Source organism: Gossypium arboreum, chromosome 13, assembly GCF_025698485.1.
Source record: "Gossypium arboreum isolate Shixiya-1 chromosome 13, ASM2569848v2, whole genome shotgun sequence".
NCBI lineage: Eukaryota > Viridiplantae > Streptophyta > Magnoliopsida > Malvales > Malvaceae > Gossypium > Gossypium arboreum.
In genome coordinates this window covers 78,631,003-78,703,091 of record NC_069082.1, presented here as the reverse complement: position 1 = coordinate 78,703,091, position 72,089 = coordinate 78,631,003, and the positions used below count along the sequence as shown (strand labels likewise).

At 38.2% G+C, this 72,089-nt stretch overlaps 1 long non-coding RNA gene and 1 other non-coding gene across 2 annotated transcripts; both read left to right on the top strand.

Annotated features, from left to right (window-relative positions):
- The first annotated feature begins 30,686 nt into the window (after positions 1 to 30,686).
- Positions 30,687 to 40,602, top strand: LOC128286653 (uncharacterized). Its single transcript, XR_008277272.1, has 3 exons — positions 30,687 to 30,761; positions 30,875 to 30,918; positions 40,513 to 40,602. It is a non-coding gene; the product is annotated as an uncharacterized LOC128286653 (long non-coding RNA).
- Positions 40,603 to 48,353: 7,751 nt separating this feature from the next.
- LOC128287194 (small nucleolar RNA R71) lies at positions 48,354 to 48,460 on the top strand. The gene has a single exon (XR_008277890.1). It is a non-coding gene; the product is annotated as a small nucleolar RNA R71 (small nucleolar RNA).
- The last annotated feature ends 23,629 nt before the right edge of the window (positions 48,461 to 72,089 follow it).

Below are 72,089 nucleotides of genomic sequence, written 5' to 3'. Positions count from 1 at the left end.
TATAATAACACATTTAGCTCATTTAATACTCATACTATTTATTTCAATCCAAAATCACATCATGGAAAAATTACATTTTGCCCCTAACTTTACAAAATTACAATTTTGCCCCTAGGCTCGGAATTTAATTTCAGCCCTTATTCTTATATTTTATGATATGCTGAACATTTTCTCTTCTACAACAACATCAAATTCTCACTCTATCATATAGTTATGAACAATAGGTATTTTTACCGATTATCTTGCTTTTACTCGTTTTCACTTAAAACCGAGTAGCACAAGTTATTTAACATAATTTAAAACCTCATATTCTATCATAAAACATCAAAATACACAAATTTCACCTATGGGTATTTTTCCAAATATGAACCCTAGGTTAAATTATTACTAGCATAAGCTTAATCGAGCTTCCGGATTCCAAAAGCGTAAAGAACATTAAAACGGGCTTGGAATCACTTACTATGGAGCTTGAAAATTGAAGAAACCCTAGCTATGGAGAGAGGGAGAATTCGCAGCAACTAAGGAGGATGATGATCAATTTTGTGTTATTTTTCCCATTTTATTTCATTTAATATCCAAATGACCAAAATGCCCTCCTTACCAAACTTTCAAAATTCCTTCCATGTCCTAATTTTGTCCATGAACTTAAAATTGGTCAAATTGCTATTTAAGACCTCCTAATTAATATTCCAAAACAATTTCATACTAAAACTTCCGGATGCAAATTTTGCAACTTATTCGATTTAGTCCCTACTTTCAATTTAAGCACTTTAGGCATAGAATTTCATCACGAAATTTTCACACAATCATGCAATCATATCATAAACCCCAAAATAATTATAAAACAATTATTTCTATCTCGGATTTGTGGTCACAAAACCACTATTCCGATTAGGCCCTAATTCGGGTTGTCACACCCTTAATACACGGGTATGGGAGAAGTTAACAAAGATAGACAAGGCCGTGTGACACGGGCGTGCGCACTAACACGCCCAAGGTACATGGGCGTGGGGAAATTGTCAGACGCTCCCAAATTCAAAATTCGCGAATCACAAGGGAAAAAATTAGGGAACACGGGCATGTTCCTTGGCCGTGTGTCCCAAAATCTATAAATACCCTTCACTATTCATCATCTCCCTCACCCAAAATTCCTAACCCTAGCCGCTGCAAGTCCACACGGCCTCCCTAACACGCCCGTGCGCCGCTTCCAACCCCATTTTTGACGCTTATTCTCCTCTTTCTAGCGTTTGTTTACTCTTTTCTCTTTTATTTTACTAATTTCTATTGCTATTTACCATAGTAATCTGCACTTTTCATGTTATTTTCATCTTTCTGTCACTCGAACTTCGTATCTAGAGTAGTTATGATCCTTTTCATGTTGAAGTTCTTACTCATTTCATGATTTCTATGCTCCATTTGACTGGTTTACGTGCACATTCATAGTTAAGTAGATAAATATATATTTTTAAGTTTTGTTTTGGTAAATTTTTTAATTTTCTTAGTTAGTATATTAGGCTACATTCATTCATGGTTATTGTTTCTATGGGTTTCATGCTATTAACCCTATACAAATTCATTATTTAGATATCTCCATTACTTATTCTCATAGGGTTATTTGACACATTTACTTTGGCTATTATAGTATAGGTTAATATGTAAGCCCCATGGAAAGTATTCACATTCCACATCAATTTCCATTACAGGTACACCATGTCATCTTCACGAGGAAAGAAAGCTGCCATCCCTGCATCGAAGAAAAGAAAGGGAGTGTCATCTTCCTCGGGTCCTATCGCAGAAAATCATCACCCTTTCCTGCAGTTCCCCATTTGGCCCCAAGAAGAAATTTTCCAGATTCTATGGGCCTGACCCTTGGAAGTGGGCCGCTGTATAGACTGGGCCACGCTAGAAAAAGTCTAATCACGGATGCAATTCGGGCCCTCCTCACCACCAACCTTTGGGGCCTTTTCTTTGAGATTGTCGAGCTGACATATCTCGAACACACGATGGAACTTTGCTCAATGTTCCATCTTCAGACCGTGATAGCCCGCTTTGATGACCTGGGGACAATCCAATTTCGCCTCAACTGTCTAGTCCACCAGTTGAACGTCCCAGAGTTTGAAACTGCATTGGGCCTTTACACTGAGGAGTTCATGAAGGAGAATGAACTCCACACTCTTAATCGCCACATCCATCACTCTCCTTCACGGTGTTGGAACGCCCTCACCCCTAGCGCTGCCTCCTACAATCCTAGCCACTCCAAGGCATCAGCTCTCCCTCCATCTCTGAGGTACTTACATGCCATTTTGGCTCACACGTTAACTGGAAGACGAGAGAGCACTGGTGTCGTTAACACTTACGACGCCTACTTTCTATGGTGTATGTTGCACGGGCACGTCATAGACCTTGCTTATTTCATTGCCTTCACCATTCAACATCAGACGGAGCGGCATATGAAATGAGTAATCTCCATTGGGCCCTATGTGACATGTTTGGCTTAGCACTTCGGGCTCCTCAACACAGCAGCCTAATCATCCTCCCTCACTCTCATGGGCCAGATGTCCCCACAGGGCATCTCGAGCATGCTAAGTATGAGGATGATCGAGAAACGACGTGGCACCTTCCCTCCTCAGTACCCTCTCACCCAATCCACTAAGGAGGAGGCCCCCGAGGACATTACTGATGATGTCCCTCTATGTCACGAGGACCCATCACCTTCTCGTCCAGTTCATGCGACGGCTTCATACGCTGACATTTCTGAGCGCCTAACTCGATTCGAGCAGCAATGTTTTCAGTGCTTCGATCACATTGATGCTACACTACACCAGATTTATCAGCACTTCCACATCTCATTGCCACCCCTACCTTGCAAACCATCTAGCGATGAAGATGTTTAAAAACTGTTGTTTATTATTTTATGTTTTTCCTTTTATTATACTCTAGGACTACTTTTTATTTTTCTTTAAGCTTATTTTCATTAGGTTTTATAATTTTTATTTAACAATTTTGAATTTCGGCTATTTCCTATTGAGTAATTATTCTTTCTTATATATTTTCTAAAAGAGTTCCTGATTCTATCACAGTTATAAAGAGCTTCAAAGCTCACTATTACTCAGGGACTCGAAACTCCACTAGGGAAGGTTCTCCACGACTGCCATGTCCTGCTCGACCACGACCATAACCAACTTTAGATATAATATTCTTTTGGAGCAGGACTTATGGACTAATGAACCTCTACCACTACTGGAGTATCCTCCTCCACTCTCATGCTGATTGTTCTCCAAAACTCTAGTTCAAGGAAATTAAATTCATTCATCACTCAGGAAGTTTCACTTCTCTCCCTTTCTTGTATTTATATTCTTTTCTACATATATATCTTTGTACATTGAGGGCAATGTACATCTTAAGTGTGGGGGGGGTATTCATTTCACTATTAGAAAAATCCCTAAGTGATTGCCTTGTTCTCTTGAAAAGCTCTCATATCATGTTTAGGATAAATTTTGATTGATTTATGACTTTTATTGATATATCTTGAATTAAAACATAGGCATTTATGCATTGAGGGTTTAAACTTTAAGACATTAGGGAATCAAGCATGATAAGTTGATTTTTGAATAATTAAAAACTTTTAGGTTGTTTCCCCAAGTTTAGGTATTATCTTGAGTTGGAATTCACAAGTTTAAACATTAAAAAGCCATAATTTTTGTGAGATCTTAAGTTTTTAGAGCCTCTATTACTTCTTTCAGGCTCACTTTCATTATGAGTGCGTCATTATTGAATTGCTATTCTAGAACTTGCTTGATTATGCATGTCAAGACCACACCATTTGATTTGATATGTCAAAATGATAAAGGCACTTAGGTTTAACCCACTCACTCCATAAAAGCCTACCTTCACAATTAACCTTTAATGAACCCCCTTGAGCTCAACAACCTATTCATTAATTTACCCTCGATATTAACCCATAACTCATTATTGTTGAAATCCCCTAAATTAATTTGATCCCTATTTTTGTCGAGATTTGAGTTGGAACAATTGCTTAGCTATGTTTTATTCTTTTTTGTAATTTGACTTGTTCTTAAAAAAATACAGGTTTACATATTAGTAGTAGTGATCTTTTGAGCTAAAGAAGTTAAATTCTATATTCTGAGAAAAATCTCTGTTGTACGCAATTGATCACTAGTCATTTTTTCTAGTTAGGCAATTTTTCAATTCAATCTCGATTCTAACCCTTTCTTTCAGCTTGTGACCACACCCTTTAACCAAAGCCACGTTACAACCCTCTAAAGACCTTTTGATTGATGTTTCATCTCAATTTATAGTGGTGGAGATTTGATTTTCATGCAAGCCTATGGTAATGACTCTTCATTATTGACTATTGAGTGCTTTATTTATTGTCCTTAAACACCTCGAGTGATTTGAGTGAATCTTTAGTGAGGATATGAAACTTTGTGATATTTTGAATCAAAGGTTATTACTTAAATGAGGGGAGACACATATGTTTTCATAATAAAATGCTCAACTTGGAATATTTGAAACTTTGATGTTCTTTTAGTTGAATTTTCAATGTATGATTACCTATGGATTATTTTGAGATATTATCGATAAAAAATATATGTTGAGAAGAATTTATTTTGATTATGAATTGAGGATTTTGCTTGAGGACAAGCAAATGCTTAAGTGTGGGGGTATTTGATAAACCGTAATTCATACATATTTTTATCCCATGCTTAGCACATTTTATGGATGATTTTTCTTTAAAATTGGTGCATTCAATGCTCCTAATGCCTTAATTTCATGTTTTATACTTAGGTGAGGATATGAGAGTGAAAAGAACGAGAAACGGGCCAAAAATGGAGAAAATGGGCCAACGTACGAAATCAACACGGCCTGCACCTCCTCACATGGGTAGACCACACGGCCATGTCAATTTGGCAGAATCAAAGCACGACTCATACGGGTGGACCACACGCCAGTGCCTATTTAACAGGATTGACCACGACCTTATGCAATCGCACACGGGCATGTTCCTACCGAGCCCAAGTTTAGTCCAATTCAGAAAAGGCTAATTTTGAGGGTTCTTAGGCATTCTAAAGCCTATAAATACACCCTAGGGGAGGAGGAAAAGGACACACACGAAGGAGGAAGTAGGGAACTGCTTAAGGAAAGCCGATTGATCCATCTCAGAAGCCGGATTCGTCATCAAGACTGAAGATCTCCCCTCAATTTCCCTTCAGTATCTTTGGGTTTTTCTTTACGTTTTGTATTCATTATTCATCTAAGATGTTTTCCTTTTTAGTTATGAACTAAAACCCCTAAATACCTAAGGGGAATGAAACCTAAGACAGATCTTGTTATTATTATTTGAATTGTATCATAAATATTTGACTTGTTCTTAATTATGTGTTCTTAATTCTTGTTTTGATATTCCAAGATATTGATTCAAGTTAAGCTCTTATTCAGAGGAGGAATAGACCCTGTCTAAGAGTACATTTGTCATAATTAAGCGGAGTTGGTTGTGCGCCTAAAGATAGGGTGACAAGATATTACCGGATTAGGGTGAAACCTAATATGGGGATCCATAGGTCGAGTTAATGCAACCCTAGGGAGTTAATTAGAAAGAGATTTCAATTATTCAACCTAGGGTTAGACATTGTTAGTCTCGAGAGGGATAATAATATAACTTAGGGATTTCTACGGATCAAGTCAAATGAATAAATCGTTAGATTCAGAGTCAAATAACAAGTGAAGTCTAGGTGGATTTTTCCTTAGGTATTGTCTTAATTCAATCATTTTTCCAAAATTAATTCCCCAATTCTATTTTCTTTGAATCCTTAGTTTAGTTAATTAGTTAGTTAAAACAAGCCCCATTATTCTTAGGCTAGATAATAGAAAGACAGTCATTACTAGTACTTTTGGTTCCTTTGGGTTCGACAATCTGGTCTTGCTAAAACTATACTACTGTTTGATAGGTACACTTGCCTTCATTATGATAATAGTTAGTTTCAAGAACGATTCTTTATAAATATTTAAAACCTATCACAAATATCATGCGTCAATCGTAAGTATGTTTGACTACCTTGGTTGTGTTTCATACTAATATGAATTATATAGGTGAATTTGATTACTATGTTTAGTCTTAATTTGTCATGTCTTTGATTGAAACATATTAATGAGCTTGATTTTTGAAAAAATGATAATGGAAGTCCTATATACGTATGTAATTTTGAGTAATGAGGTTCGGCTATGACAACATGAACTAGGTATATTAGTCAGTTTTTGATGGAATTAAGTAATGTGATAGTTAAAGTGATGGGTGAATGTATGCTAGTTTAATAGATTCGGTTGCTAAGTAGTAGGTATTGCATGTGTTGCATGATCATTTTGGTTGGTTGTTTTAGTATGTATTTAATGCTAAGTATAATCTTTATTTTAGGGTAAGTTGCACATTGTATATATTTGTATGATGTTATATATATATTTGGTCATATGGTTCATTATGAATGTAATTGAGTTAATGTAGATTATAAATTATTAGATAAAGAGGAAGACATATGCATGATGCAAATTTTGGTGTTCATTTATGAATCAAGTTAAGACATGCATATATGACATTTCGTCTTGTAATATTAATTAATTTTTTATGTGTCTTGTATGCGTGTAAGGTGTTCATATTTATGGGTGCTTTTTACCTATGTCTATAACTATATGGATTTACTAATTAAGTGTAAGTTGAGAATGTGTATAATGATATACATATATTAGCTGGTAAAACCAAGAAAGGAAGTGAGTTGATTTATAACCTAATACTTGCTTTTAATGGTATTAATAATATGAGATTCATTTAGATTACTATGTTAGTGCCGCATATATGAAATTGTTGATGCATATTATATTTTATCTTGTTACATGTGAACAATATGTCTATTTATATATACATATGATATGAAATGTCCAAATTTAAAAGTTGTATTAGTTTATGAAAGTAATTTTGATTAACTTTTGAGACTTGTTTATACGAATAATTATATATTTATATTTAATTGTTTGGAATCATGTTTTATTCTGTAATGCCTTATGACTCTATTTCGACGACAGATACGAGTTAGGGGTGTTACAACACAGCCGTGTGTTAGGCCGTGTGGTGAATTTAATTCCACATTTAAGGTGCAGACTTCACACGGCTTGGGCACATGCCTATGCCCAGAGGCTGTGTTTCTACCTGTGTGTTTAGTATAATGCATACTGACTTAAAATTTTAAGGTGCAAGGGACACACAGCCGGACAACACGCCTATGGGGCTGACTGTGTGTCGCACACGGCCTAGACACGCGCCCATGTGTCTACTCGTGTGGACAAAACAAGGCTATCTACCAAGCCTTTTTGCCACCCTTACTTGCACCAACCTACATAACAACAAATATCTCCAATCCACAAGTAATATAAGAGTAAATCAACCACAACAAGACATTCAAATGCAAACCTCATGACACTCTAAAAAACCAAACATGCACTTGATCATTCATACATTTTGTTCATCCATGGAAGCATCATCATTTGCAATTGTCAATAATGAATATTAGTCATTAACCATGGCCTTATAAAAAAAGAAGGTTTTCGTCCCAAGCCAACACAATTGGTTAGCATAACAATATGACACATAACAAAAAGACTCAATCCCTATACATGCCATACCCAAGATAATAAAACTAACTATATCTAAAGCTTCGAGTGATAGTGTGAGCAATACCTTCGATGTTCTTTGATCCAGGGCTAATTTGGCTGCGCTACAAGAAAATGGAAAGGAAAAGGGTAAGCACAAAGCTTAGTAAGTTGCATGTAAATATCGAAATAACAACCATGTTACCACATGTGATCATACTCCTAATATATCATAAATCGCACAAAAGAGTAAATGTTTATAACACAACTTACTCATGTTCATTCCTCACTATTCATAAAAAAAGGATAGAGTTCACATATCATTAATTTCATATAAGTACCTTTACCACTCACAACATGTTCATAAGCTCTATCATTTTGACATAAACGTAAATTTCCCGTTGAACCATTTGGAATACTACAAGATAATCACTAAGCCTCAAACATAGGGTACGATGACATGGTCTTACACTGGCTCTCACATCTAAGTCAATGCCATGTCCTGCATGTGTCTTACATCGACTTCCATACATCGAGGTCGATGCCATGTCCTGCACAAGTCTTACATCGGCTCTCACTTATACGTGTCGATGCCATGTCCTGCATGTGTCTTACATCGACACACCTCAAGCCGATGCCATGTCCTAGACAGGTCTTACACTGATACACCTCAAGCTGATGCCATGTCCCAAACAGGTCTTACACTGGCTCTCATCTATCGGTGCCGATGCCATGTCCCTGACAGGTCTTACACTAGCACACACATCACCCAAACATCATGGCATAAATACCCAAATTATTCCTAAGGTTCAACCGGGAGTCTTTACTACATTAATTCTCATCATGCACATTCATAGCAATAGTCCACAGTTTATGCTATATTAATTATACAATACATAAATATAAATAAGTTACATTATTTACGTACAACTTACCTCGGTACCCAAAATGTAGGCGACTAATTAATTTAATCCGCTTGCTTGGCTTTTCCTCAGTCTAGGTCTGGATTGTGTATTTCTTGATCTATAATAATAAAATTTCACTCATTTAATCGTCACAATAAAAACATTCTACAATTCACAATTTGGCAAATTGACCGTTTTGCCCTAAGACTTTACAAAAATTAAAATTTTGCCCTTAGACTCGTAAATCAATTTTTATCGAGTTTCCTCATTAACCAAGCCTATCCGAACTCTTTTTATACCTATAGTAACTCACAATTTCAAACATTTCACAGAATTACCACCTATTTTACAAACATTACAAAATAGTCCAATTAGGTGTTTTCATGTAAACCCCTTTAACAAAAGTTATTTATTTAACAACCAAGATTCATTTTCTTCCATAACATTTTAGCAAACAACATAAATGCTTTCATGAAAAAACCCTAGACTTTCATCCATTTAGCAAAATAGTCCCTTTATTGGAAAGCTCAAGCTACAAAGAGTCCGAAAATACAAAAATCATTAAGAATAACCTTCTAAATGACTTACTTGCAAGAGATACAAATGGCTGATATTTTGATCTCCCTAAACCCCCTTAGTTGCTAAAAAAAATCATTGGAGAAGGTGACACTATAGCCTCTCTTTCCTTAATTGTTATTTTAGTCAAATAAGTCACCAAATGTCCACCTAACCTAGTTAACATGACTCTCTTTATCCCCTATGGCCGGCCACCTCTTCTAAAAGGGTCTAATTGCACTTTAAAGACCCAAAATTATGGTTCTCTAGCTATTTAACACATCTAGCTAGTAAAACAAAACTTTTTCCCTTGTTGAGATTTAGTCCTTTTTCGTAATTGAGCTCACAATCGCTAAAACTAATTCACCAAAATTTTCATACACTCATATAATAATGCTATAACACCAAAATAATAATAAAATAATTTCTCTAACCCTGAATTTGTGGTCCCGAAACTACTATTCTGACTAGGACCAAAATCGGGCCATTACAAAACATGCTTCGAAGTGGTTTAGGACTAAACCGATAGCATTCACAAATTTTGAAAAACTTAAAAAGTTTTCAAAGTTTTAAAGGTCACACGCCCATGTGAACTGGCCATGTGCCCCACACAGTTACCAGACATGGCCGTGTCACTGGCCGTGTAAAAACAAGATATACATACTAACTTGCACCACACGGCCGGAGACATGCCCATGTGCCATGGCCGTGGGAAAACTGGAGAGGTTTCTGACTTGGGTCACACGGCTGACCACACGCCTATGTGCCAGCCCGTGTGCCACTGATCGCAATTTATGTGACAGGTAAGTTTTAAATATTTATAATTAATCATTCTTGAAACTAACTATTATCGCGATGCAGGCAAGTGTACCTATCGAACAGTAGTATAGTTTTAGCAAGACTGGATTGTCGAACCCACTGTTTTTTTATTATCTAGCCTAAGAATAAGGGGGTTTTGCTTTAACTAACTAATTAACTAACCTAAGAATTCACAAAGAATGGAATTGGGGGATTACTTTTGGAAAACGATTGAATTAAGATAATACCTAAGGAAAAATCCACCTAGACTGTACTTGTTATTCTAGCTCCGAATCGGATGATTTATTCATTTAACTTGTTCTGTAGAGATCCCTAAGTTATGTTATTATCCCTATTCAAGACTAACAACGTCTAATACCTAGATTAAATAATTAAGACTTTTCTCTAATTAACACTCTAGGGTTGCATTAACTCGATCTACGGATCCCCTTATTAGGTTTCACTCTAATCCAGCAAAATCTTGTCACCCTATATCTAGGCGCGCAAACAACTCCGCTTAATTATGACAAATGTACTCTTAGACAGTGTCTATTCCTCCTCTAAATAAGAGCTTATCTTGAATCAGTATCCTGGGATACCAAAACAAGAATTAAGAACACATAATCAAGAACAAGTTAAATATTTATCATACAATTCAGAAAATAATAACAAGATTCTTCTTAGGTTTCATTCCCCTTAGGTATTTAGGGGATTTATTTCATAACTAAAAAGGAAAACATCTTAGAAGAATGACGAATACAAAACATAAAAAAACCCCAAAACTCCTGAAGGGAAATTGAGGGGAGATCTTTAGTCTTGATGGTGACTCTGGTTTCTGAGATGGATCAATCGGCTTCCTTCAAGTAATTCCTTCCTTCCTCTCCGTGCCCCCCATTTTCTCTTCCTTTAAGGTGTATTTACAGGCTTTAGAATGCCTCGAAACCCTCAAAATTAGCCTTTTCTGAATTGGACTCAACTTGGGCGCGGCAAGGACACGCTCGTGTGAATCGTGCTTTGAATCTTCCAAATTGACACGGCCGTGTGTCTGCCCGTGTGAGGAAGTCCAGACCATGTTGATTTCGTACTTTGGCCCATTTTTTTCCATTTTTGGCCCGTTTCTCGTTCCTTTTGCTCTTTTATGCTCTCTTAAGTATAAAACATGAAATTAAAGCATTAAGAGCATCAAATTCACCAATTCTAAGGGAAAATCATCCATAAAATGCGTTAAGCATGGGGTAAAAATATGTATATATTACGGTTTATCAAATACCCCCACACTTAAGCATTTGCTTGTCCTCAAGCAAAATCCTCAACTCATAATCAAAATAAATCTTTCTCAACTTATAATCTCTATCGAAAATATCTCAAAATAATCTATAGGTAATAATCTCTATCGAAAATATCTCAAAATAATCTATAGGTAATCATACATTGAGAATTCAACTAAAAGAACATAAAAGTTTCAAACATTCCAAGTTGAGTATTTAATCATGCAAACACAGGTGTCTCCCTTCATCTAAGTAATTACCTTTGATTCAGTATATCATAGAGTTTCACATCCTCACTAAGATTCACTCAAATCACTCGAGGTGTTTAAGGACAATAATTGAAGCACTCAATAGTCAATAATGAAAAATTATTACCATAGGCTTGCATGAAAATCAAATCTCCACCACTATAAATTGAAATGATACATCAATCAAAAGGTCTTTAGAGGGTTGTAATGAGGCTTGGTTAGGGGGTGTGGTCATAGGCTGAAAGTAAAAGTTAGAATCGAGATTGAATTAAAAAATCACTTAACTAGAAAAAGAGTTAATATCACTTGCGTATAGTAGAGCTTCTTCTCAGAATATGAAATTAAATACTTAAGCTCAAAAACAAAAGATTACTACTACTAATATGTATACATTTTTTTAAGAACAAGTTAAATTACAAAATAAAATAAAACATAGTTAAGCAACTATTTCTATTCAAACCTCGACAAAAATGAGGATCAAATTAATTTAGGGAATTTCAACAATAATGGGTTAAAGGTTAATATTAAGGGTAATACAAGAAATGGTTTGTTAGGATCAAGGGGGTTTACTAGGGGTTAATCGTGGAGGTAGGCTTTTCATGGCATGAGTGGGTTAATCCTAAGTGCCTTAATCATTTTGACATATCAAATCAAAAGGTGTAGTACATGTATAATCAAGCAAGTTCTAGAATAACAGTACAATACTGACGCACTCAAAGCAATAATAAAAGTGAGCATGAAAGAATTAATAGATGCTCAAAAGGTTCAAAAATCTCACACAAATTATGGCTTTTTGATGTTTGAAACTTGTGAATTCCAACTCAAAGTAATACCTAAACTTTGGGGAAACAACCTAAGATTTTAAATTCTTAAAAATCAACTTATCATGCTTGATTCTCTAATGTCTTAAAGTTTAACCAATCAATGCATAAATGCCTATGTTTTAATTCAAGATATATCAATCAAAATCATAAATCAATCAAAATTTATCCTAAATATGATATGAGAGCTTTTCAAGAGAACAAGGCAATCATTCAGGGTTTTTTCTGATAATGAAATGAATATCCCCCCACACTTAAGATGTACATTGCCCTGAATGTACAAAGATAGATATAAGAATATAAAAATAAGATAGGGAGAGAAGTGAAACTTCCTGAGTTAAAATGGATGAAATTCCTGGATTAGCGAGAGCGAGTTGTTGGAAATAAAGTTGGAGGACAAACATGATTCTGAAGAACAACAGGAGAATTGGGGGAATAATTTGGTAGTAATCATAAAGATAAGCCGTGTTTAAAAACAAAAGAATCTTCAAAAATTAATGAAAGAAAAATAAAAGAAGATAGATTATCTAATTTTTCAAGTGGCACGGCCAGTTCACATGCCTGTGTGGATCATGTGTAACACCCCAAATTTGGGCCTAGAAGTATTGGGCCTTGAGTGTGGGTCCGTAAAGAGGTTTTATATAGGTATTTAATTGTGCAATGAAATGAAACAATTAAAAGTTTGCTATTAGTGGTTAATGGCTTTGAGCAGTGTTGGAGAAATCTTGGGTTCAAACTTGGGCTTTAGCAAAAATTTTGGTATTAAGTGAAAAAAAACTGGATGCTTGGATGAGGGTTTTTAAATTATTGTGTTAAATAAATGACACAAGGAAGCTTGTAGTCTAGTGGTTGTGGTGTCATTAAGGTTGTATGGGAGCCTGGGTTCAAGCCTTGGCTCTTGCAATTTATTTTGTTTTTTTTTAAAGGGAACCTGGACTTTGGCCTTTAGACCTTATAATTAATTGGGGATAAAATATGACACAAAAAGCCTTGTGGCTTAGTGGCAAGTAGCGTGTGGAGCATTTAAGGGGAGGCATAGGTTGAATCCCATGGCAAGCAAAGAGCATTTATTTTGCTAACGGTGGCAAGAGTTGGTGTTGAATTTAAACTCTAATGTTGGAGGGATCCCACATCAGGAAGCTAATATAAGAGTGGTTGTGAAGTTGGCTTTAAATAGAGGGAACCATGAACAGAGTAAATGTACCTTTCTTGGCTGATCCCTTTCGCTGTATGGCGTGCTCGTTTGGGTTGGGCGTCGGCTAAGAGTGCTCAGAGCGTAGATTAACTCCAGTCTCCTATCAGGTGTGTATTTATCACTACTCTTGTTGTTGGATGGCTACTTCGGGCCGCGATGGACCAAAAGAGGCCATGTGGGCCCAATGGGCCTACGGGCCCAATTGGATAAGTTGTTTGATTGTGTAGTAAATATTGGACTAGGCTAGGTGAATCGCATATCTGTGGCTAGGTTTGGGCTAAAAGGGCCACACGAGCGTGTAGGCCCATTTAGGCCGAAAATAGGCTTTAGGCCCATTCGTATTGTTATCCATGTTTAGAATACTTTAGTTTACCAATTACTGAAATGCCCTCGACTTGTAAAATTACCAAAGTACTCTCGATTTACAGAATTACCGTTTTACCCTCAGTTTACAGAATTACTATTTTACCCTCGATTTACAGAATTACCGTTTTACCCTCAGTTTACAGAATTATTGTTTTACCCTTGATTTACAGAATTACTGTTTTACCCTCGATTTACAGAATTACCATTTTACCCTCAGTTTACAGAATTACTATTTTACCCTCGATTTATAGAATTACCGTTTTACCCCTAATTTACATAATTACCATTTTACCCCCGATTTACATAATTATCGTTTTTACCGTCGATTTACGTAATTACTGCTTTTACCCTCGATTTACGTAATTATCATTTTACCTCGATTTATAGAATTCTTGTTTTACCCTTGATTTGTAATTCTTGTTTTACCTCGATTTACAAAATTACTAAAATACCCTTGGTTTGTGAAATTACCTTAATACCCTCAATTTGTAAAACTACCAAAATACCTCGTATGGTAAAATGACGAATATGCCCTTATGTTAGTATGGTGATGTGCTTAGGATTTACATATATTGATATTGGATTAGTTAAGTTTGAGTGACGGTGGTGGTTATCGTAGGCGATTGATTTTGGAAATGTTTCAACTTCAACCCATAACAGTGTGTACTAACCTCTAAATAGCTTAGATTAATATATTCGAAAAGCCAAAGCTTCATATTTTAGTGATTCAAGAATTAATATTTAGATCTATTTTCTACGCACGTTTAAGTTGGATTCACAACGGATATAGGGTAGGAAGGTATTTGGGACGTTCTTCAATGAGTAGATCTCTTGGTAAGTATTCGAACCTTCTTTCCATTTGTATCTTGTGGTTTAAGAAAAGCTGAAAACCCCTCGTCGACTAAGGCTAAAAGGGTTTTGGTGTTATTTGGTTTGTTGGTGCTAGTGAGGATTAAAGGCTACCGATCGAGGAGTGTGTGAAAAGCTTGGATCATCGGAGTGACTAAATCTAGTCATCAACTTGCAAAGGTATGAACCCAAGGGCCATTGTGGATGGTGGCGAATGTGTAAGTGATGATAATAGGTAGTTTCGATTTGGTTTAATAATAACATGGTCTAATCTATAAGTGGTTGATTATAGGACAAATCGCATAGGAGATCTCGTCAAGGAATATCGCAAATCGTGTGTAACGAACCCTTTTCATAGCTTAAAGCGATAAAATGCGAAAAGTCAAATGCCAAATTCGGCATTTCGAGGACGTGTGAGCGTTTAACGCTCACTAGTTAGTTAGAATCGATGAGATGATGATTGGGAACAATGGAAACAGTAAGGACGTGATTTTGGCGTTCACGGTAAGTTGGGCCTCGAGGGTGAATTAGGGCCCAATAGGCTTTGGGCCCATTTGGGTAAATTTGGTAGAAAATGGAAATCTGTTAAATTGCATGATAAGACTGTTAAAACCGTTATGGAATATAGGCTAAATGGGCCTAGATGATGAATCGGCTAAGTAGGGCCTATTAGGGTTTTTTGGCCCAATAACTCGTTTTCGCTAAAATGGGCCGTAATCACTTGTTTGCACCCATGAATTGTTTGTAAAGTTAATGAACATGGAAACCCTAATTTTGGTAAAATTACAAGATTGCCCTTATAATATGAAAATGACCGTTTTGCCCCTAGGTAAAATAACCATTATACCCCTAGGGTTTATATATGAACTTAATGCATGGGATTTTGATAAACATGATATGTATGATATGCACATGATATGTATGATATGCACATGACATGTATGATATGCACATGATATGTATGATATGCACACGAGATGTTCATAAATGCATTGGGTTGGGTTTTTATATGAATGGAGGAAGTGAAAAGGGCTTATGCCCCGATTATTAAAGGGCTTATGCCCGATTATCAAAAGGGCTTATGCCCCGATTATCAAAAGGGCTTACGCCTGATTATTAAAGGGCTTATGCCCCGATTATAAAAAGGGCTTTTGCCCGATTATTAAAAGAGGCTAGGCCTCGGTTATATGATAAAGCAACTAAGCTGCCAGTGGAGAGTTATGGCGGGGTGGGTCGAGTTAATCCCCACATGGTGTGTTGGTTGGTATGGGTGGAGAGTAGCGGATGGTGGGTTGAGTAGTCTCCCCAGATGGGTTTGCATTCTTTCATTGACATTATATGTGATATTGAAATGGGCCTATGGGACATACCATTTACCGTAAAGGCTTCGGCCCAGTAATATGAAGTTTGAAAAGGCTTCGGCCCAGTGTTATGAAATATGAAATATGAAAAGGGCTATGGCCCAATACATGTTTGAGATTGGATTTGGGCTTAGACCCAACAGTCGTTATTGTTTTGGGCAATTGAAAGGGCTTGTTGCACATCGAGTTTTCAAACTCACCCCTTTCCTTAACCTTGCAGGTGAGCCTTGATGTGGGGACTTGGGCCGGAAGGGATTCAGAGTAGCCACAGTGATCGTCTTTTGGCTTTTAAACAAGCGTTGGTTTTCATTAAATTTCCTCTAACTATTATTTATTTTTGGGTTGTAATAAGGCCATTTTAACTTTTCTTTTATTTCTTCTCGGGATTATTTTATTTTTAATAACTTCAAACCTGGTTGATAATTGTTCAAATGGGCTAGACTTAGGACATGTTTTCAAAATGATACTTGTTTTCAAAATATCTCAACACCACGATTAATCGATTTATCAAAGACGTCCACTTAAACAAATTTAAACTCGATATGACAAAGTGTGGCTATGGTTGTGGGCATGTCTAGGATTGGATCCAATTAAAGAGCTTGGTACTTAAGCAGCCTTCATGGCTCACCTCCTCTATCTCGGATACCTACCTGGTGTAACACCCCTAACTCGTGACCGACGCCGGTGTCGGACACGAGGGGTTAACGGCCAAACCCTCTCAAGATACCAACCAATTTGACATTACCAGTCAGGCTGGAAAACTGCGTCACCGTCGCCTTAAAAATCATATCTCGAGTTTCAAAACTCGGAAACTGGTTTTGTAAATTTTCCTGAATTTAGACTCATATACCCATCCATGGATTTATTTTAGAATTTTGGTTGGGCCAATTGGTACAGTTTATTAGTTAAAGTCACCCATGTTACAGGGACCGACTGCTCTGACCTTCGCGCGTTACAACTTGAATATCTCTCTGTAAAGGGCTTTAATACTGGTGCCGTTTGTTTCTAATAAAACTAGACTCAAAATGGAATCTGTACATATAAGGCATGACTCCTAATTATTTCTGGATAATTTATGGTAAATTTTCAAAGTCGCGACAGGGGACCCAGAAACCGTTCTGGCCCTGTCTCACGAGAACCTTAATATTTCTCAGTATACTGCTCATATAGTCGTTTCGTTTCGTCCATATAAAAATAGATTCATCAAGGTTCAGTTCCATAATTTACTCACTATTTAATTCTACTTCTACTATTTTTAGTGATTTTTCAATCTCATCTCACTACTGCTGTCCGCAACAGTTACTGCAGTAGACTATGCCAATTTCATGAATTTTTCCTTGGCCTTAATCATCCATCATGCATGACACAAATTATGGCCACCTTATCAGAATTTGAGTTTCTAAGACTCGTGGCTATAGGTTCTAGCATCCCACTCGACGACCACATAGGCCATTTTCACATGGCTTAAAGTTTACAACCCACAATTCGACAAAATATAATAGCCTATACATGCCAAATGTTCTTCAACAACAAAAACAATACCACAAGATTTCAGCCGGTGTGATGACTTCAACGACGGTCCCGATCACGCAAACAATACGAGTCCGAGAGACCTAAAATGGGTGACAAGAAAAACACCGAGTGAGTTTACAACTCAGTAAGTCATAAGCATTCATCAATCCACTGATAAAGTTACTACTACATGTACAACAAATGAGGCTAGGTACTCGTCCATATCGAATCTATACCATAATACCTCGGACCTTTCGGTCCAATCTCGTACCAATTCATACATCCACATTTCATATTCTACACAACAAGATAATCAAGCATTTTTACACATTAACTCATTTTCCAGCACAACCATACAATTTCAATCATCACATAGATTTAAGGCTTACCAATTTCAACCCCAAGCATGAACGTATTCTCTATTCGTCATGAGCTCGAGGTACTTACCCGATCCGCTGTCCATACTCAATTCAATGGAGACACACCTCCATATATTTAAAGCACGCACACACAGTGCTTACTACTCGATTTCGCACACTTAGTGCCACGTAATTTAAGCCCGCACACACAAGTGCCATACCCTCCGAGCTCGCACACCCAAAGGTCAGTATTTTTCCAGCTTGCACACTTAGTGCCATATATTTCCAGCACGCACACTTAGTGCCATATATTTCCAGCACGCACACTTAGTGCCGATCTCGTCACCGTACACACGTATTGTTCAAGACACTTAGTGCCGAAAGCAAACTTTCTACACATTTCACTATTTCTTTTACATTCAACAAATGTCATCACTCCATACACATACATTTTCATTCATATATATATATCATCCCATTAAACACAATTGCATAAATTTTACAATCATTGAAGCAATATCAAATACGTGCTTAATGACTTACCTTGTTTGGGGTAGAACGGTTCCAAATCGGCTACTCGTTTGCTTTCTCCTTTCCTTTGTCCAATCTAGTTCCCCTTTGCTCTTGAGCTAAATCAAACAATTTACCTCTCCATCAAACACAAACATACGGCATTCACATGCATTATTATGGTTATTGCCGAATACTTAACACAACTAAGCTGAAAATTTACTCAATCTCTTCTTAATTTATTGCTACTTATTTATCAAAGTTTCCAATACAAGGTATTTAACACCTATGCCCATTTGTACCCCATATGGCCGAATGCTTCATTCCTTACCCAATTAACCATCCAACAATTTTTCAGCCTCATTACCACCCTTTTCATGTCTAATTGTTTAAATACTCTCAAGCTCATTCACAAGTACTATTATACATCTCATTAAGCATTAATCATGTTGCAACATAAATTCTATAGCATGGCCGAATACTCATGCACACACACATAACAACAAGAACTCAATGGCACAAAATTTCCTTTTTGTTAAACATTGAACTTACTCATTTCCATGCTTTCATCACAACAACATCAAAACACTCACCAAGGAAAACAACATGCATGGCCGAATTTTAACTCACCTAACAACTTAGTTTCGATTTGAGATTCAAGGAAAATTTTGAACCAATCCTCCAAATCATACATGCATTTTCAAGAGTGGCATAAAACATACCTTCTTTATCAAAACACCTTAGTCTAGTAAGCTCCCATGGCTGATTTTCTCAAGCTTTTTCCCCCCTTTCTTCTTAGTATATTCGGCCAAGCAAGGAGAAAATGAGAGAATGAACACCTTTTTTTTTCTTTCTTTCTTTGCTTTTGTTTCTCTCATGTACTGCAAGGGGGGAAAGCATCCACACTCTTTTTTTTTTTGTTATCATCATTTTCTTTTTCCATTTCTTTAATGCTAACTTTCTTATTTTATTGTTTCCTACATGCATCACTAGTCTAACATGTTGGAGACATGTTTCCACCCATAGCATGGCCGGCCATCATGCTTCATTTTGGCTAATTTGACATGCAAGGACAACACTTTCCCACATGTATTAATAGGCCACCTTACATTTGCCTAGCACATTTCTAAATTTTCTCACATAAGTCCTATTTGATAAAAATTCACTTACAATTAACAAAATCCAAACATGAAATTTTCACACATGCATATATACATATAATGAGCATCAATTATGATGGTTAATTATTATTATGACTCGGTTTAGTGGTCCCGAAACCACTTTCCGACTAGGGTCAATTTAGGGATGTCACAACTCTCCCCCACTTAAGAAATTTTCGTCCCCGAAAATCTTACCGGTAAATAGGCTCGGGTATCGCTCTTTCATAGAGTCCTCAAGTTCCCAAGTGGCTTCTTCCATTCCGTGTTTATGCCACAACACCTTCACTAACGGGATTTTCCTATTGCGCAACTCTTTTACTTCACGCCTCATAATGTGAACCGGTTCCTCTTCATAGCTCAAATTAGGCTGAATCTCAATCTCAGATGGAGCAATTACGTGCGATGGATCAAACCTATATCGTTGAAGCATCGAGACATGAAAAACGTTGTGAATCCTTTCGAGCTCAGGGGGCAAAATTAATCGATATGCGACTGGCCCAATTCGTTCGGATACTTCATATGGCCCGATGAACCTCGGACTCAATTTGCCCTTACGACCAAATCTAAGCACCTTCTTCCAAGGTGAAACTTTGAGAAAGACCTTGTCTCCAACCTGATATTCAATATCTTTTCTTTTCAAATCCGCATACGACTTTTGGCGATCCAAGCGACTTTCAAACTTTCACGAATTACTCGAACTTTTGCTCGGCATCCTTAACCAAATCAACCTCAAGAATTTACCTTCACTAAGTTCGGTCCGAATAATGGGTACGGCATTTACGACCGTATAAAGCCTCGTAAGGCGCCATCTTAATACTTGATTGAAAGCTATTGTTGTGGCGAATTCAATCAAAGGCAGATACCGTTCCCATGAACCACTAAACTCAAGGATGCAACATCTCAACATATCCTCGAGTATTTGAATTATCCGTTCGGATTGACCATCGGTTTGGGGGTGAAAAGCAGTGCTAAAATGCAGTTTGGTACCCAAAGCCTCTTGCAATTTCTTCCAAAACCGCGACGTAAATCTTGGGTCTCTATCCGACACGATAGAAATAGGTACCCCATGCAATCGAACAATTTGGGAGACGTATAATTCTGCCAACTTATCGAGCGTAAAATCCGTGCGGACAGGGATAAAATGAGCAGACTTGGTCAGTCTATCAACAATGACCCAAACCGAGTCTTTCTTATTCTGAGTCAATGGTAACCCAGACACAAAGTCCATTGTTACTCGATCCCATTTCCATTCGGGTATCATGATCGGCTGAAGTAATCCCGATGGCACTTGATGTTCCGCTTTCACTTGTTGACATATCAGACACCTTGAAACAAATTCAGAAATGTCTCGTTTCATACCGGGCCACCAAAATTGGCGTTTCAGGTCATTGTACATTTTAGTACTACCCGGGTGGATTGACATTCGACTACAATGGGCTTCATTTAGAATTATCGAAATAAGTTTCGAATTCTTTGGAACACACAGACGACTTCGAACCTCAAACAATCGTCATCATCAATTTGAAACTCGATTCCTTGTTCGTAACACACTCGGCCCGTTTTGCAAGCAACTCCTCATCAACTTTTCGAGCTTCCCGAATTTGATGAGCCAATAATGGTTTGGCCTTTAATTCGCTACTAACACATTGTCGGGTAGAATAGACAAGTGTACATTCATCGTCAGTAAAGCAAACAAGTGATTTCCGACTTAAGGCATCCGCAACCACATTAGCCTTTCCGGTGATAATCAATGACGAGTTCATAATCTTTTAACAACTCGAGCCATCGTCTTTGTCGCAGATTTAAGTCTCTCGAGTCATCAAATATTTGAGACTTTTGTGATCCGAATACACATGGCACTTCTCACCAAATAAGTAATGTCGCCATATCTTTAAGGCGAACACGATGGCGACCAATTCGAGATCATGGGTTGGATAATTTTTCTCATGTGGCTTTAATTGTCTCGACGATAGGCCACAACTCGCCCTTCTTGCATCAATACGCAACCCAACCCAAGTAGGGATGCGTCACTATAAATGACAAACTCTTTGCCCGATTCGGGTTGCACTAGAATTGGGGCTTCATCAAATAAGCTTTTAGTTGATCGAAACTTTTCGACATTTCTCCGTCCATTCGAACTTAACATCCTTTTGGAGTAAGCCGTCATTGGCGTGGCTATCGTCGAGAAACCTTTTACAAATCGTCGGTAATAACCGCAAGCCCCAAAAGCTCCTAACTTCGGTAACATTCCTTGGTGGTTTCCAATCGACTATGGCCAAAATTTTGTTCGGGTCCACCGACGACACCGATCGCGGACACCACGTGCCCCAAAAGCTAACCTCTTTCAACCAAAATTCACATTCTTGAACTTTGCGTATAACTCGCTTATCTCGTAAGATTTGCAACACTAGCCTCGGTGTTCAAAGATGTTCGTTTCATCTCTCGAATAGACCAAAATGTCATCGATAAATACAACTACGAACCGATCCAAGTATGGCCTGAAAATTCTATTCATTAAATCCATAAACACCGCAGGGCATTAGTGAGCCCAAACGGCATCACCAAGAATTCGTAGTGACCGTACCTCGTTCTAAAAGCGGTTTTGGTATGTCCGATTCTCGGACCCTCAACCGATAGTACCCGACCTCAAATCTATCTTTGAAAACACCGAGGCTCCCTTTAATTGATCAAACAAATCGTCAATTCGTGGCAATGGATATTTATTCTTTATCGTCACTTTATTGAGTTGACGATAGTCGATGCACAACCTCATGGTTCCGTCCTTCTTCTTCACAAACAATACAAAAGCGCCCATGGAGAAAAACTCGGTCGAGCGAAACCTCTATCCGTCAATTCTTGCAATTGAACCTTCAATTCCTTTAATTCCGTTAATGCCATACGACACGGGGCTATTGAAATCGGCATAGTACCGGTACAACCGATGCGAATTCCACTTCTCGAACCGGTGGCAATCCGGTAACTCCTCGGGAAAAACATCGAATACTCACAAACCACTGGTACCGATTCGAGTTTCCTTTCCGTCTCTTTACTTCCAAACACATACGCAAGGTATGTTTCACACCCTTTTCACATACCTCCGGCGGTCATAGAAGATATTATCGCTGGCACTCCTTTTAAATCGATGAGACTCGACTCGGACTACCTCATTATTTGCACTCCTCAAATCAATGGTTTTCCTTTTGCGATCCACCTTGCATCATGTACGGTCACCAATCCATACCAAGAATAACATCGAATTCATTAAATGGTAGAAGCATCGATCGGCCGGAAAACAGATTCTCGAATTATTAGGGGCATCTCTTGCACACTTTATCAACGAGCACGTATTGACCCAAAGGGTTTGACACTGAATTACGAACTCGAGAGACTCAACGGTAGAGTCTTCTTGGATGCTAAGGTTTCACATACATATGAGTGAGTAGAGCGGGGTCAATCAATGCAATCACAATAGTATCAAAGAGAGTAAAAGTACCGGTGATAACGTCGGGGAGGATGCCTCCTCTCGTGCGCGGATGGCATATGCTCTAGCAGAGCACGGTCTCGGATCGGACAGCCGTATTAGAGGCTCCTCTCGATTACCACCCCTACCTCCAGAGATTCTCGAGGGCCTACCTCCAAACCGTCGTTCCACTAGGTCTTGCACCTTGCGTCTTATTCCTCTCATCTAGCTCGTGCAATCTCTAATGAAGTGGTCCTTGAACCGCATCCATAACAGCCCTATTAATGACTTACCCCAACATTCACCTAGGTGTCGTCTTCCACATTGGGGGCATTCGGGTCTCTCTTGACGATTATTGCCCACACTAGCTATCAAGTAGCTCGGGAGTCCGTCAATGGTCGGGCTCTAATGGAAATTCCCGCGATCGTCCTCGACTTCTTGGTGTCCTCCTCAACCTCTTTACAGCCGAGAACGGAGCTTTACTCGTCGATCTTTTACGGTAATCTCTTGCTTCAAATTCAGCCTTCTTCTTCTCCTTCCCAAGTTCTTCCGCCTTGCGTGCTCGTTCGACTAGTGTCACGAACTCCTTTATCTCCAAAATTCCCACTAGTAACTTTAACTCTTCATTCAATCCTTCTTCAAATCTTTTGCACATCGCAACCTCATCAGCCACACACTCCCGAGCATACCGACTAAGTCTTACGAACTCATGTTCGATTCGAGATCTGATCATCCGGCCTTGCTTGAGTTCCAAGAATTCCTTACGCTTCGATCGATGAACTGTTGACTAATGTATTTCTTTGAAATTGGATTGGAAGAAATCCCAAGTAACTCGTTCATTTGGGACTATGGAAATTAAAGTCCTCCACCAATAGTAAGTCGAGTCTCATAACAAGGATATAGCACACTTAAGACATTCATCGGTGTGCATGACAGTTCATCTAACACTCTAATGGTGTTATCGAGCGAACTCGGCCTTTTCGGCATCATCAAGAACTATGGCCTTGAACTCCTCGCCCCACGCTTCCTAATCAAGTCCACGGTGGTTTACTCACCTCACGGGATCAAGAATCGGAGGCATTGCGGGCTCTTGGGTGGAGTATTTAAATTCGGAATGGTTGGACAGCCGGGTTGGTTCGGGCATATTGCGCGACCCACTCATTCATCATGGTGAAGAAGGCTTGTTTCGCCTTCATTTTGATTATTCGCGGATGATCGAGGCTCAACAGGCGGTGTCCCTTGCGCAGAGCAGCCGCTACACTTTCAACGTCATCCGCCAAGGGTCTCTCTACCGGGTTCCATTGCTAATCAAAACAAAAATTCCAACCGTCAAGTCATCACATTATTAAGCGCTAACAATTTGGCATGTATAGCTAGACTCACACGCTATGGTAGTCCTAGAACCGACTAAACCTGGCTCGATACCAATAAAATTGTAACACCCTAACTCGTGACCGACGCCGGTGTCGGACACGAGGGGTTAACGCCAAACCTCTCATGATACCAACCAATTTGACATTACCAGTCAGGCTGGAAAACTGCGTCACCGTCGCCTTTAAAATCATATCTCGAGTTTCAAAACTCGGAAACTGGTTTCGTAAATTTTCCCTGAATTTAGACTCATATACCCATCCATGGATTTATTTTTAGAATTTTTGGTTGGGCCAATTGGTACAGTTTATTAGTTAAAGTCACCCATGTTACAGGGACCGACTGCTCTGACCTTCGCGCGTTACAACTTGAATATCTCTCTGTAAAGGGCTTTAATACTGGTGCCGTTTGTTTCTAATGAAACTAGACTCAAAATGGAATCTGTACATATAAGGCATGACTCCTAATTATTTCTGGATAATTTATGGTAAATTTTAAAAGTTGCGACAGGGGACCCAGAAACCGTTCTGGCCCTGTCTCACGAGAACCTTAATATTTCTCAGTATACTGCTCATATAGTCGTTTCGTTTCGTCCATATAAAAATAGATTCATCAAGGTTCAGTTCCATAATTTACTCACTATTTAATTCTACTTCTACTATTTTTAGTGATTTTTCAATCTCATCTCACTACTGCTGTCCGCAACAGTTACTGCAGTAGACTATGCCAATTTCATGAATTTTTCCTTGGCCTTAATCATCCATCATGCATGACACAAATTATGGCCACCTTATCAAAATTTGAGTTTCTAAGACTCGTGGCTATAGGTTCTAGCATCCCACTCGGCGACCACATAGGCCATTTTCACATGGCTTAAAGTTTACAACCCACAATTCGACAAAATATAATAGCCTATACATGCCAAATGTTCTTCAACAACAAAAACAATACCACAAGATTTCAGCCGGTGTGATGACTTCAACGACGGTCCCGATCACGCAAACAATACGAGTCCGAGAGACCTAAAATGGGTGACAAGAAAACACCGAGTGAGTTTACAACTCAAGAAGTCATAAGCATTCATCAATCCACCGATAAAGTTACTACTACATGTACAACAAATGAGGCTAGGTACTCGTCCATATCGAATCTATACCATAATACCTCGGACCTTTCGGTCCAATCTCGCACCAATTCATACATCCACATTTCATATTCTACACAACAAGATAATCAAGCATTTTTACACATTAACTCATTTTCCAGCACAACCATACAATTTCAATCATCACATAGATTTAAGGCTTACCAATTTCAACCCCAAGCATGAACGTATTCTCTATTCGTCATGAGCTCGAGGTACTTACCCGATCCGCTGTCCATACTCAATTCAATGGAGACACACCCTCCATATATTTAAAGTACGCACACACAGTGCTTACTACTCGATTTCGCACACTTAGTGCCACGTAATTTAAGCCCGCACACACAAGTGCCATACCCTCCGAGCTCGCACACCCAAAGGTCAGTATTTTTCCAGCTTGCACACTTAGTGCCATATATTTCCAGCACGCACACTTAGTGCCATATATTTCCAGCACGCACACTTAGTGCCGATCTACATCACCATACACGTATTGCTCAAGACACTTAGTGCCGAAAGCAAACTTTCTACACATTTCACTATTTCTTTTACATTCAACAAATGTCATCACTCCATACACATACATTTTCATTCATATATATATATCATCCCATTAAACACAATTGCATAAATTTTACAATCATTGAAGCAATATCAAATACGTGTAATGACTTACCTTGTTTGGGGTAGAACGGTTCCAAATCGGCTACTCGTTTGCTTTCTCCTTTCCTTTGTCCAATCTAGTTCCCTTTGCTCTTGAGCTAAATCAAACAATTTACCTCTCCATCAAACACAAACATGCGGCATTCACATGCATTATTATGGTTATTGCGAATACTTAACACAACTAAGCTGAAAATTTACTCAATCTCATCTTAATTTATTGCTACTTATTTATCAAAGTTTCCAATACAAGGTATTTAACACCTATGCCCATTTGTACCCTATATGGTCAATGCTTCATTCCTTACCCAATTAACCATCCAACAATTTTTCAGCCTCATTACCACCCTTTTCATGTCTAATTGTTTAAATACTCTCAAGCTCATTCACAAGTACTATTATACATCTCATTAAGCATTAATCATGTTGCAACATAAATTCTATAGCATGGCCGAATACTCATGCACACACACATAACAACAAGAACTCAATGGCACAAAATTTCCTTTTGTTAAACATTCGAACTTACTCATTTCCATGCTTTCATCACAACAACATCAAAACACTCACCAAGGAAAACAACATGCATGGCGAATTTTAACTCACCTAACAACTTAGTTTCGATTTGAGATTCAAGGAAAATTTTGAACCAATCCTCCAAATCATACATGCATTTTCAAGAGTGGCATAAAACATACCTTCTTTATCAAAACACCTTAGTCTAGTAAGCTCCATGGCTGATTTTCTCAAGCTTTTTCCCCTTTCTTCTTAGTATATTCGCCAAGCAAGGAGAAAATGAGAGAATGAACACCCTTTTTTTTCTTTCTTTCTTTGCTTTTGTTTCTCTCATGTACGGCAAGGGGGGAAAGCATCCACACTCTTTTTTTTTTTTTGTTATCATCATTTTCTTTTTCCATTTCTTTAATGCTAACTTTCTTATTTTATTGTTTCCTACATGCATCACTAGTCTAACATGTTGGAGACATGTTTCCACCCATAGCATGGCCGGCCATCATGCTTCATTTTGGCTAATTTGACATGCAAGGACAACACTTTCCCACATGTATTAATAGGCCACCTTACATTTGCCTAGCACATTTCTAAATTTTCTCACATAAGTCCTATTTGATAAAAATTCACTTACAATTAACAAAATCCAAACATGAAATTTTCACACATGCATATATACATATAATGAGCATCAATTATGATGGTTAATTATTATTATGACTCGGTTTAGTGGTCCCGAAACCACTTTCCGACTAGGGTCAATTTAGGGATGTCACACCTGGTGCCCAGCTTCCATACACTTTGTTAACTCAACAAAATATAGGGTTTTAAAACACTAAAAACGGAACGTGGGTGTTCAACTCCGATGTGGCACGTCAGATTCGGCCATAACGTCTGGGCTGGGTTTGGGGTGTTACAATTAGTGGTATCAGAGCCAGGTTGCGACAACTCGGCTGTGGATCGGGTCTAAAATTTTTTGAAAATTTAGGCCTAAGAAGGGTATTTTTGGAAATGGTTTTGAAAAGTTCATTTTAAAGATGTTTTATGAGTATATATGTTAAAATGGTCCAAGTTTTTCTATTTTAAATCAAGAGTTTCAAAATAAAGGGTGTTTTCAAATCAAAGTTTTTTTTCAAAGTGATAAAAACATGGTTTTCGAGTTTTAAATGGATTGAGAAAGAAGTGGCGCATGAATCCCCGGCACCAAGTCTGTAAGTATTTATGTTCCTCATATTGCACTGTATTAAGATATTACTGTAGATAGAATTGAGACCATATCATGACATTATAACTAGGGCAACCCTAAAAACTCTAGAATACCGAGACTGTAGATAGGCTATGATTCTGTGAAAATAGAAACTTTAAAATACTATCTCTGCATAAGACATGTGAATAAATAGTAAAATTTTTAGATCTTTGTAGTTAATTGATATGTGTACCGGCAATGTAGAGTATTGATATGAATTTTGAGGGTAAGCAAAGTCTACCAACTTTAGTAGCGGTAACTTCTGAGCTTGGTCTTGAGGCCTTGCCGAGTTAGTAAGGAAAGTGGTAGAGGAAGTATTGGATACCAAAATTAAGGAAATTAGGGAAATGCTTCAGCGTGGTGCTTGGAGTGTAAGAAAAGGAAGGATTCTAGTTCTCGAAAACCAAGCCTCGATTCGTGAAACATGTTAAGGCACGACCAAACTATCCAACTGAAAGATCGCAAGCTGACGTCATCCGGATGAATGCCATAGGAAGACAGGAGCATGTCTTAGATGTGGGTCCAAGGAGCATCGAGCTCGGGATCGCCAAGTTTATTTTATTTAAATATGTGTTATGAATTGTATGCGTGCTTGATAAATGTTTTTTACTTTGGTAATTAGATGTTCGGTCGTACTAAGAATTATTTTTAATTATAGTGCGAAGCGGAAGCATAGAGGTTTGACTTGAGTAATACGGTTAGTTGATAGTTGGAAATTTTGAGGACGAAATTTCTTTAAGGGAGTAGAATTGTAACACCCTAATTTGGGCCTAGAAGTATTGGGCCTTGAGTGTGGGTCCGTAAAGAGGTTTTATATAGGTATTTAATTGTGCAATGAAATGAAACAATTAAATGTTTGCTATTAGTGGTTAATGGCTTTGAGCAGTGTTGGAGAAATCTTGGGTTCAAACTTGGGTTTTAGCAAAATTTTGGTATTAAGTGAAAAAACCGGATGCTTGGATGAGGGTTTTAAATTATTGTGTTAAATAAATGACACAAGGAAGCTTGTAGTCTAGTGGTTGTGGTGTCATTAAGGTTGTATGGGAGCCTGGGTTCAAGCCTTGGCTCTTGCAATTTATTTTGTTTTTTTAAAGGGAACACGGACTTTGGCCTTTAGACCTTATAATTAATTGGGATAAAATATGACACAAAAAGCCTTGTGGCTTAGTGGCAAGTAGCGTGTGGAGCATTTAAGGGAGGCATAGGTTCGAATCCCATGGCAAGCAAAGAGCATTTATTTTGCTAATGGGGCTGCAAGAGTTGGTGTTGAATTTAAACTCTAATGTTGGAGGATCCCACATCGTGAAGCTAATATAAGAGTGGTTGTGAAGTCGGCTTTAAATAGAGGAACCATGAAGAGAGTAAATGTACCTTTCTTGGTCGATCCCTTTCATTGTATGGCGTGCTCGTTTGGGTTAGGCGTCGGCTAAGAGTGCTCAGAGCGTGGATTAACTCTAGTCTCCTATCGGTGTGTATTTATCACTACTCTTGTTGTTGGATGGCTACTTGGACGCGATGGTAGAAAGGGGCCATGGGCCCAATGGGCCTACGGGCCAAATTGGATAAGTTGTTTGATTGTGTAGTAAATATTGGACTAGGCTAGGTGAATCGCATATCTGTGGCTAGGTTTGGGCTAAAAGGGCTACACGAGCGCGTGTGGGCCCATTTGGTAGAGAATAGGCTTTAGGCCCATTCGTATTGTTATCTATGTTTAGAATACTTTAGTTTACCAATTCTTGAAATGCCCTCGACTTGTAAAATTACCAAAGTACTCTCGATTTACAGAATTACCGTTTTACCCTCAGTTTACAGAATTACTATTTTACCCTCGATTTACAAAATTACCGTTTTACCCTCAGTTTACAGAATTATTGTTTTACCCTTGATTTACAGAATTACTATTTTACCCTCGATTTATAGAATTACCGTTTTACCCTCGATTTGTAAAATTACCGTTTTACCCTCGATTTACGTAATTACTGTTTTACCCTCGGTTTGTAATTACTATTTTACCTCGATTTATAGAATTACCGTTTTACCCCTAATTTACATAATTACCATTTTACCCCGATTTACATAATTATCGTTTTACCCTCGATTTACGTAATTACCGTTTTACCTCGATTTACGTAATTACCATTTTACCCTCGATTTATAGAATTCTGTTTTACCCTTGATTTACGTAATTATTGTTTTACCTCGATTTACAAAATTACTAAAATACCCTTGGTTTGTGAAATTACCGTAATACCCTCAATTTGTAAAACTACCAAAATACCTGTATGGTAAAATGACGAATATGCCCTTATGTTCAGTATGGTGATGTGCTTAGGATTTACATATATTGATATTGGATTAGTTAAGTTTGAGTGATGTGGTGGTTATCGAGGCGATTGATTTTGGAAATGTTTCAACTTCAACCCATAATGTGTGTACTAACCTCTAAATAGCTTAGATTAATATTTTCCTAAAAGTCAAAGCTTCATATTTTAGTGATTCGAGAATTAATATTTAGATCTATTTTCACGCACGCGTTTAAGTTGGATTCACAACGGATATAGGGTAGGAAGGTATTTGGAACGTTCTTCAATGAGTAGATCTCTTGGTAAGTATTGAACCTTCTTTCCATTTGTATCTTGTGCTTTAAGAAAAGTGAAAACCCTCTGTCGACTAAGGCTAAAAGGGTTTTTGGTGTTATTTGGTTTGTTGGTGCTAGTGAGGATTAAAGGCTACCGATCGAGGAGTGTGTGAAAAGCTTGGATCATCGGAGTGACTAAATCTAGTCATCAACTTCGGCAAAGGTATGAACCCAAGGGCCATTGTGGATGGTGGCCGAATGTGTAAGTGATGATAATAGGTAGTTTCGATTTGGTTTAATAATAACATGGTCTAATCTATAAGTGGTTGATTATAGGACAAATCGCATAGGAGATCTCGTCAAGGAATATCGCAAATCAGGTGTGTAACGAACCCTTTTTCATAGCTTAAAGCGATAAAATGTCGAAAAGCCGAAATGCCGAAATTCTGGCATTTCGAGGACGTGTGAGCGTTTAACGCTCACTAGTTAGTTAGAATCGATGAGATGATGATTGGGAACAATGGAAACGGTAAGGACGTGATTTTGGCGTTCACGGTAAGTTGGGCATCGAGGGGCTGAATTAGGGCCCAATAGGCTTTCGGGCCCATTTGGGTAAATTTGGTAGAAAATGGGAAATCTGTTAAATTGCATGATAAGACTGTTAAAACCGTTATGGAATATAGGCTAAATGGGCCTAGATGATGAATCGGCTAAGTAGGGCCTATTAGGGTTTTTTGGCCCAATAACTCGTTTCGCTAAAATGGGCCGTAATCACTTGTTTGCACCCATGAATTGTTTGTAATCAGTTAATGAACATGGAAACCCTAATTTTGGTAAAATTACAAGATTGCCCTTATAATATGAAAATGACCGTTTTGCCCCGAGGTAAAATAACCATTATACCCCTAGGGTTTATATATGAACTTAATGCATGGGATTTTGACAAACATGATATGTATGATATGCACATGATATGTATGATATGCACACGAGATGTTCATAAATGCATTGGGTTGGGTTTTTTATATGAATGGAGGAAGTGAAAAGGGCTTATGCCCCGCTTATTAAAGGGCTTATGCCCCGCTTATCAAAAGGGCTTATGCCCCGTTATCAAAAGGGCTTATGCCCCAGTTTTCAAAAGGGCTTACGCCCCAGTTATTAAAGGGCTTATGCCCCAGTTATAAAAAGGGCTTTTGCCCCAGTTATTAAAAGAGGCTAGGCCTCCAGTTATATGATAAAGCAGCTAAGCTGCCAGTGGAGAGTTATGGCGGGGTGGGTCGAGTTAATCCCCACATGGTGTGTTGGTTGGTACGGGTGGAGAGTAGCGGATGGTGGGTTGAGTAGTCTCCCCAGATGGGTTTGCATTCTTTCATTGACATTATATGTGATATTGAAATGGGCGTATGGGCCATACCGTTTACGGTAAAGGCTTCGGCCCAGTAATATGAAGTTTGAAAAGGCTTCGGCCCAGTGTTATGAAATATGAAATATGAAAAGGGCTATGGCCTAGTACATGTTTGAGATTGGATTTGGGCTTAGACCCAACAGGCTGTTATTGTTTTGGGCACTGAAAGGGGCTTGTTGCACACTGAGTTTTCAAACTCACCCCCTTTCCTTAACCTTGCAGGTGAGCCTTGATGGGGGGACTTGGGCCGGAAGGGATTCAGAGTAGCCACGGTGATCGTCTTTTGGCTTTTAAACAAACGTTGGTTTTCATTAAATTTCATTTAATTATTATTTATTTTTGGGTTGTAATAAGGCCATTTTAACTTTTCTTTTATTTTTTCTCGGGATTATTTTATTTTTAATAACTTCAAACCTGGTTGATAATTGTTCAAATGGGCTAGACTTAGGATGTGTTTTCAAAATGATACTTGTTTTCAAAATATCTCAACACCACGATTAATCGATTTATCAAAGACGTCCACTTAAACAAATTTAAACTCGATATGACAAAGTTTAACTATGGTTGTGGGCATGTCTAGGATTGGATCCAATTAAAGAGCTTGGTACTTAAGCAGCCTTCATGGCTCACCTCCTCTATCTCGGATACCTACCTGGTGCCCAGCTTCCATACACTTTGTTAACTCAACAAAATATAGGGTTTTAAAACACTAAAAACGAAACGTGGGTGTTCAACTCCGATGTGGCACGTCAGATTCGGCCATAACGTCTGGGCCGGGTTTGGGGTGTTACAATTAGTGGTATCAGAGCTAGGTTGCAACAACTCGGCTGTGGATCGGGTCTAAATTTTTTTTGAAAATTTAGGCCTAAGAAGGGTATTTTTGGAAATGGTTTTTGAAAAGTTCATTTTAAAGATGTTTTGCGGAGTATATATGTTAAAATGGTCCAAGTTTTTCTGTTTTAAATCAAGAGTTTCAAAATAAAGGGTGTTTTCAAATCAAAGTTTTTTTTTTCAGTGATCAAAAACATGGTTTTCGAGTTTTAAATGGATTGAGAAAGAAGTGGCGCACTGAATCCCCGGCACCAAGTCTGTAAGTATTTATGTTCCTCATATTGCACTGTATTAAGATATTACTGTAGATAGAACTGAGACCATATCATGACATTATAACTAGGGCAACCCTAAAAACTCTAGAATACCGAGACTGTAGCTAGGCTATGATTCTGTGAAAATAGAAACTTTAAAATACTATCTCTGCATAAGACATGTGAATAAATAGTAAAATTTTTTAGATCTTTGTAGTTAATTGATATGTGTACTGGCAATGTAGAGTATTGATATGAATTTTGAGGGTAAGCAAAGTCTACCAACTTCGGGTAGCGGTAACTCGGAGCTTGGTACTGAGGCACTGGCCGAGTTAGTAAGGAAAGTGGTAGAGGAAGTATTGGATACCAAAATTAAGGAAATTAGGGAAATGCTTCAAGCAGGGTGCTTGGAGTGTAAGAAAAGGAAGGATTCTAGTTCTCAGAAAACCAAGCCTCGTTCTGTGAAACATGTTAAGGCACGACCAAACTATCCAATCAGAAGATCGCAGCGGACATCATCCGGATGAATGCCATAGGAAGACAGAGCGTGTCTTAGATGTGGGTCCAAGGAGCATCGAGCTCTGGATCGCCAAGTTTATTTTATTTAAATATGTGTTATGAATTGTATGCGTGCTTGATAAATGTTTCTTTACTTTGGTAATTAGATGTTCTGGGTCGTACTAAGAATTATTTTTAATTAGAGTGCATAGCGGAAGCATAGAGGTTTGACTTGAGTAATACGGTTAGTTGATAGTTGGAAATTTCGAGGACGAAATTTCTTTAAGGGGAGTAGAATTGTAACACCCCGAATTTGGGCCTAGAAGTATTGGGCCTTGAGTGTGGGTCCGTAAAGAGGTTTTATATAGGTATTTAATTGTGCAATGAAATGAAACAATTAAATGTTTGCTATTAGTGGTTAATGGCTTTGAACAGTGTTGGAGAAATCTTGGGTTCAAACTTGGGCTTTAGCAAAAATTTTGGTATTAAGTGAAAAAAACCTGGATGCTTGGATGAGGGTTTTTAAATTATTGTGTTAAATAAATGACACAAGGAAGCTTGTAGTCTAGTGGTTGTGGTGTCATTAAGGTTGTATGGGAGCCTGGGTTCAAGCCTTGGCTCTTGCAATTTATTTTGTTTTTTAAAGGAACCGGACTTTGGCCTTTAGACCTTATAATTAATTGGGGATAAAATATGACACAAAAAGCCTTGTGGCTTAGTGGCAAGTAGCGTGTGGAGCATTTAAGGGAGGCATAGGTTCGAATCCCATGGCAAGCAAAGAGCATTTATTTTGCTAACAGGGGCGGCAAGAGTTGGTGTTGAATTTAAACTCTAATGTTGGAGGATCCCACATCGTGAAGGTAATATAAGAGTGGTTGTGAAGTCGGCTTTAAATAGAGGAACCATGAAGAGAGTAAATATACCTTTCTTGGTCGATCCCTTTCATTTGTATGGCGTGCTCGTTTGGGTTGGGCGTCATTAAGAGTGCTCAGAGCGTGGATTAACTCCATCTCCTATCGGTGTGTATTTATCACTACTCTTGTTGTTGGATGGCTACTTGGCCGCGATAAAAGGGGCCATATGGGCCCAATGGGCCTCTGGGCCCAATTGGATGAGTTGTTTGATTGTGTAGTAAATATTGGACTAGGCTAGGTGAATTGCATATCTGTGGCTAGGTTTGGGCTAAAAGGGCCACACGAGTGCAGGGCCCATTTGGGCCGAGAATAGGCTTTAGGCCCATTCGTATTGTTATCCATGTTTAGAATACTTTAGTTTACCAATTCTTGAAATGCCCTCGACTTGTAAAATTACCAAAGTACTCTCGATTTCTGTAATTCACCGTGTTACCCTCGGTTATGTAATTACTATTTTACCCTCGATTTACGTAATTACCGCTTTTACCTCAATTTACGTAATTATTGTTTTACCCTTGATTTACGTAATTCACTGCTTTACCTCGATTTAAAGAATTACCGCTTTTACCCTCGATTTGTAAAATTACCGTTTTACCCTCGATTTACGTAATTACTGTTTTACCCTCGGTTTACGTAATTACTATTTTACCTCGATTTATAGAATTACTTGTTTTACCCCTAATTTACATAATTACCATTTTACCCCGATTTACATAATTATCGTTTTACCCTCGATTTACGTAATTACTGCTTTTACCTCGATTTATAGTATTACCATTTTACCTCGATTTATAGAATTACTGTTTTACCCTTGATTTACGTAATTCACTGTTTTACCTCGATTTACAAAATTACTAAAATACCCTTGGTTTGTGAAATTATCGCAATACCCTCAATTTGTAAAACTACCAAAATACCTCTGTATGGTAAAATGACGAATATGCCCTTATGTTCCGTATGGTGATGTGCTTAGGATTTACATATATTGATATTGGATTAGTTAAGTTTGAGTGACGGTGGTGGTTATCGAGGCGATTGATTTTGGAAATGTTTCAACTTCAACCCATAATGTGTGTACTAACCTCTAAATAGCTTAGATTAATATTTTCCAAAAGCGAAAGCTTCATATTTTAGTGATTCAGAATTAATATTTAGATCTATTTTCACGACGCTTAAGTTGGATTCACAACGGATATGGGGTAGGAAGGTATTTGGAACGTTCTTCAATGAGTAGATCTCTTGGTAAGTATTGAACCTTCTTTCCATTTGTATCTTGTGCTTTAAGAAAAGTGAAAACCCTCGTCGACTAAGGCTAAAAGGGTTTTTGGTGTTATTTGGTTTGTTGGTGCTAGTGAGGATTAAAGGCTACCGATCGAGGAGTGTGTGAAAAGCTTGGATCATCGGAGTGACTAAATCTAGTTATCAACTTGGCAAAGGTATGAACCCAAGGGCCATTGTGGATGGTGGCGAATGTGTAAGTGATGATAATAGGTAGTTTCGATTTGGTTTAATAATAACATGGTCTAATCTATAAGTGGTTGATTATAGGACAAATCGCATAGGAGATCTCGTCAAGGAATATCGCAAATCGTGTGTAACGAACCCTTTTCATAGCTTAAAGCGATAAAATGCCGAAAAGTCAAATGCCAAATTCGGCATTTCGAGGACGTGTGAGCAAGTTTAACGCTCACTAGTTAGTTAGAATCGATGAGATGATGATTGGGAACAATGGAAAGCAGTAAGGACGTGATTTTGGCGTTCACGGTAAGTTGGGCCTCGAGGGTGAATTAGGGCCCAATAGGCTTTCGGGCCCATTTGGGTAAATTTGGTAGAAAATGGAAATCTGTTAAATTGCATGATAAGACTGTTAAAACCGTTATGGAATATAGGCTAAATGGGCCTAGATGATGTAATCGGCTAAGTAGGCCTATTAGGTTTTTTGGCCCAATAACTCGTTTTGCTAAAATGGGCCGTAATCACTGTTGCACCCATGAATTGTTTGTAACCGTTAATGAACATGGAAACCCTAATTTTGGTAAAATTACAAGATTACCCTTATAATATGAAAATGACCGTTTTGCCCCTAGGTAAAAATAACCATTATACCCCTAGGGTTTAATATGAACTTAATGCATGGGATTTTGATAAACATGATATGTATGATATGCACATGATATGTATGATATGCACATGACATGTATGATATGTGTAACACCCCAAACCCGTGACCGTCACCGAATTTGACCACGAGGTGTTACCGGGCTTACTTTAGTTATTCCTCTCTTGGAAAATTTTTTTCGTTTTCCTTTTTCTGTTCCAGGCAGGCTAGTTAACTGCATCATTGCCACCTTAAAAATCATATCTCGAGTTCCAGAACTCGAAAACCAAATCCGTAAATTTTCCCTGAATTTAGACTCATATGTCCTTCCATGGATTTATTTCTAGAATTTTTGGTCTGGCCAATTGGTACAGTTTATTAGTTAAATTCACCCCTGTTTCAGGGTTCGACTACACTGACCTTTGCGCATTATGACCTGGATATCATCTCGTACAGAGCTCTAATGCTCATTCCGTTTGTTTCTATTGAAACTAGACTCAAAGGGGAATCTATGAATATAAGGCATGACTTCTAATTGTTTCTGGATAATTTATGGTAAATTTTCAAAGTCGAAACAGAGGATCCAGAAACTGTTCTGGCCCTGTCTCACGAAATCTTGAATATCTCTCAAAATACAGCTCATATGGTCATTTCGTTTCATCCATATGAAAATAGACCCATCAAGATTCGAGTACATAATTTTCTTAGCAATTAATTCCACTTCTACTATTTTTGGTGATTTTTCAATCTCATATCACTGCTGCTGTCCGCAACAGTTACTGCAGTAGACTATGCCAATTTCATGAATCTTTCCTTGGCCTTACTAATCATTCATCGTACATGGCACAACTATGGCCACCTTATCAAAATTAAGGTTTCTAAGACCCGTGGCTATAGGTTCTAGCATCCCACTCAAACGACCACATAGGCCATTTTCACATGGCTTAAAGTTTACAACCCAAAATTCAACAAAACAAAATAGCCCATACATGCCAAATGTTCTCCTAGGTTGACTAAGAAGACAATACCAAAATTGCTCATGGTGTGATGACTTCATTGACGGCTCCGAGCACACAAAATAGACGAGTCCAAGAGACCTAAAATGGGTGACAAGAAAACACCGAGTGAGTTTATAACTCAGTAAGTCGTAAGCATTCTACAACCATCCATTAATAAAATTATCACAACATGAAACAATGCACGAGGCTAGGTACCCCATCCATATCAAACTATACCATAGTTCCTTGGACCTTTCGGTTCAATCTCATACCAACTCACCCAATGACATTTTATATACTTATTCAATAGAGTAATTGAGGCATTTCCATACATCATCTCATTTCCGCAATAATCATGCAATCAAATGACTTTCATCTATTCCACGTTACCTTATTTACGGGAATGCAATTGAAATCATCACATAGATTTAAACTTACCAACTCAACCCCGAGCATGAACATAGCATCTATTAGCCATGAACTCAAGGTGCTTACTCTTTCCACTGTCCATACTCAACTCGATAAAATCACACCTCCATATAAATATTCAATCGATAGAACATACATATTAAATTCGCACACGTAGTGCTTAATAAACGATCTCGCACACTTAGTGCCATGCAATTTAAGCTCGCACACATAGTGCCATATAATTTAAGTTTGCACACTTAGTGCCATATAATTTAAGTTCGCACACTTAGTGCCATACCTTCCAAGCCCGCACACTTAGTGCCATACCTTCCAAGCCCGCACACTTAGTGCCAATCTTGTCACCGTGCCCATTTATTGCCCACACACTTAGTGCCGAGACCAAACGCTCTACGCAAGTTACTACTTTTATACATTCAGCAATGTCATCATTCCATACACATACATTTTATGTACACACCATCTCATTAAACACAATTTGCATGGATATTATGACCATTTAAATCAATACCAAATACATGCTTAATGACTTACCTTATATTCGATGAAACGATTTCCAATCGACTACTCGATTATCTTTCCTTTTCCTTTGCTTGATTCTCCACCTCTAGCTTCTTGAGCTAAATCAATCAATTAACTAGTTTAACCGTCTTACCAAATATTTATACATATATACATGACATCAACTATACTATCAATAATTCGATCACACATACACATATACATATTCGTATATTAGATAACCACCCTTACTAACCACCCATTTTAGTTGATTTTATACAATCAAAGGCAATATCATAAATGGGTTTACTTATATGGCCGAATGTGCTAAAATTGATCTAACATCACCTATACCCTTGATAGAATGGCGAATACCTATACTATCAATGTAGTATCGTTTTATTCTTTCAAACACATTGTCTTTAATATTCTATACACCCCATTCGGCCCTAACCACTCACTTAACTTATGTGTACAAATTCCATCTCAAAATTAAGAGTTGCAACTACAACTAGGTTACAACAATGCTCATCAATGACCGAATGCCTAAGCACAACTCTACTAAAAATTTATCCAACATTGCTAGCACACAATATCCCTTAACCGAATGTCATAAACCCAAGCCACATATATAGTTCATCAAGGCCTTTCATTGGCCACATTCGCACCCCCTTCCCTTAAGAACAAACCAATTTCAACTTTCATGAAAATATATGTACCAAGAGCTTCAACTACTTGGCCAAATACCAAACCTCCAAACAACCAAATTTAATCCATGGAATGAATAGAACTTGAACTAATCACCTCATTTACATCTAAATTTCCAAGGGTTTCAAAGTGCTTACCTCTTCCTAAGCATCAACCAAGCCAAATCATGCACAAAAGAATTCCCTTCTTCTTCCTCCTTCAAGCCACGGCAATGGAGAATAGAATGAGCATTTTCCTTTTTTTTTTTTTGTTTTTTCTCTCTAGTTACGGCACAATGGGGGGGCATCCATGCTCATTTTTTTGTTCATTTCTTTAATGTTAGCTATTATTTTATGGCTTCCTACATACACCACTAGCATAACATGTTGGAAACATGTTCCCTTGCCCATAACCTTGTCATGGCCGGCCACTCACCTTAGGAAAGGGGTTATTTTACATGCAAGGACAACCATTTTCCCACATGTATTAATAGGCCACCTTACATTTGCCTAGCACATTTCTAAATTTTCTCACATAAGTCCTAATCACTAAAATTCACCTATAATTAAGCAAAAATTCAATTAAGAAATTTTCACACATGCATATTCACATATTTAGACAGTAACTATCATACTCAAATAATTTAGTGACTCGGTTTAGCGGTCCCGAAATCGCTTTCCGACTAGGGTCACTTTAGGGCTGTCACAATATGCACATGATATGTATGATATGCACACGAGATGTTCATAAATGCATTGGGTTGGGTTTTTATATGAATGGAGGAAGTGAAAAGGGCTTATGCCCGCTTATTAAAGGGCTTATGCCCCTGCTTATCAAAAGGGCTTATGCCCGATTATCAAAAGGGCTTATGCCCGATTATCAAAAGGGCTTACGCCTGCTTATTAAAGGGCTTATGCCCGATTATAAAAGGGCTTTTGCCCGATTATTAAAAAGAGGCTAGGCCTCGGTTATATGATAAAGCACTAAGTCGCCGGTGGAGAGTTATGGCGGGGTGGGTCGAGTTAATCCCCACATGGTGTGTTGGTTGGTACGGGTGGAGAGTAGCGGATGGTGGGTTGAGTAGTCTCCCCAGATGGGTTTGCATTCTTTCATTGACATTATATGTGATATTGAAATGGGCCTATGGGCCATACCGTTTCTGATAAAGGCTTGCCCAAGAATATGAAATTTGAAAAGGCTTCGCCCGGTGTTATGAAATATGAAATATGAAAAGGGCTATGGCCCAAGACATGTTTGAGATTGGATTTGGGCTTAGACCCAACAGTTGTTATTGTTTTGGGCTCAAAAGGGCTTGTTGCACTGAGTTTCCAAACTCACCCCCTTTCCTTAACCTTGCAGGTGAGCCTTGATGTGGGGACTTGGGCCGGAAGGGATTCAGAGTAGCCACGGTGATCGTCTTTTGGCTTTTAAACAAGCATTGGTTTTCATTAAATTTCCTTTAATTATTATTTATTTTTGGGTTGTAATAAGGCCATTTTAACTTTTTGTAATAAGGCCATTTTAACTTTTCTTTTATTTCTTCTCGGGATTATTTTATTTTTAATAACTTCAAACCTGGTTGATAATTGTTCAAATGGGCTAGACTTAGGATGTGTTTTCAAAATGATACTTGTTTTCAAAATATCTCAACACCACGATTAATCGATTTATCAAAGACGTCCACTTAAACAAATTTAAACTCGATATGACAAAGTTTAACTATGGTTGTGGGCATGTCTCAGATTGGATCCAATTAAAGAGCTTGGTACTTAGCGAGCCTTCATGGCTCACCTCCTCTATATCGGATACCTACCGGTGCCCGACTTCCATACACTTTGTTAACTCAACAAAATATAGGGTTTTAAAACACTAAAAACGGAACGTGGGTTTTCAACTCTGATGTGGCACGTTAGATTCGGCCATAACGTCTGGGCCGAGTTTGGGGTGTTACATCATGTCCCGCCCATGTTTATCGCGAAGTAAGATGTTGTCACACGGCCTTCGGGCATGCTCGTGGGTCTGGGTCATGTGGCTACATAATCATTTTTACACAACCGTGTGTGATGTGATTTGCTTCTCCCACGGTCGTGTAGCTCTGTACACGCCCGTGTTATTTTGACAGTGTTGTCTACAGGTGCTAGACACGGGCGTGTCGCACGCCCGTGTTCAATTGGCAGATTTGACCACGGTCAGGTCACACGCTCGTGGCCACTTATTGCATCCCGTGTTGGGAAAGATAACTTTTACCCTGTTTTCGCATGGCCGTATTGCACGACCGTGTTTCCGTCCGTGTTGGTCACACGGCCTTAAGCACAGCCGTGTGATCGGCTGTGTGGAGTTGGGAACTTGTGCTTCAAAGACTCTGTTAGTGACCTAGATGTTTAAAAATTGAAATTTAAATAATTTAAAACCGTTAGTACTCGGGTTGCCTCCCGAGAAGTACTTGTTTATAGTCTAAGCTCGACTGTTACCTTGTTGGTTTATTCAGGGCAGTTTGTGGAGTCGTAGCTCCTCCCCATCATCTTTAAAATTCTCACCGTTATAAAGTTTGAGACAATGTCCATTTACTTTGAAAGTACTGTGTGATGGGTGACTTACCTCTATTGTGTCATATGGCAGAATAGATTGAATTATGAAAGGTCCTGACCATCGTGATTTAAGTTTCCCAGGAAACAATTTGAGTCTTGTGTTGTATAGGAGGACAAAATCTCCAACTTCAAATTGTTTTCGTTGCTTTAAACGAGTGTCATGGTACTGCTTTGTTGCTTTCTTGTATAGGTGTGAGTTTTTATATGCATTGGCTCGCCACTCATCAAGTTCGTTCAGCTACATCAACCTATTTTTTCCTGCAAGTTCGGGATCAAGGTTTAGAAATTTAATAGCCCAAAAAGCTTTATGCTTTAGTTCGAATAGTAGATGACAACTTTTTCCATAAACAAGTTTGTACGGTGATGTCCTTATGGGGGTCTTAAAAGCAGTTCTGTAAGCCCATAAGGCATCATCTACTTTCATTGCCCAATCTTTTCTGTTTGATTCTACTATTATTTCAAGGATCCGTTTGATTTCTCAGTTTGCAACTTCAACTTGTCCATTAGTTTGAGGATGGTATGGGGTGGCTGTTCTCTGATGAACTCCGTATTTCTTAAGAGTTTTTTCAAATTGGGTATTACAAAATGAGTGCCCTTGTCACTGATAATTGCTCTAGGCATTCCAAATCTCGAGAAGAGTTTCTTAAGGAAACGTGCTACCACTCTAGCATCATTAGTAGGTGGAGCTTGGGCTTCCACCCATTTGGACATATAATCAACTGCTACTAAGATGTATTTATTCCTAAATGAACTAGGGAATGGCCTCATGAAATCGATACCCCAAACGTCAAATATTTCACATGAAAGCAAATAGTTTTGAGGTATTTCATCACGTTTAGATATGTTACCTGTCTGTTGGAATTTGTCACATGAAGTAACGTACCTGCTAGCGTCTTTGAATAATGAGGGCCAGTAAAAACCTGATTCAAGTATTTTATGTGTGGTCTTAGTTCCACTATAGTGTCCTCTAGTTGGCCCTGAGTGGCAATGTTCCAATATTTTTGATATTTCTGATCTTGTAACGCATCTTCTAATGGCTTGATCTGTACATCTACGAAAAAGAAAGGGGTCGTCCCAAAAGTAGCTTTTCACATCATTAAAGAATTGCTTCTTTTGTTGGTGTGTTAACCCTTTTGGGATAATGTTAGTAGCTAAAAAATTCGTGATATCTGCAAACCAAGGTACCTCGTAATCAGAAATAGTGCAAAATTGTTCTTCAGGAAACGAATCATTTAGTTCAACTTCATCTTGTTCTTTGGTATTGGATTTCTCAAGCCTAGACATATGAGCAGTCGCGAGATGTTCAACTCCTTTCTTATCCTAAATTTCCAAGTCAAATTCCTTCAATAGGAGAATCCATCGAATGATTCGAGGTTTTGCATCAGTTTTAGTTAAAAGGTAGCGAAGGGCAGAATGGTCGGTGTAAACAACAACTTTAAACAATATGAGATATGATCGAAATTTATCAAATGCAAAAACCACAGCTAGCAATTCTTTTTCTGTAGTAGTATAATTCTCTTATGCAGCTGTCAAAGTTTTGCTAGCATAATAGATAGGTTGAAAATGCTTGTCTCTTCGCTGTCCCAATACTGCACCTACTGTAAAATCACTCGCATCACACATTAATTCAAATGGTAAGTTCTAATCAGGTGCAATTATGATTGGAGCATTAATTAATTTATCCTTTAAAGTATTAAATGCTTCTAAACACTCCTGATTGAAATTAAAAGGCATATTTTTCATAGAAATTTAGTCAAAGGCTTAGCTATTTTAGAAAAATCCTTAATAAATCTTCTATAAAAACCAGCATGTCTTAAAAAGCTTCTATAGCCTTAACCGAACTAGGAGGGGGTAATTTTTTGGATGTTTATATTTTAGATTTTTCTACTTCAATCCCTTTACTAGAAATTTTATGCCCTAATACAATACCTTCTTAAACCAGGAAGTGACATTTCTCCTAGTTAAGGACAAGGTTCGTTTCCTCATATCTTATTAAAACTCATTTTAATTTTTTAAGGCAGAGATGGAAAGAGTTACCGAATACCGAGAAATCATCCATAAATATTTCCATGATATCTTCCACGAGTTAGTCAATACAGCGCTGAAAAGTGGCAGGAGCATTACATAATCCAACGATAAGCAAATGTACCATATGGGCATGTGAATGTCATTTTTTCTTGATCTTTAGGAGCTATTGGGATCTGGAAGTAACCAGAGAGTCCGTCTAGAAAGCAATAGTACATGTGCCCGGTTAATCTTTCCAACATTTGGTCAATGAATAGCAAGGGGAAGTGATCTTTTCTTGTGGCATCATTCAGTTTCCTATAGTCAATACAAACTCTCTATAACACCCTGATTTTGGGTGAAAATTTCGTTTGAAAATTTTGACATTCAGGCACTTAATTTAGTTAAAATGACTAAATCGTAAAAAGTGAAAAAGTTGAGTTCTACATACTAGAGGTGTCCAATTGTTATGAAATTTTAAATTGAGGGTCCTTAAATGGTAATTAGACCATTGGTTAATTGCTGGACAAAAATAGACATGAAATGGGTGTAATAAAATATTTTTAAGTTAGGGGTATTTTGGTAAACTAATAATTAAAAGAATTACAAAGGGAAATAAGCCAAATTAGCCATCATCTTCTTCATTCAACCGTTTCTACCAGCAGTAACCATGGTTAAGGTTTGTTCAAACTCCCAAGCTCAATTGTAAGTGCTCCTTAGCCTCGTTTTTAAAGTTCTTTACATTTTTGAAATCCTGGTAACTTGGTTAAGCTTATTCTAGCAATAAGTTAACCTAGGGTTTATATTTGGAAAAATACCCATAGGTGAAATGTATTTATTTTGATGTTTTATGGTAGAATATGAAGCTTGAAATTGTGTTAAACAACTTTTACTAAGCGATTCTACGTGAAAACGAGTAAAACGACATAATCGGTAAAAATACCTAATATTCATAAGTACATGTTAGAGAGTGAATTTGATGTTGCTATAGAAGGTAAAAATGATCAGCATGTCATAAAACATAAGAAAATAGGATGAAGTTTAATTTACGAGCCTAGGGGAAAAATGTAATTTTGACAAAGTTTAGGGGCAAAATTGTAATTTTTCCAAAATATGATTTTGGGTGAATTTGAATAATGTGAGTCCTAATTAGGCTATATTTGTAATGATAGAGCAAGGAAAATTGAAATTTGGGCTAAAATCGGCAAAATACCAAGTTGTGGACAAAATGGTAAAATGGCCATTTTCATATACGAGGTAAGTTCGTGTGTTAATAATAATGCAATACCATACTTGAATTGTAATTTTCTATTGTTATGGCATAAATTGTATGATTTAATATGTGTAGGAGAAGTCGATGGATGGTGTGTATAATATGGAAAATGTGATGCTTGTTGTGTCATGTGAAATTTAATGGCAAATTATTGTTACATGAATTGAATGTTAAATTACTATTACATGGGTTGTACCTGATGAGATTTTGACAAGTTTGTATGTAAATAATTTATCGGTTCTTTTTATTTTAGTATATTTTGTTATCACATGAAATGTGGCTGCCTATTGAATGATTATTTGTTGTAAATTGCAAATTGAAAAAGACTATGAATAAATTTGTTACATGTTGGAAAGTGAGGAATTTCCCGGTTGAGCCTTCGGAATAGAAATGATACGAATGATCTATTGTGAGGTCACGTGTGTAGTACTAAGTGCAGGCTACTACGTGTATTGGATAATTAGTCACATGTGTAACTCTAAGTGCAGGCTACTATGCGTACCCAATAACTAGGAGGTCGTAGGAGGCAAAATCACACTATCAAACTATCATTTTTGGGAGAATTAATTCAAATATTAGAAATATCAAGTGAGTGGCATGTATAGGAAGTTGGTTTGTGATATGTATTATTATTATGACTTTGACTATACATACCAGTCTACATTGAGTTACCGTATATGACCATGAGATGTGGTCCTTATCCATTATGGTTTATAAGTTTAATTAATCATGCCATGTCCTATGTTTTGATGTGATGATATAGTTAGCTTTGTTTGTTATGAATGATTGGTAATACATCAGGTAAGTTAAATGTAGGCCAGCGGATCATGAATTAAATGGAAATGAGTAACATTGCCTTGAATATGGATGTGTAATGGACAAATTGGTAACTACATTATGATGGTATAAAATGAGAATAAGATTTAGCATGTCTAGTTCTAGTTAATATAAGAATGTACATTATATACAGGATGGTAAGCCAATATGTTTAAAGTGAATGACATGTTATTGCATGATTATGGATGTGTAAGTGCTCATTTATGCCACGTTATATGCCTTTAAATATGAGTCTATACATGTGTTTGAAAATTTTTGAATTAAATGAAATTTTATGGCCTAGTTTTCGTCTATGTGTATGGTTAAGTCTGGTAATGCCTCGTAACTTGTTTCGGCCTTGGATACGGGTAAAGGGTGTTACACTCTCCATCCTGTGACTGTCGTTGTTGGGATTAATTCATACTTCTCGTTGGTCACAACCTTCATGCCTCCTTTCTTAGGGACAACCTGCATTGGACTTACCTAAGAACTGTCTGAAATAGGATAAATAATTCCAGCATCTAGAAGTTTAATTACCTCAGCTTTAACAACTTCCTTCATGTTGGGTTTTAGTCTTCTTTGAGCTTGCACACACGGATTGTATTCATCTTCCATCAAAATTTTGTGGGTGCAAAAAGAGGGCTGATTCCTTTAATGTTAGAAATTTTCCAAGCTATGGCCTTTTTATGTTCTTTTAATACTTGGATTAATTCCTCTTACTCCTTGGGTTGCAAGTTAGAAGCAATAATAACTGGTAATGTAGAATTATTTCCAAGGAATGCGTATTCCAAGTGGTTTGGTAATTGTTTAAGTTCCAGTTTGGGAGGCTCCTCAATAGAGGGTTTTTGCTTAAGTTCATCGTTTATCTTAATGCCCTCATATTCTACTTGTCTTGAAGAATGTTCATTAGGTTCATCATCTGTCTCCTCTTCTTGAGCCAAATACAGTTTCGTCGTCTCCTTCTGTACAATTTCCTGAAAAGAGTCTTTAGTAGTATGATTAATAGAGTCAATAAAATAACATGAATCATCCTGTTCCCTAGAAAACCTCGTAGCATCGTAAATTTTAAAGATATTCTCCTCGTCACCTACTCTAAGTACCAATTTACCGTTACCCACATCGATTACAGCCCTAGCAGTGGCTAAAAATGGGCGCCCTAAAATTAAGGGCACTTCCACATCTTCATCCATGTCAAGCACAACAAAGTCAACAGGAAATATGAATTTATCTACTTTCACAAGTACGTCTTCTATAATACCCCTAGGATATTTAATAGATCTATCAGCTAATTGAATACTCATCCTACTAGGTTTAGGTTCCTCAAGACCAAGTTGTTTGAACATTTTAAATGGCATCAAATTAATGCTAGCACCTAAATCAGCTAGTGCTTTCTCTACACTCAGACTACTAATTCAGTAAGGGATAGTAAAACTTCCTGGATCTTTCAGTTTGGTTGGCAGCTTGTTTTGGAGTATGGCTGAGCACTCCTTATAGAGTTCTAAGTAGATAAGTCCTTGAACTTCCTTTTATTTGTTAGAAGCTCCTTCAAAAAATTTGCATATGTAGGCATATGCGAGATGGCTTCAACAAAAGGTAGTTTGATATGTAATTGCTTAAAAAGTTCAAGTAACTTACTAAATTGTGCATCAATGCGGTCTTTTTTCAATTTTTGGTTTATATTCCTTCAACACTGGTTTGTCACTATTTTTTGGTTTTTTCCCCCCTTTAGCTTACCACGGCTTTTTGTGTTAGCTTCTTTTCAGATTCCGCTAACACTTTCCCACTCCTTAGTGTAACTGCTTTTACATGCTCTTTTGATTTGGTGTTACTAAGTAAACTTCCTAGTCGTCTTTTCAAAATCAGTTTAGACAGCTAGCCTATCTGAGTTTTGAGCCCTTGGATTGGCGCTTGTTGATTTTTAAGTGCTGTCTTGGTGTTCTGAAAGTGAGTTTCTGACACCGATGTAAACTTTGAGAGTATCTCTTCAAGGTTTGGCTTCTTTTCCTGTTGGTAAGGTGGTTATTGGTAGCCTGGAGGTGGTCTCTGATTTCCTTGGCCTCCCCATGAGAAATTTAGGTAGTTCCTCCAACCTGCATTGTAAGTGTTACTATATGGATTGTTTTGAGATCGAGAATTATTACCATGTAATTTAACTGCTCGTTATCCATGTTGTGGCCATAAGGTTGGTATTTCGAATTGCTTGATCCACCTCCACTTGCTTCGCACTGCATTACTGGGTGAGCCAGTGAAGAACTAAGAAAACCATCAATTTTCTTATTCAAGAGTTCTACTTGATTAGAGAGCATGGTAATCAAATCAACATTATAAACACCGGCTGTTTTCATTGGTTTTGTCCTCATGATTGCCACTGATATTTATTCAGTGACATCTCCTCTATAAACTCATAAGCATCTTCAGGTGTTTTATTATTGATGGTTCTGCCAGCAGCTGCATCAACTATTTTCCTAGTCGAAGGATTCAGGCCATTATGGAACGTTTGAACCTGAAGCCAAAGCGGTAACCCATGGTGAGGGCACCTTCTCAGTAAGTCCTTTTATCTCTCCTATGCATTGTAAAGAGTTTCTAAGTCCATCTGCACAAACGAAGAGATATCATTACGTAATTTGGCTGTTTTAGCCGGTGGGAAATATTTTAATAGAAATTTTTCAGTCATTTGTTCCCAAGTAGTGATTAACCCTCGTGGTAATGAGTTCAACCACTGTTTAGCTTTGTTTCTCAATGAAGAAGGGAATAACCGAAGATGAATGGCATCATCAGAAAAACCATTAATTTTAAATGTATCGTATAGTTTCAAGAAGTTTGCTAAGTGAGCGTTGGGGTCCTCATCCTGCAAACCATCAAATTGAACAAATTGTTGTATCATTTGAATAGTGTTAGGTTTAAGTTCAAAAGTATTTGCAGCTACAGCAAGTCTAACTATGCTTGATTCAGTTCCTGTTGAAGAAGGTTTAGCATAATCATACATAGTGCGTGGAGCAGGACTTTAATTAACCGCAATTACAAGAGGTAGCTGATTGTCTTGGTTTTCAGCCATCTCTTCGGTTAGGGGTTGAGTATCGTCCTCTTGCTCGTTCTCTGTGTATCTCAAGCTTCGCCTTATTTTTCTTTGGTTTCTGCGAACTGTGCTATCGATTTCTTCGTCAAAAAGTAGTGGTCCTGATGGGTTTCTTCTGGTTATAAACTATAAAAACCTGCCAAAAGAAAGAAAACTAAATTAATAAATAATAAAAATTAAATTAAATTGCATGAAAAATAAATGGCTAAAGTAATAAAAATTGAGCGTTCCTAATATCTTAGTTCCCTGACAACCGCGCCAAAAACTTGATCGTGATTTTCGTGACAGGTAAGTTTTTAATATTTATAATTAATCGTTCTTGAAGCTAACTATTATCACATTGCAGGCAAGTGTACCTATCGAACAGTAGTATAGTTTTAGGAAGACCGGATTGTCGAACCCAACGGAACTAAAAGTACTAGTAATGACTGTTTTTTTATTATCTAGCCTAAGAATAAAGGGGTTTTGTTTTAACTAGCTAATTAACTAATCTAAGAATTCACAGAGAATGGAATTGGGGGATTACTTTTGGAAAATGATTGAATTAAGACAATACCTAAAGAAAAATCCACCTAGACTGTACTTGTTATTCTGGCTCCGAACGGACGATTTATTCATTTAACTTGTTCCGTAGGGATCCCTAAGTTATGTTATTATCCTTATTCAAGACTAATATTGTCTAATCCCTAGATTGAATAATTGATACTTTTCTCTAATTAACACTCTAGGGTTGCATTAACTCGATCTACAGATCCTTTTATTAGGTTTCACCCTAATCCGGCAAAATCTTGTCACCCTATATCTAGGCGCGCAAACAACTCCGCTTAATTATGACCAATGTACTCTTAGACAGGGTCTATTCCTCTTCTGAATAAAAGCTTATCTTGAATCAGTATCCTAAGATATCAAAACAAGATTTAAGAACACATAATTAGGAACAAGTTAAATATATATCATACAATTCAGAAAATAATAACATGATTCGTCTTAGGTTTCACTCCCTTTAGGTATTGAGGGGATTTGGTTCATAACTAAAAAGGAAAACATCTCAGAAGAATAACGAATACAGAACATAAAGAAAACCCAAAACTCCTGAAGGGAAATTGAGGAGAGATCTTTAGTCTTGATGGTGACTCCAATTTCTAAGATGGATCAATCGGCTTCCTTCGAGTAATTCCTTCCTTCCTCTCCGTGCTCCCCTTTTTCTCTTCCTTTAAGGCATATTTATAGGATTTAGAATGCCTAAAAACCCTCAAAATTACCCTTTTCTGAATTGGACTCAACTTAGGCTTGGCAGGGGCACGCCCGTGTGAATCATGCTTCAAATCTGCCAAATTGACACGGCTATGTGGTCTGCCCGTGTGAGGAAGTCCAGGCCGTGTTGATTTCGTACTTTGGCCCATTTTCTCTGTTTTTTTCCCGTTTCTCGTTTCTTTCGATCTCTTATTCTCTCCTAAATATAAATCATGAAATTAAAGCATTAGGAGCATCGAATTCACCAATTCTAAAGGAAAATCATCCATAAAATACGTTAAACATGGGGTAAAAATATCTATATATTATGGTTTATCAGCCGCACATGACCAGTAGACATGCCTGTGTGTCTAAGTCGTACCAAACCTATAGGGTATACTGACTTTAATTGGAAAGGGTACCCTAGGGGACACATGGCGGTGTAACATGACCATGTGTCGCACATGGCTGAGACACATGCTCGTGTCTTTGTACGTGTGGAAAAAAATTGGCCTTTTGTAACGCCAATTTGCCACTCTATTTCTCATGCACACAAAATTAACCAAATTGCCACTAATTCAACACATAAATAGGCAGTCAAAACATGCTAATTCATACATATATCATACCATCTATCATCAATCAATTCAACTACTAAATTCCATATTCAAAGTATACCGAATCAATTCACCACAATCATCAATCTCACGTAACTCTTAAATGAATTTTCTCACCTTTTATCAACCAATTCATGCTTCTCAACTTGTCAATTCATCATCCTTAAACCATACCAAAATATACCAAATTTCAAGCAATAACACCACAACATATAACTATCTAAAAGAGCATCCATACAACCATTCCAAATAAGCCAACACTTATGACATTATATAAATCACATATATCATTTATCAAACATATAATTCCAGCCAAATTAAATAGCCATATTCCAACATTTACAAGCCAAATCTCATGGCTATAATCGCAACTCAAAACATACCAAGATGACACTAGCCTATACATGCCATATACCATCTATACAAAGCTTCAAAAATACCAACGTGGTGATCAAGTGTTCCAGCCATACTTGGATCGATTCATGGTCATCTTTAGCAATGATATTCTAGTTTATTCTGAAACTGAGAAGAAGCATGATGAGCATCTTCATATTGTGCTGCAAGTGATGAGAGAGAAAGAGCTTTATGAGAAATTCAATAAGTGTGAGTTCTGGTTGAGAGAGGTAACTTTCTTGGGGCATGTTTTCTCTACTGAAGGGATCAAGGTGGACCCTCGAAAGATTGAAGCGATTTTGGAATGGAAGCCACCGAGGTCAGTGTCAGAAATTCAAAGTTTTCTGGGTTTAGCTGGGTACTATAGAAGGTTTGTGGAAGAATTTTCTGTGATGGCAGCGCCTTTGACAAAGCTTATAAGGAAGGGAGTACCGTTTGTTTGGATTGAGAAACAACAGGAATCTTTTGAGAAGCTGAAGAAAGTTCTGACCGAGGCACCTGTACTGATTCAACCAGAGTTTGGAAAATATTTTACCGTATGCAGTGATGCATCACATGTAGGGTTGGGCTGTATGTTTATGCAAGAAGGTAAAGTGGTTGCTTATGCATCACGACAGCTTAAACCACATGAAGTTAACTATCCTACTCATGATCTAGAGTTGGCAGCGGTAATCTTTGCGCTTAAGATTTGGAGACATTACCTGTACGAAGAAAGGTGTATTATATACACAGATCATAAGAGTCTTAAGTACTTGCTGACTCAGAATGAGCTAAACCTTAGGCAGCGAAAATGGATAGAGTTGCTTAAGGATTATGACTGCACGATTGAGTATCACCCAGGCAAAGCTAATGTGGTGGTTGATGCCCTAAGTCGTAGAACTGTATCTGATCTGAGAGCCATGTTTGCTTGTTTGAGTCTGTATGACAACGGTAGTCTGTTAGCAGAACTGCAAGTTAGGCCGACCTGGGTGGATGAGATTAAGGAAAAATAGTCGAGGGATGAGTCTCTAGTTTCTCGATTCTGGTAGGTTAAGAATGGGGATACTTCTGAGTTTGGACTGAAGAGTGAGGGAGTTCTGTGTTACCGAGGTAGAGTTTGTATTCCGAAGGACTCTGACTTGGGGCAAGCAATTCTGAAAGAAGCTCATGGAGGTCTGTGAGCTATGCATCCTGGAGGGAGTAAAATGTATCACGACTTAAAGGAGTTGTATTGGTGGCCTGGATTGAAGCGAGAGGTAACGGAAGTTGTGGGAAAATGTCTGACTTGTCAGCAAGTGAAAGCTGAACATCAATTACCTTCCGGACTTTTGCAGCCAGTGAAAGTACCACTTTGGAAGTGGGAGAGGGTAACCATGGATTTTGTGAGTGGGTTACCCTTGACACTGTCGAAGAAGGACTCGATTTGGGTAATTGTAGATAGGTTGACCAAATCTGTTCATTTCATACCTGTCCGCACTGATTATTCACTTCAGAAGTTAGCCAAATTGTATGTGGCAAAAATAGTGCGACTTCTTGGAGTGCCAATGTCGATTATTTCTGATCGAGATCCTAGATTCACATCTCGGTTTTGGAAAAAGTTGCATGAGGCATTGGGTACGCGGTTGAACTTTAGTACAGCCTTTCATCCTCAGACTGATGGTCAGTCGGAAAAGGTTATTCAGATTTTGCAAGACATATTGAGGGGATGCGTTATCGACTTTCGAGGCAATTGGGAGGATTACTTACCTTTGGCAGAGTTTACATACAACAACAGTTATCGGGCAAGTATTCGAATGGCTCCTTATGAGGCATCAGATGGGCAAAGATGTCGTACACCTAGTTGTTGGACCGAGTTGGGTGAACAGCGTGTTCTTGGACTGAGTTGGTGATGAATCTCGAGGATAAGGTCAAGTTGATTAGAGACCGGTTGAAGGAAGCATCTGATTGACAGAAGTCATATGCAGATTTGAAGCGCAAGGAAATTGAGTACTCTGTGGGTGATATGGTCTTCTTGATGGTTTTGCCTTGGAAGAAAATATTAAGGTTTGGGAGGAAAGGCAAGTTAAGTCTACAGTTCATTAGGCCTTATCGGATTCTTAAGCGAGTGGGTCTAGTGGCTTATTAGTTGGAGCTGCCTCCAGAGTTAGATAGGATTCATGATGTCTTTCACGTCTCCATGTTAAGGCGGTATCGTTCTGACCCTACTCATGTTGTGCCGGTTGCAGAGATTGAGGTCCAAACATACTTGACTTTTGAGGAAGAGCCTGTACATATTTTGGATCGAGATGTTAAGATTTTGAGAAGGAAATCAGTTCCGCTAGTAAAGGTGCCGTGGCATAATCATGGCAGAGAGGAAGCTACTTGGGAGCCAGAAGTGGCGATGTATCAACAATATCCTCATCTGTTTGATTTAGGTAAAATTTTGAGGAGGAAATTTCTTTAAGTAGGGTAGAGTTGTAACTCCTCAATTTTCGGGTTTTTTGTGTTTCTGTGATTTTTAAAATTTGTGTGTGTTCTGGTTGGTTAAAATATATATTTTAGTAGGTTAGTGGGCTTTTGGAAGGCCTAAACTTAAGTTAAATTCGTGGTAGTCTTCAGAATTTTAATTTTATGAACAAGTGATGCAATTAGCATTTGGGCTTTCAAGAGTAAAGGGGTAAAAGATGACACAAAAAGTAGTGTGGTGTAGTGGCAAGGTGGCGCCACTTAGGGAACAAGGAAGTGACGCCATAGAGGAAACAAGGGGTCCAAGGTTCAAGTCTTGGCTCTTGCAATATATTTTGGTTTTTCTCTTCAATAAATCTGGATGCAAGTAGGTGCGCTTTAAAGTTTAATGTGTTGGATTTATGACACAAATGAGTTGATGGCCTAGTGGTGGTGGCGTGAGTTGGCATGTGAGAGGACTTTGGTTCAAATCCCTTGGCACACAAAGGTTGATTATTTTGCTATGTTGGGACGGCAAGAGTTGGTGTTGGTTTTAAACTCTGGTGATGGAGGGATCCCACATCAGAAAGCTAACATAAGAGTGGATAGAGAGCTGGCTTTAAATAGAGCAAACCATGAGGAGAGTAGGCATACCCTTCTTGGCTGATCCCTTTCACTTTGTGACGTGCTCGTTTGGGTTGGGCGTCAGCTAAGACTGTTTGGAGCGTGGATTAACTGCAGTTTCCTAACAGGTGTGTATTTCTCATTACTCTAGCAGTAGGACGGCTATTTCAGGTCGCGATGGGCTGAAATGGGCCATATGGTCCCAATGGGTTTGTAAGCCCAAGTGGATAAGTTGTAGAATTACCAAAATACCCCTGGTTTGTAAAATTACCAAGGTACCCCCGATTTACAGAATTACCGTTTTACCCTCGATTTACAAAATTACCGAAATACCCTTTTAGGGTAAAAATACCGAAATACCCCTGTAGGGTAGGACTACCGATTTACCCTTGGAGGGTAAAATGACTATTTTGCCCCTCGTGCGTAAATGACTAACTTGTGGGATGATTGGGTTAGTTGACGTGGATTTATGTTAGTTATCGTTAATTCGTAAGTCTAATTTGTTAGTGATCAATTGTAGGATTATCGCGTGGGAGATATCGTCATCAATCGTCATCAACCAGGTGTGTAAACGACACCCTCCCTTAGACTGAATCGGTAAAAGCTGAAATACCGAAACGTTGGTATTTTGTGAACTCGAGAGCGTGCGAGTGCTCATGAGACAATTCTTAATGAATATGGTGCATTTGGATGATTAGATTGCAGAGTGTGCATTTTCGTGCACAACGGTATTTTTAGGCTTAATGGGCCGAAAATGGACCAATGGACCAACGGGCCCACTTTGGTAAAAAGACAAGGTAAGTACTTCTGATTACTTGGTAAACGTTAGAATGAGCATGAAACCTTAGAAATAAGTAATAATTACTGAAATACCCTTATGCATGTAAAATTACGATTTTACCCCTAGGGTTATTTTTTTCCTGAAAATCATGATGTTCTATTTCTATATACGTATGCCATGACATATTATTTCTATTGCATGGGACATGGGTTTATATTGATGGAGGAAGCGTTCAGCGGCCTCATTTGCAATCTGGTGGCCTCGCCACATATATCTGATTCGTGACTTCGTCACAATATCTAGACCTCATTTGCAATCTGGTGGCTTTGCCCCATATATATATATATATATATATTTGTTCTCGTGGCCTAGCCACAATATTCAGATCTGGTGACTTCGTCACAATATCCGCACCTCATTGCAATTTACGTGGTGGGTAGCGGTTGGGTGGGTCGAGTAGTCTCCCACATGGTGTAAGGTCGCTACTGGGGTGTTATGGATGGCTCGGGTTGGGATTTCGCATTCATGATATATTTGTTACGTATCGCTATGGGCCTATGGGTTTCACTTTGATTTCTGTCTTGGGCCAAGCCCAGATAAGTCTCGACTCTAAGGTTTGATCATTTTAGGCTATGGTTGGGTTATGTTACACTCGAGTTTACTCGAACTCACCCTTTATTTTCATCTCTGCAGAAATCCCCAACCATAGTGGGCTTGGAGCCGTGAGGGATTGAGTGGCCACATCATCTGCAAAGTTGGTTTTTCTAAGTTAGTTTATTTTTATTATTTTTATATTCTGATTTAATTTTGGGTTTTAAGTTGTAATAAGGTCGCTATTTAAATTTTTTTTTCCGCTATGGTTTTATTTTTTTAATTATATTTATACTATGACGAAACTGCTAGTGTTAGGCTGCGCGGGTTTTCAAAATTAATGAACGTTTTCAAGACTCAACAAGCATAACAAATGGATAGCCTAAAGATTGATAAACCGGCTTTTCATTCAACCGCCATTTTTACAAAGACCACCCCAATCACTTAAATCATCGAATGCATACTAAGTCTAAGTCCATGTGACACGTCAGATCTAGCCATAACGTCTAGGACGGGTTTGGGGTGTTACATAGCCCATATTTATCAATATTTCACATTCAACCACACATTTTATACTTTTCACAAATTAGTCCCTTTTATGAAATTTCACTAAAAATCAAAGTACGAAACATGTATATTAAACACCAAGCTTGCATAATTCATCATCAAACATCATAAAACTCGTGGATTCATCAATGGCATTATTCAAAATCACTAACAATTTCAGAAATTTGCGTACGGGCTAGCTAGAACACTAAGCAACGATCATAAAAATGTAGAAATCATCAAAAACAAAATAAAAATGAACCTTCAATTGATCACCAACATGGCTGAACCCTAAACCAACTTCTTTGGCTTTCTTTTCTTTCGATTTTTGCCTAGGGATGATAAAAGATGATAGAAATTTTGATTTTGTTTTATTAATATTAACTTAATAACCAATTTACCATTTTATCCCTTAATTAAAAAATTTTAAATCACATAATTCAAGGCCATTTATGTCCACCTCCACTATCAATGGTCTATTTACAACATAAGGACCTTACATTTAATAAGCCATAGCAAATAGACACATTTATCATATAGAATGCAACTTTTGCATTTTATGCGATTAAGTTATTTTTCTCAAATTAACCACTTAAACGATAAAATTAGTTCACGAAATTTTCACACATATATATTCACATGCTATAAACACCAAAAATAATATTAATATAATAGTATGACCTTGAATTTTTGGTTTCAAAAACACTGTTCTGATTTAACTAAAACTGGGCTATTACAACTCTCCCCCTGTAACACCCCGAACCCGAGCCCGTTGCCGGTGTCGGACACGAGGGGTTAACAAGCCTAACCCACTTATAGCACCGACCAATTTGACATTTCCAGGCAAGCTGAAAAACTGCGTCACTGTCGCCTTAAAAGGCATATCTCGAGTTACAAAACTCGGAAACTGATTCCGTAAATTTTTCCTGAATTTAGACTCATATATACATCCCTGGATTTATTTCTATAATTTTTGGTCGGGTCAATTGGTACAGTTTATTAGTTAAATTCACCCATGTTACAGGGGTCGACTACACTGACCTTCGCGTGTTACAACTGGAATATATCCCTGTACAAGGCTTCAATGTTGATGCCGTTTATTTCTCATGAAACTAGACTCAAAAAGGAATCTGTACATATAAGGCATGACTTATAATTCCTTCTGGATAATTTGTGGTAAATTTTCAAAGTCAAGACAGGAGATCCAGAAACCGTTCTGGCCCTGTCTCACGAGAACTTTAATATCTCTTAGTAAACTGATCATATGATCGTTTCGTTACTTTCATATGAAAATAGATCCATCAAGGTTCGTTTACATAATTTATTAACTATTTAATACCATTCCTAATATTTTTAGTGATTTTTCACATTCACGTCACTGCAGCTGGCAGCATCTGTTTTAAGGTAGGCCTTACCTAAATTGTAGTCTCTATGGACCAACTATAGTCTTGTCATACATAGGTCCACTTATGATCATATTTAGCCATTCCAATGGCTGATCATGTGACTAACACCCCCATTCCAATCCATAATCACATCATGGAACCATATATAATTACAAACCACAAATTGAATGGTCTAATGCCATACTCCACCTTTTACGAGCCATTTTCGCATGGCCGTACACATATACATCACAAAGATACTTGAAAACAACCAAGGGTAGTCCTATACATGCCATATCCAAAATTCAACTAAAGGAGTACCAAAAGGGCTTTGATAGTGTGGTTGACTTCAACTTCGATGGTCCCGAATCCGATCGCTAACGAGCAAAATCTATAAAACAGAGAGCCAAAGCAACGGGTAAGCATTTTTATGCTTAGTAAGTCTCAAGTAATGAAATCGGCTTTGACTAAAGCATTACATTCACATAGCCAAATGAATCACTTTATTAATACACATTCACATAATCGTACCTACTTCACACTTCATCAATATATACATTCACAAGATATCAACCCATTTCAAGAGCTGAAAATTCGTTAGTCGATTGAACGAATATTATTTCAAACGTATCGACTTTTCCATTGCACATGTAAACATACCTTATCCTTTGGGCTTTTCGAGCGTACTAATTGGATTTATTACAGCAACCAACGCTCACCTTCAACCCAAGCTTCTTCGGAATACAACCGGATATAACCACACGCATGAATGCCCTCGGGTCTTAGCCCGGATATAACGACTTGCACAAATGCCTTCGGGTATTAGCCCGGATATAACAACTTGCACAAATGCCTTCGGGTATTAGCCCGGATATAACAACTTGCACAAATGCCTTCGGGTATTAGCCCGGATATAGTCACTAGCACAATTGCCTTGGGTCTTAACCCGCTATAATTACTAGCATAAATGTCTTGGGACTTAGCAGGGTATCATTCAATTGCTCATGCACACATAAATCAATAATCATTACACATCCATATTTCATTTTCGTTACTAAGGCTCGAACACGTACATATCACTAGCATAATTGCCTTGGGACTTAGCCCGGTACCATTCAAATACTCATACACACATATATCAATAATCATTACACATCCATATTTCATTTTCATTACTAAGGCTCAAACACAAACATATCACTAGCATAATTGCCTTGGGACTTAGCCCGGTACCATTCAAATACTCATACACACATATATCAATAATCATTACACATCCATATTTCATTTTTGTTACTAAGGCTCAAACACAAACATATCACTAGCATAATTGCCTTGGGACTTAGCCCGGTACCATTCAAATACTCATACACACATATGTCAATAATCATTACACATCCATATTTCATTTCACATAATTCAAGTAGGGTCATTACTCAAGACTTACCTCGGATGTTGTCGAACGGCTTCAACGGCTATTCGATCACTTTTTCCTTTCCTTTATCCAATTGTGGCTCTCTAAGCTCTTGAGCTAATTCAAACAATTTCAACTTATTAAAGTCTCACTTGCTAGCCTTGGCGAATACACATATCATTGACCCAACATCACATAACTAACCACTTTAGTCAATTTTCTTTAATTTCGCACACATTCGCCTTAGCTCACATCAAGGTAGCCGATTACCTAATTCAAGAATAGGCATCACTATGCTTGCCTCTAACCGAATGCATGCACAACAATTCCCCTATTGTGGCGAATATGCATGTCCATGTTAGCCAATTTTATACTTCAAAACCAAACATCATCACATATAAACATATATCAAAACACAAATTTTTACCTATCATGCAACAAGCAAAAATCGCACTTATGAGCATACCATGGCGAATACATCACACACCATCCCTTTCAATTTTCAGTCATGGTTAAACATAGAACTCCATGTCTTACTCAAGAATGCTAAGAGAAAATTCAAGAGTAGTCAATCCATCATTACATGCATCATCAACAAGCTTCATATTTAGCATGCAATGGCTTTAACACAATATCAACCTTGGCCAAATACCATTTCCATGGCATAACAAGGATTTGAACCATGGCTAACATGAACATCAAGTTAGCAACTAAAACATGCATGAATCTCATGACACAACCTCATACATACCTTAATCTTGATGCAAGTATAGCCAAATCTCCTTCTAGATCTCTTCTAAACCAAAATGGAGCAAAAATCCTCCCTTTTCCCTTAGTATTTTCAGCCAAAGAATTGAGAATGGATGAACAAATTTTTCTCCTTTCTTTTCCTCTACTCACGGCAACAAGGGGCATCCATCCATTTTTTTGTCAACCTTTTCTTTAATGCTAACACATTATTTAATTGCTCCCAACATGCCTCACTAACCCAACATGTTGGAAACATGTTTTCCTTTGCCCATCACATCCATCTTGGCCGCCACTATAGAATAATTTGGGCAATTTTGACATGCAAGTCCACCTTTGTGTCAACATGCACAAATAAGCCATTACAAATTAGCCTATCATTTTTTACCATGTTTCACCTTGATCCCTATTTAATAATTTCTCATACATTTGGTAAAATTAGAGAATGAAACTTCCACATATTCATGCACACACATAGTAAGCATAAAATATAACAATTAATTATTTTTATGCCTCGGTTTTGTGGTCCCAAACCACATTCCGACTAGGGTCGCTTTTAGGTGTCACAACTCTCCCCACTTAAGAAATTTTCGTCCCGAAAATCTTACCGTAAATAAGGTTGGGTATTGCTCTTTCATAGAGTTCTCGATTTCCCAAGTAGCTTCTTCTATCCGTGTTTGAGCCATAACACTTTCACTAGCGGAACCCGCTTGTTTCGCAACTCTTTCACTTCACGTGCTAGGATACGAATCGGTTCTTCCTCATAACTCATATTGGCTTGAATTTCAACTCTGATGGACTAATCACGTGTAATGGATCAGATCTATATCGTCGAAGCATCGAAACATGAAAGACGTCGTGAATCTTTTCGAGTTCAGGGGGCAAAATCAATCGATACGCAACTGGGCCAACTCGTTCGGAGATTTCGTACTGCCCAATGAACCTCGGACTCAATTTGCCTTTACGGCCAAATCTGAGTATCTTTTTCCAAGGCGAAACCTTAAGAAACACTTTATCTCCCACCTGATACTCGATGTCTTTTCGTTTTAGATCCGCGTACGACTTCTGACGATCGGAGGCTATCTTCAGACTTTCACTTTACGCTCAAAGATCTTTAATCAAATCTACCCCGAAAATTTTGCTTTCACCGAGCTCAGTCCAAAACAATGGTGTACGGCATTTACGCCCGTACAAGGCCTCGTAAGGTTCCATCTTAATACTTGATTGAAAACTATTGCTGTAAGCGAATTCAATCAAAGGCAAATACCGTTCCCATGAACCACTGAACTCGAGGATGCAACATCTCAACATATCCTCAAGTATTTGAATTATCCGCCGGATTGACCATCGGTTTGGGGTGAAAGGCGGTCTGAAATGCAACTTGGTACCCAAAGCTTCTTGCAACTTCTTCCAAAATCGCGAGGTAAATCTCGGATCTCTATCCGACACGATGGGAATAGGTACCCCGTGTAATCTCACAATCTGAGAAACGTACAATTCGGCTTGTTTGTCCATTGAAAAATCCGTACGTACGGGGACAAAGTGAGCCGACTTAGTCAATCTATCTACCACGACCCAAATCGTATCCTTCTTACTCGCTGACAACGGCAGTCCGGATACAAAGTCCATTGTGACTCGATCCCATTTCCACTCGGGTATCGTGATCGGCTGAAGTAATCCTGAAGGCACTTGATGTTCCGCTTTCACTTGTTGACATATTAAACATCTCGAAACAAAGTCGGAGATGTCTTGTTTCATACCATGCCACCAAAACCGACGTTTCAAGTCGTTGTACATCTTCGTACTCCCCGGGTGGATTACCATTCGGCTACAATGGGATTCGTTCACAATTATCGAAATAAGTTCCGAGTTCTTTGGAACACACAGAAGACTTCTGAACCTCAAACAATCGTCATCATCGATTTGGAACTTCGATTCCTTGTTCGGAACACACTCAGCCAACGCCTTTGTCGCAGATTTAAGTCTCTTTGAGTCATCAAATATTTGAGACTTTTGTGATCCGAATACACATGACACTTCTCACCAAATAAGTAATGTCGCCATATCTTTAAGGCGAATACGATGACAGCCAATTCGAGATCATGGGTCGGATAATTTTTCTCATGTGGCTTTAATTGTCTCGACGCATAAGCCACAACTCGCCCTCTTGCATCAATCGCAACCCAACCCAAGTAGGGATGCGTCACTATAAATGACAAACTCTTTGCACGATTCGTGTTGCACTAGAATTGGAGCTTCATCAAATAAGTTTTCAGTTGATCGAAGCTTTTCGACATTTCTCCGTCCATTCAACTAAACATCCTTTTGGAGTAAGCCGTCATTGGTGTGGCTATCGTCGAGAAACCTTTTACATATCGTCGGTAATAACAAGCAAGTCCCAAAAGCCCGAACCTCGAGAATATTTCTCGGAGGCTTCCTTCAGTTGATCGAACAATTCATCGATACGCGGTAACGAATATTTGTTCTTTATTGTCACTTTATTAAACTGACGATAGTCGATGCACAGCCTCATGGTTCCGTCCTTCTTTTTCACAAACAACACTGACGCACCCCAAGGTGAAAAACTCGGATGAGCAAAACCTCTATCCACCAATTCTTGCAACTGAGCTTTCAACTCCTTTAATTCCGTTGGTGCCATACGATGCGGAGCTATCGAAGTTGGAGTGGTACCAGGTACCAATTCGATGCCAACTCTATTTCCCGTACAGGTGGTAAACCCGGCAATTCTTCAGGGAAAACATCCGGGTATTCACAAACCATCGCAGATTCGGGTTTCTTTTCTGACTCCTTGTCATCGAGCACATACGCAAGGTATGCTTCGCACCCCTTTCTTACATATTTCTGGGCCAACATTGCTGATATTACAGCTGGCAACCCCTTTAAGTCCGTAGACTCAACCCGAATTATCTCCTTATTCGCGCACCTCAGATCAATAGTCTTGCTTTTTACAATTTACAACCGCATCGTGCATGGTCAACCAATCCAAACCAAGAATAACGTCGAATTCATCGAACGGCAAAAGCATTAAGTCCACCGGAAAACAAGAACCTCGGAATACTAGGGGACTTTTCTTACACACTTTGTTGACAAGCACGTAATGACCCAAGGGGTTTGACACCCGAATTACGAACTCAGTAGACTCAATAGGCAAAGTCTTATTGGATGTTAAGGTTTCGCATATATAAGAGTGAGTAGAACCAGGGTCAATCAAAGCAATCACATTAGTATCAAAGAGAGTGAAAGTACCGGTAATAACATCTGGTGAGGCAGCATCCTCACGTGCGCGTATGGCATAAGTCCTAGCAGGTGCACGAGCCTCAGATCTGATGGTGGCATCTCTAGATCCTCTCTGACCGCCACTAGCATTGCCCGTGTTTCTAAACGGCCTACCTCGAATTGTGGTAGCGCCCGGGTTCCCACTTTGATTTACGTTTTGTTCAGATAAGCTCGGGCAATCTTTAATGAAATGATCGACTGATCCGCACTTGTAACAGGAGCGGTCACGGAATCTACAACTTCCAGAATGCCATTTACCACAATATTGGCACTCCGTTCATCTCGGCGATCATTGCCAACACCGGCAATCAAGTGACTCAGCGTGCCCATAGGGGGTCGATCGCGGTCTCGTCTAGAAAAGCCCAAGTGTCTCTAGACCGCCTAAGCCATCTCTAAATTTCTTTGATGGTGTGGGAAGGGCTTCAAGACCTCTTCTGAAACTCCTTGCTCCCACTGCAGCTTTTTTTTCTCCATATCGAGCTCCTCGGCTTTGCACTTCGCTCGACAAGAGCCACAAACTCTGATTTCCAAAATTCCAACATACTGACTTTATATCATCATTCAGTCCATCTTGAGCGTTTACATCATCACCACGAAGAAATGCATTCGCAGCGTCTGGCTAAGCCTCACAAATTTTCGTTCAGTAGTCAGAACCGACATGGAACCTTGTTTAAGTTCAAGAAATTCCTTCCATTTTTGATCCATAAATCTCGGTGATATACTTCTTTGAACTCGGTTAGAAAGAACTCCCAAGTTACTTGCTCTCTAGGCACTGTGAAGTCGAGTACTCCACCAAGAGGCGGAATCGCGTAGCAAGGAGATAGTACACTTTAAGCATTCATCGGTGTACAAGATAGCTCATCGAGCACCCGGATAGTGTTGTCCAACCAAAATTCAGCTTGCTCGGCATCGTCGCCATCCGTAACTTTAAATTCAGTAGCCCCATGATTTCGAATTCTGTCGACTAGGGCTTACTTGGCCTTACTTGGTCGGTTACCGGAGGTATTATAGGTGCGGGGGTTGCATTAGTCGGAATGGAGGTTGTGGAACAGTAGTGTTAGTTCGAATGTATTGGTTGAACCAATCATTCATCACGCTATAAAAGGCTTGCTTAGCCTCATCATTCGGATTGCTAGCAATAGGTTGAGAGTCCACGCGCTGTCCCTTGTCGGAGCAGCGCCACACTCTCCACATCATCAGCTATTGCTCGGTTGGGATCGGGATCCATTACAAATAATTAAACACAAATTCAAAATATCAGAAATTACCGCACTATCAATTTATCACTATATGGCATGTATAGCTAGACCCAAACGTATCACGGTAGTCCTAGAATCGACTAAACCATGCTCTGATACCAATAAAATTGTAACACCCCGAACCCGAGCCCGTTGCCGGTGTCGGACACGAGGGGTTAACAAGCCAAACCCACTTATAGCACCGACCAATTTGACATTTCCAGGCAAGCTGGAAAACTGCGTCACTGTCGCCTTAAAAGGCATATCTCGAGTTACAAAACTCGGAAACTGATTCCGTAAATTTTCCCTGAATTTAGACTCATATATACATCCCTGGATTTATTTATAGAATTTTTGGTTGGGCCAATTGGTACAGTTTATTAGTTAAAGTCACCCATGTTACAGGGGTCAACTACACTGACCTTCGCACGTTACAACTGGAATATCTCCCTGTACAAGGCTTCAATGCTGATGCCGTTTGTTTCTAATGAAACAAGACTCAAAAAGGAATCTGGACATCTAAGGCATGACTTCTAATTCCTTCTGGATAATTTGTGGTAAATTTTCAAAGTCAAGACAGGAGATCCAGAAACCGTTCTGGCCCTGTCTCACGAGAACTTTAATATCTCTTAGTAAACTGATCATATGATCGTTTCGTTACTTTCATATGAAAATAGATCCATCAAGGTTCGTTTACATAATTTATTCACTATTTAATACCATTCCTACTATTTTTAGTGATTTTTCACATTCACGTCACTGCAGCTGGCAGCATCTGTTTTAAGGTAGGCCTTACCTAAATTGTAGTCTCTATGGACCAACTATAGTCTTGTCATACATAGGTCCACTTATGATCATATTTAGCCATTCCAATGGCTGATCATGTGACTAACACCCCATTCCAATCCATAATCACATCATGAAACAATATATAATTACAAACCACAAATTGAATGGTCTAATACCATACTCCACCTTTCTGAGCCATTTTCGCACTACCGTACACATATACATCACAAAGATACTTGAAAACAACCAAGGGTAGTCCTATACATGCCATATCCAAAATTCAACTAAAGGAGTACCAAAAGGGCTTTGATAGTGTGGTTGACTTCAACTTCGATGGTCCCGAATCCGATCGCTAACGAGCAAAATCTATAAACAGAGAGCCAAAGCAACGGGTAAGCATTTTATGCTTAGTAAGTCTCAAGTAATGAAATCGGCTTTGACTAAAGCATTACATTCACATAGCCAAATGAATCACTTTATTAATACACATTCACATAATCGTACCTACTTCACACTTCATCAATATATACATTCACAAGATATCAACCCATTTCAAGAGCTGAAAATTCGTTAGTCGATTGAACGAATATTATTTCAAACGATCGACTTTTCCATTGCACATGTAAACATACCTTATCCTTTGGGCTTTTCGAGCATACTAATTGGATTTATTACAGCAACCAACGCTCACCTTCAACCCAAGCTTCTTGAATACAACCGGATATAACCACACGCATACGAATGCCCTCGGGTCTTAGCCCGGATATAACGACTTGCACAAATGCCTTTGGTATTAGCCCGGATATAACAACTTGCACAAATGCCTTGGGTATTAGCCCGGATATAGTCACTAGCACAATTGCCTTGGTCTTAACCGGATATAATTACTAGCATAAATGTCTTGGGACTTAGCCGGGTATCATTCAATTGCTCATGCACACATAAATCAATAATCATTACACATCCATATTTCATTTTCGTTACTAAGGCTCGAACACAAACATATCACTAGCATAATTGCCTTGGGACTTAGCCCGGTACCATTCAAATACTCATACACACATATATCAATAATCATTACACATCCATATTTCATTTTAGTTACTAAGGCTCAAACACAAACATATCACTAGCATAATTGCCTTGAGACTTAGCCAGGGTACCATTCAAATACTCATACACACATATATCAATAATCATTACACATCCATATTTCATTTTCAGTTACTAAGGCTCAAACACAAACATATCACTAGCATAATTGCCTTGGGACTTAGCAGGGTACCATTCAAATACTCATACACACATATGTCAATAATCATTACACATCCATATTTCATTTCACATAATTCAAGTAGGGTCATTACTCAAGACTTACCTCGGATGTTGTCGAACGGCTTCAACGGCTATTCGATCACTTTTTTCTTTCCTTTATCCAATTGTGGCCCTCTAAGCTCTTGAGCTAATTCAAACAATTTCAACTTATTAAAGTCTCACTTGCTAGCCTTGGCGAATACACATATCATTGACCCAACATCACATAACTAAGCACTTTAGTCAATTTTCTTTAATTTCGCACACATTCGGCCTTAGCTCACATCAAGGTAGCCGATTACCTAATTCAAGAATAGGCATCATTATGCTTGCCTCTAACCGAATGCATGCACAAAATTCCCTATTGTGGCGAATATGCATGTCCATGTTAGGGCCAATTTTATACTTCAAAACGAAACATCATCACATATAAACATATATCAAAACACAAATTTTTACCTATCATGCAACAAGCAAAAATCGCACTTATGAGCATACCATGGCGAATACATCACACACCATCCCCTTTCAATTTTGGTCATGGTTAAACATAGAACTCCATGTCTTACTCAAGAATGCTAAGAGAAAATTCAAGAGTAGTCAATCCATCATTACATGCATCATCAACAAGCTTCATATTTAGCATGCAATGGCTTTAACACAATATCAACCTTGGCCAAATACCATTTCCATGGCATAAAAGGATTTGAACCATGGCTAACATGAACATCAAGTTAGCAACTAAAACATGCATGAATCTCATGACACAACCTCATACATACCTTAAGCTTGATGCAAGTATAGCCAAATCTCCTTCTAGATCTCTTCTAAACCAAAATGGAGCAAAATCCTCCTTTTCCCTTAGTATTTTCAGCCAAAGAATTGAGAATGGATGAACAATTTTTCTCCTTTCTTTTCCTCTACTCACGGCAACAAGGGGCATCCATCCATTTTTTTGTCAACCTTTTCTTTAATGCTAACACATTATTTAATTGCTCCCAACATGCCTCACTAACCCAACATGTTGGAAACATGTTTTCCTTTGCCCATCACATCCATCTTGGCTGGCCACTATAGAATAATTTGGGCAATTTTGACATGCAAGTCCACCTTTGTGTCAACATGCACAAATAAGCCATTACAAATTAGCCTATCATTTTTTTACCATGTTTCACCTTGATCCCTATTTAATAATTTCTCATACATTTGGTAAAATTAGAGAATGAAATATAACAATTAATTATTTTTATGCCTCGGTTTTGTGGTCCCGAAACCACATTCCGACTAGGGCCGTTTTAGGGCTGTCACACCCCCTTTAGGGATTTTTGTCCTCAAAAATCTTACTAGTGAATAAGAGTGGATATTACTTTATCATAGCATCCTCGGGTTCCCATGTAGCTTTTTCAATCTCGTACCGATGCTATAATACTTGTACCAATGCTATTCTTTTATTTCTTAGCTCTTTGACCTCATGAGATAGAATTCGGATCGGTTCTTCATTATACGATAAATCTAACTGAATCTCAACTTTAGTCGGGGAAATAACATGCAAAAGATCAGGTCGGTATCATCGAAGCACCGATACATGAAATACATTACGAATATTTTCTAACTTAGACGGTAATGCTAGCCATTAAGAAACTGGTCTAACTCACTCGATAATCTCATACTGCCCGATGAATCTCAGACTCAATTTGCCTTTACGACTGAATCGAAGTATTTTCTTCCATGGGGATACTTTCAAAAACAGTTTATCCCCAATCTGAAACTCAATATCTTTTCGTTTCAAGTCTGCGTAAGATTTCTGGCGATCTGAAGCTGCTTTCAAACTATCACGGATCACTTTCACTTTTTCTTCTGTTTCTCTAACCAGATTGACCCCGTGAATCTTATTTTCACTAAGTTCAGTCCAATACAATGGTGTTTGACACTTACGGAAAATACTTTTCCCATGTACCTTCAAACTCAAGAATGAAACATCTTAATATATCCTCGAGTATCAGTATAACTCGTTCGAATTGACCATCCGTCTACGGGTGAAATGCGGTACTAAAATGTAGTTTTGTACCCAGTGCATCTTGTAGATTCTTCCAAAACCTTGATGTAAACCTCGGATCTCTATCCGAAAATATAAAAATAGGTACTCTGTGTAATCTCACAACCTCGGACATATACAACTCAGCTAACTTTTCAAGCAAATAGTCTATTTGTACAAGAATGAAATGAGTCAATTTTTTCAATCTGTCAACTACAACCCAGATTGCATCTTTCTTACTCAGAGATAGCGGCAAACCTGAAACAAAATTCGTAGTTACTCTATCCCATTTCCACTCTGGAATCATAATCAGCTGCAATAAACCAGACGGTACCTGATGCTCAGCTTTAACTTGCTGACAAATCAAACATTTAGAAACAAACTCTGAAATATAACATTTCATACCATGCCACCAATAGAGCTATTTCAAATCGTTACACATTTTAATACTTCCCGAATCAACAGATAAATGACCACTATGTGCTTCGTTTAAAATCATCTGAATCAACTCTGAATTTCTCGGAACACATATTCGGCCTCTGAATCTTAAACAATCATTTGAATCAACTTGAAACTCTGAATCAAGGTTCGAATCACATTGAGCTCGTTTTGCTAACATTTCATTACCAATTTTCTAAGCTTCACAAATATGCTGTAAAAACAACGGTCTCACTTTCAACTTAGCTACAATTGAGCCACCATCAGATAGAGCCAACTGAGTATTCATTGCACTCAAAGCAAACAAATATTTTCAGCTTATAGCATCAGCAACAACATTTGCTTTTCCTGGATGATAGTCAATCACTAGCTCATAATGTTTTAAAAATTGTAACCATCTCCGCTATCGTAGATTGAAATTTTTCTGAGTCATCAGATATTTCAAACTCTTATAATCTGAATAAACATGGCATTTCTCACCAAACAAATAATGGAGCCAAATCTTCAATGCAAACACAATGGCTGCTAACTCTAAATCGTGCGTCAAATAATTATTTTTGTGCAGTTTCAATTGTCTCGAGGCATAAGCTATGACTTTACCTTCCTGTATCAAAACGCAGCCCAGACCATTCAACGATGCATCACTATAGATTACAAATTCCTTACCTGATTCTGGCTGTACTAACACTAAAGCTTCAGTCAAAAGAGCTTTCAACTTATCAAAACTTTTTTGACATTTATCTAACCACTCAAACTTTACATCCTTCTGACGCAATCTCGTCAATGGAGTCGCAATCATCAAAAAGCCTTTTATAAACTGTTGGTAATAGCTAGCTAGTGCTAGAAAACTACAGACTTCAGATACATTTCTCAGAGGTTTCCAATCCATTATTGTAGAAATCTTGCTCGGATCAACTTGAATACCCGATGCTGACACAATGTGGCCTAGAAAACCAACCTCACGCAACCAAAATTCACATTTGCTGAACTTTGCATATAACTGCTTATCACACAGGGTATGCAATACAATTCGCTAGCTAGTGCCAGAAAACTAAAGACTTTAGATACATTTCTCGGAGGCTTCCAATCCATTGTAGAAATCTTGCTTGGATCGACTCGAATACCCGATGCTGACACAATGTGGCCCAGAAAACCAACCTCACGCAACCAAAATTCACATTTGCTGAACTTCGCATATAACTGCTTATCACGCAAGGTATGCAATACATGTAACACCCCAAACCCGAGACCATCGCCAGTGTCGGACCCGAGGGTTAACAAACCAAGTTCACATGTTTTTGCCCACCAATTTGACATTTCCAGTCAGGCTGGAAAACTGCGTCACTGTCGCCTTAAAAATCATATCTCGAGTTTCAAAACTCGGAAACTGGTTTCATAAATTTTCCCTGAATTTAGACTCATATATCCATCCATGGATTTATTTCTAGGATTTTTGGTCGGGCCAATTGGTACAGTTTATTAGTTAAAGTTACCCCTGTTACAGGGATCGACTGCTCTGACCTTCGCGCGGTATAACTTGAATATCTCTCTGCACAGGGCTTTAATGCTGGTGTCGTTTGTTTCTAATGAAACTAGACTCAAAATGGAATCTGTACATATAAGGTATATCTCCTAATTCTTTTGGATAATTTATAGTGAATTTTAAAGTTGCGACAGGGAACCCAGAAACCATTCTGGCCCTGTCTAACAATAGCTTTAATATCTCTTAACCTGTAACTCCTATGACCGTTTCGTTTCTTCCATATGAAAATAGACTCATCAAGGTTCATTTACATAGCTTATTCACTATCTAATTCCATTCCTATGAATTTTGGTTATTTTTCACATTCATGCCACTGCAGCTGGCAGCATCTGTTTTAAGATAGGACTTACCTATTTGGGGTCTCCATGATTCAACTAGCCTTACCATACATAGGTTCATATATGATCATTTTAACCATGCCAATGGCTGATCATATGACCAACATTCCATTTCCAAGCCATAGCCACATCATGACACAAAATATATACATACAACCCACAATTAGTCTAAGTTCATGCTTCCCTTTTCGAGCCATTTTCGCACGACCGTACATACTTACATTACAACATATTTAACAAACAAGGGTAGTCCTATACATGCCATCTCAAGTTCAACCAAAATTTATACCAAAATGGAGGCTTGATAGTGTGGATGACTTGACTTCAACGATCCCAAATCCGATTGCCTCGAGCTAAATCTAGAAAACTAAGAGCCAAAGCAACGGGTAAGCATTTTTATGCTTAGTAAGTCTCAAGGAATATAATGAACTATAATTTACAGCAATACATTCACATAGCCAAATGCATCATTTCATTAATACACATTCTTACTTCATACTTCATCATTATATAAGTTCGCAAAGCATCAATCAATTCAATAACTGAAATTCATTAGTCGATTGAGCGAATGTTGCTCAAACACGTCGACTTTCCAATGCACATATAACGTACCTTATCCTTTGGGCTTTCCGAGTGTACTAATTAAATTCATTTCAGCAACCAACACTCACCTCCAGCCCAAGATTTCTTCGGAATATAACCGGATATAATCACGTGCACAAATGCCTTCGGGTCTTAGCCCGGATAGAATAACTTCAGACGAATGCCTTGGGCCTTAGCCGGATATAGCCACTAGCACAATTGCCTTGGTCTTAACCGGATATAATTTCCAGCATAATTGTCTTGGGCTTAGCCCGATATCATTCAATTTCTCATGCACACATACATCAATAATCATTGGACATACATATTTCATTTTAGTTACTAAGGCTCAAACACAATTATAATCATTAGCATATTAGCCTTCGGGACTTAGCCGGGTGGAGTTCAAATACTCATACACACATAATCAATAATCATACACATCCATATTTCATCTCACATAATTTAAGTAAGGTCACTTCTTGAGGACTTACCTCGGATGTTGTCGAACGGCTTTTTCGGCTATTCGATCACCTTTTCCTTCCCTTGTCCAATTGTGGCCCTCTTAGCTCTTGAGCTAATTCAAACAAATTCAATTTATTAAAACCTCATTGTGCTTGCTTATGGCGAATATGACAAGGATTTTAAATGGTCATATGGCCACTCTTTAGCTTGAATACACAATGGTCATGCACATTTTATACTACATCAAGCAATTCAATACAATTTATTTGAGCATCAAGGAAATGCTAAGGCCTTCAATAGGCTACCCAAGGCGAATATTCATGTACATGTTGAGGTCAATTTTGCACTTAATACCTCACAAAAACAGCATGCAATCTACTAATTGATGCTTTGCACATTGTGTATT